Source organism: Cupressus sempervirens, chromosome 7, assembly GCF_028749045.1.
Source record: "Cupressus sempervirens isolate cs-2001-9-10 chromosome 7, ASM2874904v1, whole genome shotgun sequence".
Taxonomy (NCBI): domain Eukaryota; kingdom Viridiplantae; phylum Streptophyta; class Pinopsida; order Cupressales; family Cupressaceae; genus Cupressus; species Cupressus sempervirens.
In genome coordinates, this window is record NC_143124.1 from 438446958 (window position 1) to 438519046 (window position 72089).

General features: G+C 32.8%; 4 pseudogenes across 1 annotated transcript; all 4 read left to right on the top strand.

Annotated features, from left to right (window-relative positions):
• Positions 1-8769: 8769 nt before the first annotated feature.
• On the top strand, positions 8770-9536 carry LOC149547466 (putative glutathione S-transferase; annotated as a pseudogene).
• Positions 9537-19738: 10202 nt separating this feature from the next.
• LOC149547467 (glutathione S-transferase U20 pseudogene) lies at positions 19739-20500 on the top strand (annotated as a pseudogene).
• Positions 20501-38639: 18139 nt separating this feature from the next.
• Positions 38640-39347, top strand: LOC149547468 (putative glutathione S-transferase; annotated as a pseudogene).
• A 9994-nt stretch (positions 39348-49341) lies between these two features.
• On the top strand, positions 49342-50537 carry LOC149547469 (putative glutathione S-transferase; annotated as a pseudogene). Its single transcript, XR_016354405.1, has 2 exons — positions 49342-49790; positions 49934-50537. The product of XR_016354405.1 is annotated as a putative glutathione S-transferase (transcript).
• The last annotated feature ends 21552 nt before the right edge of the window (positions 50538-72089 follow it).

The window sequence follows — 72089 nt, forward strand, 5'->3', positions numbered from 1 at the left end:
GGTGACAGTGCAGGATTAGTTCCTGGTTTGGTTTGGATCTTCAAGTAGGAGATGGATTTTATGATGCCATAGGTGGCTTGGTACCACAGTTGAGTGGGAGTTGTTGGCATTGATATATTTATTGAGTGTTTGTAGATGTTGGAGGTTTGTCTTAGATCCTGTTGCTGCAGAAGCGTCTTTGACATTTGCATGGTGCACTTGTTATCTTCATGGTGTTTGAAGATGGTTAGATCTTGAGGACTCATGGAGTTCTTGGTTATCTTCATGGTATGTGGAGATGGTTCTTCCTAGTATGTGGAGATGATTTTTTTCTTCATGGTGTGTGGAGATGGTTGCATCTTGAGGACTCACAGGGTTCTTGGCAAAGGTGTGGTTTATATTTTTATTTGGCATGTTATTCTTGGTATGAGGATGGTTTTATTATTATGTCATGGTATACTCTTGATACGCATTTAGAGTTGTGACATGTTATGGTGGTGTGTTCATATGGAGCATGTTATCTCTTTAGTTGAGATGGTAAGATCATGTTGTCATGTTTATGTTCCTGAGGCCATGGTTGGAACTTTGATATTGATCTTGGTTTAGTTTCTTGGCATTGAGTACACTGATCATAAGCTGGATACTTCATGATATTGCTATGTTGCATTTGGAGTTGGCATGGATTGATTGGTTACAGGTGCTCATGGATACTTAGAGATGGTGGTGATGCTGATTTCTCTTGGATTAGAGAAGTATTTGTTGGGACAGTTGATGGTTTCAGCAAGAAGTCCGAGGGGCAGTCACCTGATATGGACTTGAGAGGAGATTGTTCTTAGATGAGTCTTGGTTGTAGACTTGGGTATCTTGATGAGCATTCTCATTCCCCACTCTTGGTCTACTCGGCAGTTTGCTACTTGAGAGGTATAGCCCATTGTTTCTCTCAATTGCATTATATTTATGCTTGTCTTTCATGGATATGGATCTTGAGCTATGGTACATGTGTTAGTTCTAGAGGGTTCATTTGAGAGATGGTTTAGCATTGGTTATCTCCATGTGCATATGTTGTTATGCTGGTTGAGTTTGGGAGATGGTTTTATATTGGGCATATTCCTTGGATTAGGAATGGTTTATTGAGTTTGATCTTCTTGTGAGAGGCTTACATCCATGATGAGTTATATGGTATGGTTTGGGTGGTGTTGAGGCTTCTTGTTGGGGTTTTATAGAGGAGATCATACTTGCACAGTTTACATCTAGAGGTGTGTGTAGAAGGACATGATACAGGTTATGATTTGCATGGTTTCTCTGGTCTTGGTTATCTTCTTGGATGTTCAATTTTGCCTACATTGGATTTGAGATTGGTTGGAGATTGTGATCACTGGTTTGTGCTCATGTATGTCATGTGAGAGATGACATGGTTATTTCTTTCTCTTTCCTCTATTGGTTGTGGTGAATTTGGGAGACTATTGGAGACTTGTTATGAGAGTTGTTCTTGTAGGTTATCAGTTGATGTATTGTGGATGTCCTTGATACTACATGGATTCACTTCTTTGAGATGTTGTGAGTGGATTGGTTATAGATTTGACATTATCTTTTGCAGTGGGAGCTTCTTGGTATATATGTGGCAGGTATTGCTCTTGAGGCTTGTGATTGCAGGTTATAGATTGGATATGTCGGTGATATGAGATTCACTTGTTATACCTTTGAGGTATGGATAGTTGGATAGGTTTGGCACTTTGCTGTGGGTGCTATTTCAGCTATGGATATTTTGACAACTACGGATACATGTGATTACCTCTGGATCAGGTTTTTGTGCTTGAAATTTTCAGTTGGTACAGGATTTTATGATCTTCTAATGCGACAGGTTGGGTGGCTTTCTCTTTGGATGGCTTCTATGTATGTCCAGTGGGAGTGGCATAATAGGAGGTGAGATCATTCATGTTTGAGATGCTGAATACTATGATTTTGTTGCGGGTACCAAGATGGAGCACTTGGTGTATTTTGATCCATGATGGTGGATGTGCTGGGAGGGATTTTTCCATTTTTCATTTATGTGGCTACGGATTGACCCTATGCAATGTATTCAACAAGTGGGAGATTGTTGAGATAATTGGTGTTGCACACATTGCATAATATTGTTATTTTATTATTTTATTTTTATTATGTAATGTTATACCTAGATGGACGTGCAACATGTAAAGATTCTCATGGAATATTCTTGATGAGTTGTATTGTAACATTGTGAAAATATTTCATGTAATTATTTAATATTGGGGAAAAGAATTAAATGCCCAATATTAAATGTGGGGTCAGTGGGTTAGGTAGCACATGGTTTATGTAATACCACCTAGTGGTTTTGTGGGACTTGCTACTATATAAGCAGCCACAAGGGTAGTTGTTGTATAGAGAGAGAGAGAGTGACAAGGAGAAGACAAAAGGCAAGAGTCGAGCAGGACAAGGCTTGATAGGTTAGCCAAGGGAGCATTTGTGAAGGTTGAAAGCATGGCATGGGATGTGTGGATTCATGCTTGTTCACATAGTTTTCTCAGTTGTGGCTATGGCCATGAAGGCTTCCATGGTTGTATGGCAATGGTATTTTTTGCTGAATAATACATGATGATGGATGCTTTTGGAGGCTGGGTTTTTTCCCTCAATGAGGGTTTCCCAGGGTATATCTTGTGTCACATTTTATGGGTATGTTGTCTATTCTCTTGCATGTGGATTTTAATTCCATATTTATTTCAGATCTATTATGGGTTATGTGGAAACAGTTATATTCTTTGTTGCCAAGTTTCCTTACATAAAAGAAATAATACAGTATACCACTCTCTAAATGATGATCCATGTTTACTAAACACATCAGAAATATTCTCTATAGACCCTTCTAAAGACTATGAACAACTTGTTAATCACGTCCAAAGGCACACAAAATGTAGTGAAGGAACTTGCCTTCATAAAAAAGGAACAACAATGCAATGTCATTACAAGCCTCATTGGAATGATCAATTCCAATCTACACTAACATTTGATATTACTAGAAATAAGAAGTAGGAATCAACATGGAATCATGATAGACTAAACATTCACAACCAACATGCTACAAATCTAGAGGGCCAACATAGATTGCCAACCTATTATTTCAAGAGAATTATTACTCAAGTGCATTGCCAAGTATTCTACAAAAGTAGAGAGAACATCATAAACATGTACAAATATGTTATCCAAAATAGGTACAACATATAGGAAATTCATGATAGAAATAATCATTGAATGTGACATAGGAGCACAAGAAACATGCCATATGCTACAAAAATTGCCACTCGTAGAATGCATTCATCCCTTCATCTACCTAAATATAGGCAGAGGGGTACTTCATGAAATCACATGGACTATGACAATACAGGAAAGCTACGTACATAACTACATGAAATGACCACATGAGCTAGAGGTATTAACATTACTTGAATCTACAAGGTCATTTACTTACTCTGCAAAATGTAAAACAAATTTGTGGGAAAAAATGATACAAGCCATTGTTTATGTATATGCTCGATTTTACAGTATTCTAGAACAAGATTCTAAATAGTTTGAGATATTTTGTTGTTCAGTGTTGCTTCTATACAAACACATCCTCCACATTGAACAAGATGTGGGCATTACAAAGGATGCAATTGAAAGGAATTGGAAACAAATGGAAGCAATGAGCTACATAGTCTAGCACATTGATCTTCTTAATACAATTGTAGTAGTTAACAAAGATGTAGAAGCTAAGGAAGACAACAATGATACCATAAATATTGATCTAGAAATAAATGAATGGTAGATGATATCACAGATGGGTCCAACATCCAACAACAATCTAAATGATGATCTTGAAATGCTTGGGAGACATGAATTTAATAACAATAAAAAATGGGATCAAGACATGATTTCTCCCATACTTCACCAAACAACAAATTTTTTTATAGAATACTATAAAAAAAACTCACCACCAATCAACACACCATTAGTTAATAAAAGTCATGTGCATACATTGTCTAGCTAGCAATAGTTAGCACTAAATATAATCATCAACTACAAAAAAGATACTTGCACTATACCACTATACATGATTTCTTGATTGGTTGTATAAGATTTGCACTAAATGTGGTTACACAACAAGAGTCTAGTCAATTGCCCACGCTCACTGCAACAAGTTTTGTAATGTTTAACATACATGCCATAATTATTCACTCTGCATTACACATTCCTATCAAAGAAATACAACCATTACAAGGGTAGGCACTAACTATGTTTCAAGAAGACTTGAAGAACATAAGATACATCTTGATCGATGAAATGAACTTTATAGGCCCAAGATTACTACTGAAGATAGATAGTAGATTGTGCCAGGCATTGCCTCATAGAAGTCACCTTTGATTTGGTGGCATCTCCATGATCTTAGTCGGAGACCTTGGACAATTACCACCTATAATGGATAATCCCATCTACATTGTTCATATAGGAGTGCAACTACTTTGGGAGAAGTTCACAATAATTGTTAGCCTGCAAACATTTTACCACTAACAAGAAGAGTAGAGCCAACAAATACAATTCTATAAAGCACTACAAAATATATGGAATATGAAAATGACACAAAAAGGTTGGGAGCTTCTTATGAAACCCACCTACATAAGAAGAACATCAACTAAAAGGGAGAATTTTGATAATGCAACCCAGTTATTTTCCACTAATGACTTTGTCAAACAACATAACAAAAATATGTTGAAGCAACTAAACTGCCTAGTAGTGTTTAGAGTAGCAACAAGAACAAGGACTGCAACTAATAATACCATAGAGGATGAACAACTAGAAGCATAGGTGCTACTTTTTCGAGGCTAGTGGATCATGCTAACAACCAACATATGGAGACAAGAAGGACCTGTAAATGGAGCACTAGGTGGGGTAGTGGAGATTGTTTACAATCATGGCTCAAAGCCTTCTAATCTACCGTTATATGTAGTAGTACGAATAGACAACTACATGGGTGCACCATGGAATAAGGCAGACCCCAAGAAGGTGTCGATAACCCTTGTATCTCTAGGTAGTAGAGGACAACTACCAATCAAAATGGCACAAGGAATGACAATACAAAAATCTTAGGGTCTAACACTACAAAGAGTGATGATTGACATTGGAAAAATGAAGAGACAAGGATTGACCTTCACAAATTTATCTAGCTCATCAAGAGCTTAGATGGCCTCTATCTCTAGCCAACATTTACTTTTGATAAACTCACAAAAATGAATAACTACCCATACATGATCTTGCACAAAAATGAGGGACCACGACTAGAAACCATGTATATCTAATCATATAAAGGTACAAAGCTTTCCCACATTAAAATGTCTTTTACACCATTACATTACATTTGTAATATTATTCAAGATTATTTATAGATTTGTGGTTTCATCTTGTACCTATGGGCTCTAATGCAATAGATCTAACATACCAGATGCATCTATATGCAACACAACACAATACTACAAAATTGTGATTTACAAAAGTTCTTCTATTTTTCTTGGAGTCACATTTTAAAAAAAAATTGTATAAAAGGAATACATTAATAATAACATATTCTCTACTAAAATTTGAGTTCTCTTTGTGGCTGCTTATAACTCAACTGTTATGATTATGATTTCTATAGTAAAAATATTAATGTAAAGGTTGGCATCAAATGCAAACTACCACATTGATTCCATAGCTTTAAAGAAAGTAGTTTCTTAATGCTTGGATAATGCATTTTTGAATACTTATGCAATAAATGATAATAAATAATCAAAGTATGAGCTAAGGTCTATTTGTGGTTGTGTGCCACTCCATAGTATGCATTGTGGAAGAGGAGCAAAATGATACAATCATGTAATGAAAATTATCATTGCATAAAAAAAATGAAGAAAAGAAGATGAATATGGACTATTTCATAGTAATGAAATGTAGTAATGACTGTTTTGATACTAAAATCTAGATCGAGTGGTTTTTCATCTATCTCCAAGAGGCCCTTATAAAAATTAGAAAATTTCCCACACATGTCATAACAAGCTAAATTTTCCTTCAAATTTCATATGTGAGTGACACAATCTAAAAGAATAAAAGAATTACACCATTAAACTTATAATTTTACTGTTATTACATTAACATGTATTTTCTCTTTACTATGACACTTCAAAACATCTAAAGAGGAAATACTAGAGTTTACAATTTTTACATGCATTCAAATTGATAAGCTAATTAAAAATATAAAATATAGTGGTCTTGCAGGAATGTGATACCATGTTCTTTATACAATGGCTTTCACCTCTGAATCTCTGTTAGTTATCTGTGCATAACAAAGTTTAAAATAATTTAGTGTGTCATAATGATGCTTACTAAAGTTTCAAACTTCTCCATTCTTTGATGGCTTCCATCCTCACCCAATACTACCATAGTATTCCTCAAATATCTAGGCCTATCTATAATGACATTCATTTTCCCACCTTTGCTTATGTCCTCTTCCCAACTGCCTAGCAAATCATTATGTCACTAGTGATCTTCTTTTGCTACTCAACAATATGGGTATGTTGTTGTTGATAGTATTTGTTTTCCATAAAACAAAGAACACATTCATGCAAGAAATTTCAATTTTTTTTGAGATTAGTTGTAGCTTGTCAGCATAGAGATCTATAGATATGGGCTAACTAGACCCTTCTTCTTAGCTAGAAGCACCATAAACCTCCTAATTATATTTTCTTAGATAATCAACCCAATTTCTTATAGTTCCTATTTGTTTCCAATGTAGTTTCTTCTTTTGGCCTAAATGCGATTTTATTCAATTCTAATTTTATAACCTTGTTTATCAACAGACTTCTAACACCACCTGAGATTCCTCTCTCACTTTCTATGGGAATAAGGGATCAAATTACAAGTCTTTCTTAAGAAGTTCCTCCTATGGTTCATCGAGCTAATGTCATGAGAAGCTTGAGGGTGACTACTCATTTAAATGCTTTAACCCTCTGACTCATTATGAATATTGCTTTCCAAAGATTATATATGTCTTCAGTAATTTTTATATTCTAGAAATGAAAAGAATCATTTAGTCGAACAATAAAACATGTCATTGTTAATTTATTGGTTATTCTAGTGGAGCTGTTTATTAAAAAGAAACTAAATAATGAGTTGTTGTAGCCTTTCTTTAGAATATAGAAGTTGCCAAAAGGACCAAAATTGATTGGTTTCCATTTGGGCCATAAACATGTAAGCGTTATGAGTTTTTACAAGGCATAACTTTTACCTCATTGGGAGCAACTTTGTAAAGAAATGATGTTTCTTGTTGGGGAAAAATCAAGTTATTGTAAAGAAGCGCATGGTTCTTTTACTATGGAATTCGAAATGCAACTTCATTTGAAGATTGTATTTGTTAAGCTCGTATGTTTCCAACATCAAGTGATTTGGTTTCTAAAATGACTATTACATGGTGTCATATGAATGGACGTTCAAAATGTATTTGACTGCTCATCTTCTCCCATCTAAAAGTCACATTAATGGTATTATGTGATTTCTTTATACAAAAACAATTCAAAATTGACTTGGCCTTTTTTTAAAACTCTTTCTTCAACAATTCATGGTTAAGATTAAAAGGAAATGTTAAAGGTTCATTGTTAGAAGTCTCATCTTTAGGCATATATGGATCAAGATATTACATTGAAGGAAACATCTCTTAGAGTAGACAAACAAAAAAATTATCATTGTTTCTATAGTGGTAGGATTGATATTCATTGCTTTATAATTTAAGGAGAAATAATTTGACAATAAATTTTAAAATGTCATAAGATTTGTGAATTTGATCAATTATCTTGATAGTTTGTAGATTTGTCTGTGTATTCATATGAAGACAATTTATAATGCACTTTGAAAGATTACATATTTGAATGTATTATTTTAAATTTTTTTTAAAGATATTGATGTAAGTATTTCATGAAGAACTATAATCATTTTTCAGTGACTATTGATTGTTGAATTGTTTCTTGATCAATTGGAATTGATGGATTTCTAAATTAATAACTTGCAGCCTACTATCTTTCAAAATATCAAATTTTAATCTCCTTTTATTTCATCAAATTCAGAGTTTAAATATTTTCAAAATTCTTCAGGTGAAGAACCATTGCCGCTTCCTATTCACACAAGGATGAAGCCAACACAAACAGCAGTTTAAAGGAGTAGCATTACCGATATTACGGAGGAATTGTACCTCCAAGGAAAATAATGTTGTTCTACATCTTTGAGAGCAATCTCAAGCCAAACAATCGGCATAATCTTGGACCTATAGATACAAGTGCTAGTTATATAAAATGACACATATTACAAGTACAAATGAAATTAAGTAGAACAAATGCCAACAAAAAGTAGAATCTATGCATTTATAAAAATTACAAGTTGAGCATCCTTTATACTTTTATATCAAATATTAAAAAAAATCATAATTGAATATAAAACTCTCCAAACATAAAAGTATCCACCGATTTCTGCATTTATCTGAAGAATTGGAGCTTACAAAGTAGCAATGGGCTCCATCTGTCACGTCCTTTTGCACTCCGTAATTGCCGATGCAACAATATGCAAGGACAAATAACTAATGTCCATTATCTTAGGTAAGGGCCCAGGTCATCTCTTGTCGAGAATCGATATCTTCTAAAACTGATGACATTGGCTTCCAAATATATATATATATCTAATACGCTCCCTGCTCTGAGAGTGTCAGAACATTGGGTTTTGTTTATGTGTGAGATGGAGCAAGTGAAGGTACTGAGCACATGGCCTAGTCCCTTTGGCATGCGCGTCGTGATTGCCTTGGAAGAGAAAGGCGTAAAATATGAATACGTTGAAGAGGCGATGTCCACCAAAAGTGAACTCCTCCTGCAAATGAATCCCGTGTACAAGAAAGTGCCTGTCCTTATCCACAATGGCAAACCAATATGTGAGTCCCTTGTAATTCTTCATTACATCGATGAGGTTTGGGATTCAAAGCGATTTCTACCCTCCGAGCCATACGATCGTGCTCTGGCCCGTTTCTGGGCTGATTTCATAGATAAGAAGGTAAGTTATTCTTGTCTTCTGATAGTTTTGATAGGGATATAATTTTTTTTAATGTGTTCTAACAATAGGCGTTTTTGTTGCAGTTTTATGGCTCGTCATCTCGCATATTGAGGTCGAAAGACGAGGCTCTGGAGGAGGCCAAACGTGACATGCTGGAGAGCGTTCGATTATTGGAAGGTGCATTGAAAGAGATGTCGTCAGGTGGATCACTGCCCTTCTTCGGCGGAAATGAGTTTGGGTTCCTAGATATCGCCTTCATTCCCTACGCTTCTTGGTTCCATGCGAGATAAACTCTTGGGAATTTCAAGATACCACTTGAAAGTGAGTATCTGCTGCTTAATGCATGGGTTAAGAAATGTATGGAGAGGGACAGCGTCAAGAAAGCACTTCCCTCACCTGAGCGGAATCTGGAATATGTATTGCAAATGCGGAGGAGTCTTTCAATGTAATTTTATTGTTTGTTCAGCTAAGTATGAAACATAAGTGTGTTCGTTATATCCTTCCATTTTTTGGAGTAGATGAGGGATACAATAAGATCTCATATGAAATATTGAACATTCATATTATACGTCGTAAGTTGCATTTGAAAATGTAGTTTTTGAGTCAGTTTTTTATGGCTTACATTTCTGAAGGGAAGTCTATTTAATAGTGCACTGAAAGATGTTATTTATAAGGTGAGATATAGAGCATTAAAAGTGTGTTTATTTGAATTTTTCTAGTATTGTCAAAAAATTGTGTTCTGATATAAATGGTACAAGTTCAAATAGTATTCTATTTGTTGTTAATTGCTTCAAATAACAAATATTTTTTCAAGTTCTCAACATTTAAGATCTAAAATTTTGTGAATACCACTTAAACCTACACATAAAAAGTAAGCAAAAATATATTGTGTGAAAAGTAGGGGGAAGGGTTAGTCAAGCCTTGATTTGAAATTAAACATCAAGTGAAATAAATAAAATCCTGTTATCATATAATAGAGGCTAGAAATGAAAAATAAAATTTGCATTACCTTGGCAATTCAATTATTATTTCATTATGATAAAAAATGTTGATGCCTTATATTTTATGTCAATAAAAAATCAAAAGTTAATCACGAAAGACAAACCTTGTGTAATGCAATGTTGTAGTTTTTGACAATGCTTGATTAAGAGGAAAATTTGACTTCAAGAGTTGAATGGTTGAATGTGAATTTTGAATGTATATAGATGAATTCTTATGCTATAATATTTTTACATGGTCAGGTAATCCTTTATTTAGCCTTCAATAAGGGGGAAAATCTTGATCCATGGAGAAGAAGATTTCTTGAAAACACCTTATAGCGCTTTATATATTTCTTGAGAATGATTGGATGTAGAATTCTAGGACAAATATTAATATTATAATTTTAGTTCCTAAAATATTGGTTGTGGATACCAAATCGAGGAGGGACAAGCTATATTTATATTAGTCACAACATTTCAGAGTTGAAAACTCAAAGGTGGTCAATAAGTATTGAAATTTTTTTTAAACTAATGCGAGGGATGTTGGATAAAATTGGTTAATTGAGTGTTGTCTTTGATGTTACACAAATGTCATATCAGTCATCAGACAGAGTCTACTAAGCTCAGAAGGTAAACATAGTAGTTTACAAAGTTTACCGAGCGTTGCTGTATATTACACTGCAAAGATAGCTTCTACCAAGCTAACTTGGTTAACAAAGGAAACTGTGACAGAGTATTTACCGAGCTGGGAAGGTAAGTGAAGAAAAGTTAGTGTTTACCGAGCTGGGAAGGTAAGCGAAGAAAAGTTAGTGTTTACTGGGCTGGGAAGGTAAACGAAGGATTTAGTATTTACCGAGTCAGGAAGGTAAATGAAGGTTTCAGTGATTACCAAGACAATTTCCACCGAGCTCACTCGATCATCTATGAAAACTCAGTACTTACCGAGTTCTCCCAGCGATTGAAGGGTTGTCATGGAGTTCGATGTATTAACCAAGCTCAGTCGGTTAACACAGGAATTATTTTCTGAACAGTATTAATTGAGCAGGGTCGGCCAGTAAAGAGATTTGTTAGTTTGTAATTTTAATTATTTCTAGCCGACTATTGTATATTGTTTGATTATTGGTCAGTGATTTGAGCCGACTAAGATAATCTGGAAGGTATATATTGTCACTCAAGTTGCAAATCAAAAATAGAGAAGTGTGATTATGAAAAAGTTATGAATGCGAATTATAGTATGAAGAAGCGAATGTTGAGAAAAGTCTGATGGAGGATCAGATGTGTTAAAGGAGCTGCAAAGTTGTATTTGATCAGTAAGGATCCAGTCAAGCATAACAGAGATCTACAATCAGCAAAGATAAGTTGCACACTATATCAGGGCATTTCATTGTTGCTTTCTAACCATTGTAACAGTGAACTCAAAATCTCTTAACAAAGTTGGTTTAACAGCCATTCTATAAATCCTCTAACAAGGTGACAGTTTAGTTGAATTGTTCTAAAGACCTCTAGCAAGGCCACTCCTAACAGGGTGATTAAATCCTCTAACAGGGTCACACCTAACAGTGTGTTTTGTAACCTTTAACAGGGTTGGCTCCTAATAGGGCTCACTTCAAAAGAGTGAAAAACAGTAACTAGTTACATTGGTGGTTTTTTCCATATTGGGTTTCCACGTTAAATCTGGTGTCTCTAGTGTTCATGATTGCTGAATTGTTTTGGTTATCGGTTCTTAATAATTATTAGTATTTGCTGCATTATCAAGTTTCAGTAATCTGTAACTAAGATCAAGATTTTAGACATCTAAGGGACTGTGAAATGTTTTTGTGGTAACTGATTCACCCCCTCCCCCTCTCAGTTACTCCATTCTCATTTCCAACAAGGGATCCCTAATTAAAATTTTGAGAAAATATCCTGGAAAAGATACTTAAGATACACTCTTCCAATGAATAAAGCACTTTGGTTTAATTAGATAATGAAAGTCAAGAAGTAGGAAAGAAAATTGAAATATATAAGAGAGGTAGAGTCTAGGTATCAAAAATTTATATGGGAGGTTATACATGCTAAACTAGGGTTGTAGTGAGTGTTTGATTATAGGTGCTTATACTTTAAGATGTTATAATTCTAAAATACTATTAAATTCATATAGATCTTATAGATAGGACATAAATAAAAGGAAACAAAATAAATAATATAATGAAGTCCCTTGTTGAATGACATTTTCTCCAATGAATATTATAATATATGTATCTCTAAAATACTTATTTTATATTAAGATCATTTACATATTGGGTGCTCCTTAGGAGAAAAAATTACAACTTATTCAAGCTCATTTCAAGCAATCACATTATAAACAACAATTGGAAGACCAAGAGTCACAACTTAGAATGCACTAAAGATGTCCCTCTTGGGATTTCTACCAGGGTGTCCATAATGAGAAATTATTGCTTCAACTAGCTAAGCTAAAACCCTTGGACTAAAAATACATATTTTCAAAAATATAGCTAGCATAAAATAAAATATATCCAAGGATGAAATTTCTAGAATGCTGAGAAGGGAAATGCATGACAAAGGTTTAATAAGAGTAATGGTGCATGATGCATTATAATACTAGGATTGAGTAAAAAATTAATGGTTATAATGAAAATTGTTTAAAAAGGAAGGGGTAAGATTCACTTGTCAAGAAAAGTTAAATATGAGCAATTATTGGAGAAATGAGTGATAAGTGAATTTATGACCCCTTCTATTTCTAACATTTGGTGAAAGAAATATAATCATAATTAATTAATTATTTTAACAATATATTACAAAAAGAAATAATTAAATAATAAATATACGATTATTTAATTACATAGAAAAAGATAAAAAGAATAATTAAATAATATAAATATTATTCAAACCTATAAGACATGAGATACATTGAAATGTATTTGATTTTTTATTGTATAACCAAAGAAAAAAAAAGTGTAATCAAATTCTCAATACAAATATCACTAAATAAAAGTATTTTGAACATCGACCAAGTTTGACTCTCGAAATCAATAGACTGAAGGGCGTGCATCACTACAACAATTAAAGCTACTTTGGAATAGTTATTAAAGTTTAAATATTTTCAAAATACTTCAGGTGAAGAACCATTGCCACTCCCTATTCACACAAGGATGAAGCCAACACAAACATCAGTTTAAAGGAGTAGCATTAGCAATATTACAGAGGAATTGTACCTCTAAGAAAAATAATGTTGATCGACATTTTGCCAATGATTCTTTGAGAGCAATCTCAGGCCAAACAATCAGCATAATCTTGGACATTTAGGTACAAATGCTAGTTATATAAAATGACACATATTGCAAGTGAAATTAAGGGAAACAAATGCCAACAAAAAGTGGAATCTATGCATTTATAAAATTAAAAATTACAAGTTGATCAAACTCTATGATCCATCATCTAGGACAAGAGAATATTTTTTTCTTTGCTAGTGTTTCTTGTTTCATGTGAACTTTCAATTTTCTGTATATGGATTTTCATCTGAACTTTCTTTCTGTAAGCACCACTTGTCGCACTTCATTTACTATGGGAGTTTTTTAGGCTAGGATATAATGGCTCCAGCTAGTAGTGAACCAGTTGTTTCTGGTGTTCACGCTGCTACTTCAGTCTACCATGGCGTCTCTACAGAACAAATGTTCGCACAAGTTTGTCCCAAAGGTTTTTCATGAGGTAATCCTGACATTATCCTTCCTTTGCAAGAATTTGATGCTGAATGTGATTGGTTAGAACAAAACACCTTGATAGATTATTTTGTGGATAGGACTCCTCCTAAAGCTATGCTCCGAGAATGGGTTAACAATAGTTGGACTCCTCATGGAGTCCACCTTGACACTATGCAAAACCTTACCAAAGGTCCTTTTTTTTTTTTTTTTTTTCCGCTTTGCTAACCCGTTGCAAGCAGATGAAATCTTTAACAATAGACCTTGGTTTGTGTTTTCTTCTTTGCTCATTCTTCAAAAATGGTCATGAGACTTCACAGTCTTGAATGATAAAAAGCTTAGGGTTTCTATGTGGGTTGAGTTCCCAAGTTTACCCCTGCCATGCTAGCCTTTCATTGAGTCCATTGCCAAAGCCCTTGGCAAAGTTGTTACTAAGTAGCCTGAGAAATTTTTTTAATGTCCGCCTACAACAACACATTGTCATAGAGGTGGATCTTTCCAAGGATCTTAAGGATTTTTTGGAAATTTAAATTGGGGCTAAAACCTTCTCCCAGAAGGTGCTTTACTTGAACCTCCCCAACACTTGTTATAGGTTCCAGTCTGCAGAACACAAGATCAAGGACTGCCCTCTGGCTACACCTAGGGTCAAGCCCATGCCTAAAGAGGCACCTGTCAAACAGGCCAAAGGGAAAAAAGAAGAATGGGTTACTGTTGGGCATAAGGGCAAGGCTCCCTTGAATACCTTTCCCTCCAAGCAGTCCTATGTTGCGGTCGCCATAGTTCCTCCTATCCCTACAGGAGCGTCAATTCCAGCCAGTGTAGGGATGCAAGCAACAGAAAAAGGAACTACTCCTGAAGTTTCACAGGGGATTAAGGTAGCCACAAGGGCTTCTACCTTGGCTTGGGTGCATACTCCTCTTGCTGCTTCTTCCATAGCACCACCAGCGATGCAGCATTCTTGTAATCCTCCTAAAGGTGCAGAGATACCAGAGGTGAAATGTTAGGCTATAAGTCCAGAGGATTTTGTCTGACTTCAACCATGTTTCTACCTTCTTGCAAAATAGCTACTCCTTTCTTGAGGATGAAGATGATATGGAAGAGTTCTCATGAATTTCCTGTTATGGAATGTTCGAGGTTCACAGACCTCCCCAGAAAGTACTATGTTCAGGATGTTCATCATAGACTTGGTAATTTAGATTTTCTCTATCTGCAAGAAGTTAAATTTTTTTGTTTCATGCTTTCCTTGGAGTGTCGCATAATTTGAAAAGATGGCGTGATGTTTTCTTCCTAGCACGAAGCTAGCCAAGGTGGTGTAGTAACTCTCCTGTCACCTCACCTCCATTCTTCTATTATTTTGCACAGTTCTGACCTCATGCATAGAATTATCTGGCTTTCACTTTCCATTAAAAATCATTCTTTTGGAGTCATTAATGCTTATGCTTCCAATGATGTTGTGGAAAGATCCCAGATATGGGCTTGGCTGGCTAACAAGTTGCCTCCAACTACTTGGGTCATATTTGGGGATTTTAATCTGGTTGAAGTGGCCTCTGACAAATACAACATTCTACCTATTCGCTAGACAGCTGGGAAAAGACAAGCTTGATATTACATGCATAATAAATTGGGCCTTTTTTATCCCAATACCAACCGCCACTAGGACAGTGGGGTTTGGCACACTTGGTCCAACTTTCGAGTTGGCTCTGATTGCATATTAAAATGCCTCAATCATGCTATGATCATTGTGCAATCTTTTATCTCTTTTTCTGAGGATCAAGTTCTACCTGTCATTCCCCTACCAGATGTGACATTATCTAACCACTATCACATTTTTTTTCTTAGCAAATAGCTGTCTCGAAGGTGGCCAACTCTTATTTCTTCCTCAACATGTTAGTGTTGATGCATGCTTCCACCATCTCACACATCCTACATGTCTAGAATTTGGAGCCAAGTCCACATTCTCAAAAGGGATGGATTCAATGGTGGAATGATGCCATTACCAAAACTGCTTGGTTCTTGCACATTTATGGGCGATAATTGGCCATGTTCAAAAAATGGTCATATGAAGCCAACACGCTTGCCCTCAAAAAAGCCTCTAAAGCCCTCACCCTCAATCCCTTTGATGTGGACTTACAAATTCAGCTTGCCAAGCTTTGCCATGAAAAAAAAGGTTTTGATAATTTTGCTACTTGGGGAGCCCAAATCAAAGCCCGTCTCCACTGGTTGGAGGTTGGCAACAAAGCCTTGAAGGAGTTTCTTTAGGCTCTTCATGCCCATCATACCAATGTTGGGATTAAAAAGATCAAACAAGGAAACGTTGTTCTATCTAGTCTCCCTACCATCCTGCAAGCATTTGTTCATCACGATGAGAACTTGATTGCTTCACAAGAAAATTTGGTTGCTTAGGAGGAAACTCTCTAAAAGTGTATTTCTGTTACTCCAAACTGCCTAGTAGTTGAGCAACATGCTTTATGTGAGAAACTTCTTTGCCTTCGAGACCTTAAAGAGGTAGTCTACTCCATGGCAGATGACAAGTCCCTTGGATGTGATGGGTTTCCTTGTGAATTCTACAAGCACCTCTAGGAGCATATAGGTCTTGATCTGCACAAAGTTTATCTTGAAGCATATCATTCTAAAAGCTTAGGAGCTATTATAAACAAAGGAAATATCAAATTCATACCTAAAGCTGGTGATCCAAAGGACATATGCAATTGGAGACCCATTACCCTTCTGAATGTGTCTTATAAGATTATTGCCAAGGAACACTCTCAAAATTAGGCACATGTTGCCCTTAATTGTGCGGCTAGAGAAAATTGGATTCATCAAGTCCAGATATATTCTTGACAACATCATTGCTATCTAGGAGGGAATGGAATGGGCATGCAAGTCCAACCAGAAGGCTATCTTTTTAAAGATAGATTTTGCTAAAGCCTATGATTGCATTGAATGGCCATTCATCTTGGCTATGCTCTGGGCTCTAGGTTTTGGCCCCAATTTCCTTCAATTTGTGGAAATGCTCTTTGGTGATGCTAATGCTTGCATTACCATCAACAATATGCAATCTAAGGCTTTTGAAATTTTTCGTTCCATCAAGCAAGGTTGTCCGCTAGCTCCTGCACTTTATGCCCTTGTTGCAGAAGGTTTTGGCTATTTACTTGTGCATTTTGTGTCCTTAGGACTAGTTCGTGGCATTTCCTTGCCTGAATCATCCTCCCAATTAGTCAATGGACACTTTTCTGATGATTCTTTTCTTACTCTTTTAGAGTATGAAGAAAATATGAATAATGCTTTAAGTTGCTTGGACACCTTTTGTCAAGCCTTTGGTTCTATCATTCAATGGCATAAAATGCTCTACTACCGTTAGTCTTTTTAACCAGCTCCACCTTAGCTCAGCCATTTTGAGTGGAAATGGGTTGCTTACAGGGAAATCTTCCACTTTCTTGGCATTCCTTTTGCATCCCAAGCATCGCTTGTGGAACTTTGGAATGTTGTGCTGACCAAGATTAGCAAAAAGCTTGACTATTGGATCACAAAACTGCTCTCCCTCACTGGGAAATTCTAGATTTTCTCAAAGATTTTGGTGGCCAATCATGTGTATTACTCCCCTTGTTGGGCTCCATCCAAAGCTTCCTACATGAAGCTAGAAAGATTGCTCAGGGATTTTCTCTGGGCCTCTAGTTCTGATCACCATGGCTTCCACAGAGTGGCTTGGGATTTTTGTTGTCTCCCAAAAGAGTTCGGTGGTCTTGGTGTACTTTCCACTCAAAAACAAGGCCTTGCTCTTTGTGCAAAATGGATTATTAGGGCTATTTCAGGAGATGAAGCTTGGAAGATTCTGGTTTGGCATTGCATTTCTTTTGACTTTCCTATCAATAGGCCTACTTGGAAGGGGATTGGTTTCCAAACCCTTCTCATAATGTGTGAGCCCATGGACATTCAAGGCTCTTTCATCATCAAGAGCATCTGGAAAGCCTAGGATGCTATTAAGCCCTAGGTTTGATGGGCTAGAGATGAATTTCACAATGGCCTCTTCTTGAATCAGTAGAACATTTGGTGGTCTCCCCTGTTTTCCATTTAGGGTACTCCCCTCGCCAAGACTCAAGGGGCCAATGCTCTGCGTTTTTTTAAATGTGGCATCAGAACTCCTAAGGACCTATTTTCAAAGGTCACCATGAGTTTCAAGACCCAGGAAGATATGCAAGTACAATACCGCCTTATCCGTTCAGACCAACAGACTTTTGACCTTCTTCTTTCTTCTATCCCTGTTCACTTAGTTCATAAAGTGGGCATTCAGTCCATTCGCCCTTGGTGGCTTGTTTGGAAGTGGTATCCTACCACTCCTTTTTCTAATTACAAGCCAAATTTGGGCTACAGATGGCTTTCGCCTCATCTTTCGATGGTGGATACGCTAAACCACAGATGGCATTTGCAATCTTCTCTTTCTCAATGGAGAAAATGCTTTGATACCATATGGAATGCTATAACTGAACCCAAGATTATGCATTTTTCTTGGTGCCTAGCCTTCCAAAGTCTTCCCCTGGGGCCTTGGCTCAAACACATTGGGGTTCCTGATCCTAGATGCCCCTTCTGTGGACAACCAGAGTCTTTCTTGCATTTTTTTTGGTTTTGTAAGCATGCTTAGAATTATTGGCACTAGATTCATGATTTTTTTAAGCCATTCCAACCTGAGTCTTTTTCTTGGCACATGATTTTACTGGGTGACTCTCCCAGATTTCCTCGAAAGTTTTTCCAAATTTGACATACCCTTAGGCTGGAGATTCTATTTTCTCTATGGAAAGATATGAATGTTGTTCTTTTCACACACAATTTTTTGGATGTTAACATTGCTATGTACACTAAGGCATGCATTTGAAATAATGTAATTATGCAGATTCATATGCAAGCTAACAAAGTTGCACTCGAGGTAACTCACCTGCAGGAGCTGCTCAATCACTAGGGCGATGCTCCATGCACTATTGCCAGAGTTCCTCCTGATGCCTCAACGGAGACCTCAATGCCTCATGGCTGCCATCCTCGATGCCACTCCTCCGACTGCCACTCGCACACCCCATGCTCCCAGGCTTCCTGCCACTGCTCTCCTAGTGGTGGTGATGGCAAATGGAGGCACCACTTAGCTTCCCCACCCCATGGTGGTTCTGGTTGGTCCCCGACTCCTCCTCTTGGTACTCATCATGCGCATTCTGGGAAGTGGCCTCACCTAGACTTGGCAATCTCTCCTCCATGACTAGAAGTTAAAGATGCAAAGGCTACCATTGTTATAGCTACTACTGATGATGGCTGGATTGTTCCCAACCCGCCCCCCAATCCTAAAGATGACTGGGGTTTTCAAGACAAAGATGATCCACCACCCTCGGCTGGCACTACTTTGGTAGCCTGAGGTTGCCTTATATGTTTTTTTTTTTTTATGAATAGTTTTTGTTTCCGTCTGTGGCCGTGTTTTTAGTCCAACTTTGACCATGTGAACTCATTCGCGGGGTGATCTTGTATCCCCCAGCCTTTTTTTTGTGAATTGTAATCTGAGTATATTTTATTAATAAAAAAGGACACTATTCATCAAAAAAATAAAATTACAAGTTGAGCATATTAATACAGAGATGCCTTTATACTTTCATATCAAATATTAAAAACAATCTTAATTGAATATAAAACTCTCCAAACATAAAAAATATCACCCGATTTCTGCATTTATTTGAAGAATTGGAGCTTATAGCAATGGGCTCCATCTGTCACGTTCTTTTGCACTCCGTAATTTCCGATGCGACAATATGCAAGGACAAATAACTAATGTCCATCTTAGGTAAGGGCCTAGGTCATCTCTTGTCGAGAGCCGATATCCTCTAAAACTTATATATATATATATATATATATATATATATATATATATATATATATATATATATATATATATATATAATACGCTCCCTTCTCTGAGTGTCAGAACTTTGGGTTTTGTTTATGTGTAAGATGGAGCAAGTGAAGGTACTGAGCACATGGCCCAGTCCCTTTGGCATGCGCGTCGTGATTGCCTTGGAACAGAAAGGCGTGAAATATGAATACGTTGAAGAGGCGATGTCCACCAAAAGTGAACTCCTCCTGCAAATGAACCCAGTGTACAAGAAAGTGCCTGTCCTTATCCACAATGGCAAACCGATATGTGAGTCCCTTATAATTCTTCATTTCATTGATGAAGTTTGGGATTCAAAGTGATTTCTACCCTCCAAGCCATATGATCGTGCTCTGGCCCGTTTCTGGGCTGATTTCATAGATAAGAAGGTAAGGTATTCTTGTTTCTCGTTTTGATTGGGAGATATTTTTTTTAATGTGCTCTAACAATAGGCGTTTTCGTTGCAGTTTCATGACTCGTCATTTCGTATATTGAGGTCGAAAGACGAGGCTCTGGAGGAGGCCAAACGTGACATGCTGGAGAGCGTTCGTTTATTTGAAGGTGCACTGAAAGAGATGTCGTCAGGTGGATCACTGCCTTTCTTCGGTGGAAATGAGTTTGGGTTCCTAGATATCGCCTTCATTCCCTACGCTTCTTGGTTCCGTGCGAGTGATACTCTTGGGAATTTTAAGATACCATTTGAAAGTGAGTATCCGCTGCTTAACGCATGGGTTAAGAAATGTATGGAGAGGGACAGCGTCAAGAAAGCACTTCCCTCACCTGAGCGGAATCTGGAATGTGTATTGCAAATGCGGAGGAGTCATTTAAAGTAATTATATTGGTTGTTCAGCTAAGTATGAAACATATGGGAACTAAATGTAATTATATTGGTTATTCAGCTTGTATTTTTGAAGGGAACTCAATTTAATAATGCATTAAAAGGTGTTATTTATAAGGTTAGATATAGAGCATTAAAAGTGTGTTTATTTGAATTTTTCTATAGTGTGGAGAACTTATGTTCTGATATAAATGTTATAAGTTTAAATAGTGTAGGGGATAGGATATGTTTAACTTCTTTGTAGTATAGTTAGGTGCCTCTTACAAGAAGTTCAAGATAGTCTTATATTGCTCTCATGATATGTAGATCCAAAACCACATGGTTAGTATCCTCGAAAATAAAAGGACCTTTCATTTCATTTTTCTCTCATAGTAATTTATAAATAGAGTTTTTTTGACTTCGATGTGTTATTTATAGTTTATAGGCTAAACTTTACTTATGAGTGTCTTTCAACTTTGGTCATTTTGGAAAAGTAAAATATAAGTTAGTTACTAGTTTTACTTTAAAGACCTTGAGTAAATAACTTTTAAATGTGGAACATAGCTATGTAAATTTATTCTAGTATTGTGAGGTTGAATTTTTTATAAGGTTTGATGTTTCATCCCTAACAAATATCATTCTAATGTAAAATGTGTAGTAGTGATGTTCATGAAAGATAGATTTTCATGAATTCTTAGTCATAAAATATTAGTGAGATGACTATAATATTAAAATTTTGAATCATTAAATATTTGAATAATGAAAGAATACCTAAATCTTTATAAGATTTTTTTCAAACAAAAATAAAAGTATTTATTGTCCTCTAATTATAAAATGGAAGGGAAAAAGTATGTTTACAATTTTGTTTAAAAATAAATTAAAGATAAAAAACAATTGCAATGGTGAAAAAATAAAATTGAAACACAAATATACTACATCAAACTTTACAAAAAATGTAGAAAGTAAATAAAAATGCTTGACGTCATTAAGAAATTATTATAGATATTCTATTAAATTTAATATGAATCTTAATAAATAAATTTAAATGTAGAATCTATATGTGTCAAAAATAACAAATTAAAAGGATGACTTTTGTATAATAAAACTAATTTACAATACAAATTCTAGAAATTTCCTACTCGTTTATGTAGATCTCTTTTTATCAATTTAAATTTCTTCTAATTTCTTTAAATTTAGTTTTTTTTTCATTTGTTTTTTTATGTTATCTCAAAAAAAGTTACTCTTTTAGAAACTTGGGAAATGATAGGGATTTTAAAGGCTATTCCTCTATAGATTATGTCATGCTTTTTGAGGTAGCCATAGTCTTATCAATAGGTTGAAAGGGCATTCATGGATAAATGTGTACCCTAATTTTTAAAAGGGTTGAGTGCTTATGAGACTATAAAATCTAGGATACAAATAAATATGAGAAACTATTTTTCTCTTTTTGCTAGGTAAATAACCACATCCATGATACATCAAAAGTACATAGATACATGTTGATAATTAACTTTTAGTCCCAAGTTACTATTTTCCTTCTTCCTTCTAGGTTGTTCCTCATCCTTCCCTACTCCTTTTGCCTCCAATTAGGATCTGTAAAGCCTGAGCACTACATCTTGAACTTATTTTAAAGATAAAGGTCTTACAAGTCACAAAACATGACTATTGAAAGGAAATAGAAATTAAATGTGAAGTGGTAATACCATTTTTAAAAAAAAAACAAAATATACATCTAATTCATCAAAAATACATCTAATAGATTGACGTAGTCATCCCTCATCTAAGAAAAACATATCTTAAGCAACATGATCATCATTTAGTTACACTGAAGGGTGTTAAGTATTCTTAGCTACATTAAAATAAAATAGTGATAACCTATGTTTCTCTAGTGGCTTGATATGGGAGGAAGGAGGCTCCCTAGCATTCTAAATGTCCATTGAGTCCAATCTAGATGATTCCAAAACCTCCTAATTCATCTCAAACTCATTTCCTTGGCTCCAACACCATCTTCATCAATAGACATGTATATCCAATCATATTGTCCTGATATGTGAGATGCATGTAGTGGGTTAAAGCTAAACAAAGACACTCAAATCTTCTCTGAGATAATGAGATGTAAAATAAGGTTGAGATTCTAAAAATCTAAACCATCTTTCATACAGAAGAAATCCCTATATTAAAGCTTCAACTTATTGTGTCTAGCCTTCATCTATACCTAGATTAGCTAATTTATATTCTCTTTGACTGCCCTCTTGTTATATATTATTGATTGTAATCTTGTGAAAGATTTGACATAGTGACAGGGATCTAGATTAAATTGATTCTAAGCTTGAATTGTTGGGTGATTCTTTCCTTCTAACATTTATTATAGCTGCAAAATCTCCACCAGTCTCTACATTATTGCAACCAATATTTTTACACAATTTTAGTCCTTCAACTAAAGTCATTAACTCCACCAAATTATTTGTTTCTATTCCTATATATTTTGCTAAATTTTCTATTTCTATTCCTTCTGAGTCATGGATACTACATATAATGGTTTCTCTACCTAGATTACCTCTTGAAGCTCTGTCAAAGTTGAATTTAAACTATCCATAATGGGGTGGTTTCCATTGGCACGTCTCTCATTTTCTTTTTGAAGTTTCATCCATGTTCCTATAAAGGGGGGTAAATTTGAGATACTATTAGTTACTACACAGTAAGTTTTTTTCTTTTTTAAATATGATATGTGAAATATATTTCAAACCTATGGTTTTTGTAAATTTAGACAAGTTTTGGCAAGTTTATGCAATGTTTAGCAATTAAAACTTAGCCTTTTGATAGATTAATAGTATATTGATTGATCGTATGAATTACATAGGAGTTTAAATCATTGTCCACTACTATAGAAAAGTAATTGTTAGATACAAAATCTAAGATGAATTAAGGAAGCTTTTAAATTTTGGTATGCATACAAATTCACAAAAGATAGATAGCCTAATATAATTAGCCAAATTGTAAACTAAATAATACAATTAAATTGTGATTTTAGTTTGAGGGTAAAAGCACAAACCCGTGTCTCCCTTTTACAAGGGAAAAGGCTAACAAAAGTATAATTGTTCACTTTCAATGACATAAATCTTGTATTATTATTTAGAATTTGAAAATGAAGTAAATTAATGAAATGTGTAGAAATCAATGAGGTTAGGATTATAATTTTTAATAACTATTTAGAAAAAGAAATGATATAATTTCCTATTTTTTAAAGATAATTTTTTAATTGCCAAAAAAATTGGAAATTATGGGTCTAGTTTGCATCACAAAACTACACGGAAATAAACTTATTTCCCTTTGATCTTAGATTATGTTATAGATAACATATGTAGCTAGAACAATAAAAAATAAAAAATAGCTTTAGACCTATATTTTCTCTTTTATAATGATTCAAATTTCAACTTATTCAAATCAATAGTTTTCATCTCCCACCACATTTTTCAAAATAAATCTATTCCAACTAAAATAAAAATTATAGATTCTTGAAGAGGAATTTCTCCTCTAGAACATCATATAATTTTAAAAATTTTCTAATACGATATAATATTTTTTTCTTTCTCAAAATCGACATCTTCTCAAGTGTTAAAATACGTACTTGTATTTTTTTTGATTATAATATACTATATCTAATTAAAACACTATGAAATATATATGAGAATATTCTTGACTTTGAGCTCTATAAAATGATGTTTACATGTTATTAAAAAAATGTCATAAAAAATAGTAAGAGTTATTGAAATGTCAATTTTTTGAAATAATTTTATTGCTTTAGTAATTGGATATTAACTACTATAAAACATGCATTTAATGTTGGAATAAATATAGGGTAACTGAGAGGGGGGGGGGGGGGGGGGGGTGAATCAGTTACTTATAAAACTTAATCTGTAGATCCCTTAGATGTTTTCAAGATCTAGTTACTGCTGATACTTGGTAAACAAATGTTGTAACTCGGTAAATTAAACTATTACTTATTTTTCAAGCATTCATGCATATAACTAAAAACAAAATGAACACAAGAGACACTAGATTTAACGTGGAAACCCAATATGGGAAAAACCACCAAGTAACTAGTCACCAATTTTTCACTCTTCTAAAGTGAGCCCTGTTAGGAGCCAACTCTGTTAAAGGTTACAATACACACTGTTAGGTGTGACCCTGTTAGAGGATTTTAATCACCCTGTTAGGAGTGGTCTTGCTAGAGGTCTTTAGAATAATTCAACTGAACTGTCACCTTGTTAGAGGATTTACAAAATGGCTGTTAAACCAACTCTGTTAAGAGATTTGAAATCACTACTACAATGGTTAGAAAGCAACAATGAATTGACCTGAACAAGATGCAACTGAATTTGTTGGTTATAGGTCTCTGTTCAGCATCATTAGATCCTCCTTGATCAAATATGGCTCTATTGCTCCTTAATGATCTCTAATCATCCTTCAAATTTGCTTCCACAATAATCAATCTTCATTTTACATTAGTTCCACTTCCATACTCTTAAAATTCGTGACTTGACCTCTTACTTATACCATTTAGATTGTCAAGTCAGCCCATTTACATGTTACATTTACCAATAAACCATACATCAGTCGGCTAAAAATATTACTTTGAACAAATAAACATTATTTCATAAAACAATGAAATCCTTTACTAGCTGACCCTGCTCGATAAATACTACTTCTAGAAATTACCTGAGTTAACCTTCTTGACTCAATTAACATTGTAATATCTATAAAATCCTTTGGTTGTCGAGTTTACTCGATAAGAACTAAATTCCTTCATGAGAGCTCGATAAGAACTGCTTCTGCCACATTTCTTTTGATGATCGAGTGAGCTTGGTAAGAACTGGTTCAGTCACATCTCCTTTGATGATCGAGTGAGCTTGGTAAGATCTACTTCAGTCACATGTCCTTTGATGACCGAGTGAGCTCGGTAAGAACTGCTTCAGTCACATTTCCTTTGATGACTAGGTGAGCTCGGTAGATTTTGTCCTTTTGCCTCGCTGACCATCTGAGCTCGGTAAACACTATCCTTTGCCTTGCTGACCTTCTGAGCTTGGTAGATACTGTCCTTTGCCTTACTAACCTTCTGAGCTTGATAGATACTATCCTTTGCCTTGTTGACCTTTTGAGCTTGGTAAACACTATCTGATGACTAATATGACATTTGGGTGACATCAAAGACAACACACAATTTGAACAATTGTATCCAACATTTAATAGACATTTCCAAGTGGAAAAGTGTAAGACCATATATAATTGAGCTAAAATAAATTTATCAAGATCATATGTTTGAACAAAATTGATTTTTAGATAAAAATACTTAAATTCAATCATTCTAATAAGTCAGCCTAAAAGGTGATAGATCTTTGTACTTTCACCCTTGAGGTTCTTTTGCAAGGAAGAAGGTTCCTAGCACATCTGGTTCATGTGAGAGGGTGGTTAAGGTACCCCATTCTAATTATTTTTAATTGATTCAAATAACAAATATTTTTTCAAGTTCTCAATACTGAAGATCTAAAATTTTGTGAATACCACTTAAACCTTGTTGGTAAACAGATTTGTCACTGTAAAAAAGGCTTAATAGAGTGTATGTGGCAAACCATTCACAACAATTGGATAGGCCTTTGGTATGCGGCCTTCCTCTGCATTTAGAGGGACATCTCCCTCATATGATATAATTTTAAAATATTTTCAAATAAATAATCTAAAATTTAAAGATCAAGAGAAAGTCATTCAGGATGAATACACCACACGACTTCACAACTTTCTTGGGTGAAGATAGAATGATAACAAAGGAAATCAAGAACTATGCTTGAAAATGACCATTATTACCATGTTGATTCATGATTCCTAAACATTCACACAATACTATGAAAATGCTCACTACAAAAGAATCGGTAGTTTATACTACAACAATCTTGATTTTAGAACAAGAAACCAAAAGCATATCTCATTTCATTTTCTTGCACCAAGAACATAATAGAGATTTTCAATTTCAGAGAAAAAAGTTGTACATACTTTCCAAAATTTGTCTCCTAATCAAAATTTTAGCATAGTGCTCCCTTATTCTAAAGTCCAAAAAGTTCTCCCTTACAAAGCCAAAAAGAGCCCTTATATAGACACAGAGGTTAATAACTACCTCTTTGTGGTTGATAACTACCTCCAAAATATGTAATTTTGGAGAGGTTAATTAATCTCAGTAAAATTAACCTATACAAGGAAAACTTTCAAAAGCAAAACTTTAGCTAGAATTTCTAAGGATGTATACATATCCAATAACTGGTCTTCCAGCTATGAACTCTATCTATCTAGACATAATTGACTTATCTCGGAAAGCCCTGTAAGCATTGAGAATGGTCATCATTGAATCATAATTAAGAACGAACACATTCTCCATCCTGAGTTTGGTTATAAAGTATTTATCTTGGATCTCTTTTGACTCTTGTTGATAGGCTAAAATATTGCAATCTTCTAGAGTGACTACGACCAGACTGAGTTTCATCATAGTTTCAGCATCCAATACTTGATTATTTATTTTTGAGTGAATTTGGATATTGAAAGAATCAAGAAGAAATCAGCAATCAATATGTTGAAGATCACTTACTATCGTCCCACCTATGATAGTAGAGACTAGTTCAATCGCAACTTTCATTTTCAACTATTCCCATGAAGCTAATAGTTTTTCAAACTCAATGATCCCTTTGTTGATATTTACCATTTTCTATTTAACACTTTTACTCCAGATATGTTTATGATTCTCAATTGGATCAGCAATTATTTTCTTGAGAACTAGGGTGTTTGTATCTAACTTAACCATTTCTTATAATTCATCAGCTACCTTTTGCCAGGTGAGTTTTTCCTCTTTGCTACTTTTTAGCTCTTTAGATATTTCTTGTACCTATTTGATGGCTTCTCCATATATTTCTTTCACTCTAGTTATGAGTTTTGAAGCATCATCTATCATTCTATTTATCCAAGCTTCGATCATCATACTTTGTGACTTGTGTTTGTTTACTCTTTCAACAACAACATGATCAGGAATACCATCAGGGCCTACTAAAATTGGTGAAGTAACTACTACCTTTGCATGAGAGGAATCACTAATAAAATTGATGTAAGACACCAACATCTAAAGTTGCTCCTTGGATCTTTTCTCTTTCTTTGCTCTTTGTAACATTTGGGTAGTAGTCACTTCAAAATTTTGAAAGTCTCTTTCTCCAGTAGATGGACCAAGATCAACCTTATCCAGAATGAAATCCTACTCGGATGCTTCATCAACATTCTTTTCAATTATGGGCTTGGCTATTTCTACACATAGATTGCCTAAAGTTTTATCAGTGGCTAACTTGGACATCACTTTAGTCTTTTTCACTTTAGGAGGCTTTTGAAGGAAACTAGAGATCACATCAAATGGAGGCAGGATCATTTTGAACAACTTTCTTCTTCTTCTGAAGACTAGTTTGGAACCATGAATGCATAGCATTTGAAACTTACATGTCACATGTTATATTTTCAGCAATCATCATTAAATCTTCTAAATTAGATAATTTATTATCCAACTATGTGATGTCTATTAATGATATCTTAGGAGGAGAGAGGCTCAAATAAGGAATTACTACATCATGAGAGGATGTAATGGGAATGTGTGGTTCAAAATTTGAGGATTTTTTTTATCCTTCTCATTAGATTCATTCCCTTTTTTACTCATTCTAGTGAGTTTACCTTTCATTTTTGTCCTTCTTCTTTTGACTATAAACTTAGCCAGTTGATTTAGATCTTCATCTTGATCTAGAGCACTCATATCCAATTGTTGTATTTTCTCATGAGAAGTTTCCTGTAATGCCATTCGAGATGATTCTCCTTGATTATCTCTCCTCTCTTTACTTTGAAATTTACTAGTAAATTTTTCCTGCTCTGATTTTACTAACCCAATCTCTTGTTCTTTTAAGGACATGGGCAGTTCTTTCTTTCAAGCTTTTTAACTTCTGAACTGACCAATCAATAGGAGGAAGATCTAGTAATTTGATTTTCTCATATTAGAAGGGATCGACCAAGGGAACTTCATCATTATTTACACCTGTCACATCAATATCCACCTTGAATTTTATCACCTACCTTACACTAAGTCAAATCCAATCCCTTTTCCTAACTTCAAAATCATTTTCACAATCTTCCCAGAAATCTTCAAGAGCCAAAAAGTGACCGAGGTTGGGATTTAGCTTTAACTCATTAACTACATAGCCTTTACTATCATAAGGGAAATGCATAGTATAGGGATACAAATTAAAATTGGCAATGGATCTCTATATGTTCCTCACATCTGATGCAATGTCACAACTATAATATCTGATGCCTATATGGAAAGGTATTTCATCTATCCTCCTGTTCTTGCAAAGTTTATTGATTTGACTAATATGCCTAGACATTTCAATCAAGACCAATTTATCATCAACAAATCTAGTTAGCATTAGGGGACACCCATCATAGGCAACTAACCAGATATAAGTGATCTTTGGGAACTATATGAAAACACTTCCATATTTTTGTACTTCCATTGTTGCTTCAAATGAAATTCTGAGTCCCATGTTTCCTTGAATTTCTCATACAATCAACATCATGAACACATCATTCACTCTTCTAAAATGGTGCAGGCTATTGTCATACTGTATCTAAGGAAGATGGTTGTAAAAAATAGCCATATCATTATATATACCTTGTTAGTTAAGCCTTGGCTAACTTTTGGTACTTTTAATAGCGTAGAAAAGGTATGAAGTCTTGTAGAAGCAATCATTTTCCTGAAGTTCCATGAGTTGCCTATGCAGTGAGTTACTGATAATTTTAGCCCAATCAATGTGTTGCTTCCCTTTGTAGACCATGTTAATAAACAGGAACATCCAACCTTTAAACTCATGTGAATCCTGGAGTCCTATTATCCTTCTTAATAGAATTACTATGTTTGCTACATCTTCCTTTAACAATGATTTGTGGATTGATTTGGCTAGTTGAGATTTCCCTTTCCTTGGTTGCAAGAGCCATGACCTAGTGATAGTGTTTAAACACTGAGTTTGATTTTCCATATAGTAATCCTTAGCAGTTCTTAAATTGATGTTGGCATATTGCACTTTAGTAGGTAACCAGAAGGAAATGGAAATAGAAATAGGATCTAGATGGACAATTACTTTATTATTTGATGAAATAACTTCTAGTATTTGGATGATAGGCCTTCATGAATTCTAATACTAGATCAGGGCACTGTACTAAAATGGGGTGCCCTCCTGCTCGAGCCAAACTGTTTTCCAATATCTTTTTGGCTAAAGGGGTCCTATCTTCACTCTCAAGAGATGACCAAAAATCTTGAACGAAAACACTTCCTAAAATGATATCACTAATGTTGGGAAGTTTACTTTTTAAAATGGGAGCATAATTTGACCTTTGATATTTGTATTTCATGGTTTAGCTACTGATCCTTCTTCTAATTAGTTTAAATTTTTTTCGAATCCTTCAAGATACTTCACAAATTGGAGACTTCTCAAAGTTTTTCTATTAAGGTAATCTAATGACTATCTGTAGCTTTTAACATGCACCAAAGCTTGGATTTGCCTTTAAAATATTGCCTCTTTCTTTGTTTATGATAACACCAATTTGGAGTGTGTCTATGCCTTTGAATTTAATGTATATGAAATTGCAACTTTATTTCAGAGCATACATGTTTACTTTACATTTGATCTTTCGAAGCAAGTATGCACATTTATGTAGACATTTGGGAAAATAGTTTGAATACTTTGTCTATAATCGCTATGCTCTTGGTTGGTAGGCTGCTCCATAACATTCTATAAAACAACTATCAAGTTATTGTCTTTGCTCGATCCTTCTTGATTTTGAGCATTGGGATGGCCAACTTCATGATCATTAAATAGCATATTCATGAATCACATGATTTGTCTGTGGTTTTTGCCAACAAGTCATAGCAGGGAGTAGAAATCTCACATTAAAGGTTCTCATGCTAGCTATGGCTTGATGAAGAATATCCATAATTGATAGCAAGGTTGCAAAGGTGCAGGCAAAAAGAAAAACCCAAACTAGGCTTACACTGATAGCTTTCCAAGGTTGAGATATATGTGCATGCTGGTCAAAGGTGATAGAGAAGGAATCTCTAGTCAAACAACATGTCTTTGAGGCAGGCATTCTATCAAATAGTTGGCATTCCATGTCCCTCCTCCATCTTTTAATTTGCAGCCGTTCCATTCTTTCTCACACCACAGTCCAAGTATCACAAGTTAATAGCGGAACAGAAAGCTGTAGCTAGGAACAAAAATATCCCTTTATACAACTCATGTGCTTTTTCTTGGCTTGATGGAGAATGAAGAAGTTAGCACAATGATCTTGTATCTGACCACTCCTACACTTGAAGACTAGGGAACTCTATCAAATAGCTGGTAAGCTTTGTCATCAAAAATTAATCCATGATACTGGGCATGCCACACATTCTTTCATTTTGCCTATGATTCCTTATTTTGGAGATTTGGGATACATAATCTAGCTTCTAATACATAATATCATGCATGTTAAATGCTTCATGCAATGAGCATTTTGGTTGGTGCACAATCTTCATATCAACGGCTTCTTTTATATCAAACAAATCATATATCTTAGTTTGAGATAATCTCACAAATATAATGATGCCCTCCATTTACTTCCCATACTTTCGTTAAGTTAATCCTCTTTGCACATGGGCTCAAAGCTTAGGGAAGTCAGTCAAACATTACATATGTATCTTATAACCCTTATTTTCATTGATATGTGTAGGCAACCAATCTTCTGAAATTATCTAATGCAACTTGGAGGTAACTGTTGCCACCTTAGTGGTCTTCACACTTGGTTTTCTTGATAGTGAATGAATTTTTACCATCAGACTTGCATGGGGTGATGAAGTTCTTCTAGAAACATGTGCATTACGACTGATCATGAACCACCATATACCCAATCCTTCACTAAGAAATTTAAGAGGCTAATAACCATCTAAAAAATATGTATTTTGGACTGAAACATTAACCTCTTTTAAAAAGGTTAATGGTTAATGCTTTAGTTCAGAAAAATTGTTTTGATCCCCAAACATTAACCTTTTTAAAAGGTTAATCTTGCAAGCTTTTCTTAACCTCTTTTTTTTTTAAAAGAGAGGTTAATGGTTAATGATTCAATTGAAAATACACATTTTTAGTTACTTCATTAACTTGTGGCAACTTTTGGCTCAGAAGTTCGATTTTGAAAATTTGAAGTGTTAGGTGGCACTGGCAATGAGCCAAAGATATTGAAGGGCTATTTCTCAAAAACTCAGAGATGAAATGACCATTTCATTAGTTAAGATGAGGCACATATTAAAAATGACCATAGCATTAACAAGATCAAAATTGAGACAATTTTGATAATCGGGTAACAAACCTACACATAAAAGTAAGGAAAAATATATTGTGTGGAAAGCGGGGGGAAGGGTTATTCAAACCTTGATTTGAAAATTAAACATGAAATGAAATAAATAAAATCCTTTTATCCTGTAATAGAGGCTAGAAATGAAAAATAAATTTTTCATTAACTTAGCAATTCAATTTATTATTTCATTATGATCAAATATGTTGATGCCTTATCTTTTATATCAATAAAAAATCAAAAGTTAATCATGAAAGACAAACCTTGTGTAATGCAATGTTACAGTTTTTGACAATGCTTGATTGAGAGAGGAAAATTCGACTTAAAGAGTTGAATGGTTGAATGCAAATTTTGAATGTATATAGATGAATTCTTATGCTATAATATTTTTATGTGATCACATAATCCTTTATTTAGCCTTCAATAAGGGAGAAAATCTTGATCCATGGAGAAGAACATGTCTTGAAAACACCTTATAGCGCTTTGGATATTTCTTAAGAATGATTGGATGTGGAATTGTAGGACAAATCTTAATATGATAATTTTAGTTCCTAAAATATTGGTTGAGGATACCAAATTGAGGAGGAACAAGCTATTTTTATATTAGTTGCAACATTTTAGAGTTAAAAACTCAAAGGTGGTCAATAAGTATTGAAAAAAATTGCTTAACTAATGAGAGGGATCCCTGATTAAAATTTTGGGAAAATCATCATGGAAAAGATAGTTAAGATAAAATCTTTCAATGAATAAAGTGGTTTAATTAGAAAATGAAAGTCAAGAAGTAGGAAAGAAAATTGAAAAATATAGGAGAGGTAGAGTCTAGATATCAAAAATTAATGTGGGAGGTCATACATGCTGAATTGGGGTCATAGTGAGTGTCTAATTATAGGTGCTTATACTTTAAGATGGTATAATTCTAAAACACTATTAAGTTCATATATATATATTTTAGATAGGACATAAATAAAAGGAAACATAATAAATAATATAATGAAGTTCTTTGTTGAATGACATTTCTCCAATGAATATTATGATATAGATGTCTCTAAAATACATATTTTATATTAAGATCGTTTACATGTTGTGTGCTCCTTAAGAGAAAAAAAGTACAACTTATTCAGTTCATTTTGAGCAATCACACTACAAACAACAATTGGAAGACCAAGAGTCACAACTTAGAATCAACTTCTTACAATGAGACAAATACAACCAATAAAAGACCAAGAGTCACAACTTAGAATTCCACAAAGATGTCCCTCTTGAGATTTCCACTAGGGTGTCCACAATGAGAAATCATTGCTTCAACCAACTAAGTTAAACCCCTTAGACTAAAAATATATATTTTCAAAAATATAGCTAGCATAAAATAAAATATATCCAAGGATGAAATTTCTTGAATACTGAGAAGGGCAATGCACAACAAAGGTTTAATAAGAATAATGGTGCATGATGCATGATAATACTAGGACTGAGTAAAAAATTAATGGTTATAATGAAAAGTGTTTAAAAAGGAAGGGGTAAGATTCACTTGTCAAGAAAAGTTAAATATGAGCAATTACTGGAAAAATGAATGACAAGTGAATTTATGACCCCTTTTATTTCTATCATTTGGTGAAAGAAATATAATCATAATTAATTATAATTATTTTAACCATATATTACAAAAAGAAATGATTAAATAATAAATATATTATTATTTAATTACATCGAAAAAGATAAAAAGAATAATTAAATAATATAAATATTATTCAAACCTACAAGACACAAGAAACATATTTGACACGAGATACATTGAAACATATTGATTTTTTATTGTATAACCAAAGAATTTTTTTTTAAAAATGTGTAACCAAATTCTCAATACAAATATCACTAAATAAAAGTATTTTGAACAACGACCAAGTTTGACTCTCAGAATCACCAGAGCGTATGCCACCACAGCAATTAAAGCTGCGCTAGAATAGTTCTTAAAGATTAAATATTTTCAAAATACTTCAGGTGAAGAACCATTGCCGCTCCCTATTCACACAAGGATGAAGCCAACACAGTTTAAAGGAGTAGTATTAGCAATATTATGGAGGAATTGTCCCTCCAAGGAAATAATGTTGTTCTACATTTTGCCAATGATTCTTTGAGAACAATGTGAGGCCAAACAATCCACATAATCTTGGACATGTGGGTACAAGTGCTAGTATCACCCTTAATTGAATATAAAACTCTCTAAACATTAAAAAAAATATCACCCGATATCTGCATTTATCTGTGTAACGCCCTGCCAAGGGATCCAAAAGAAATAACCAAAAGTTTGACTAAGTTTGATAGCATTTATTTTTATTTTTTTATTTTAAAGAAAGTATAACATACACATCAATTACAAAGTAGCAGAAGCAATAACATACATAACAAGTTGCATTCCTTAAAGATCCCATGACGTTGAATCACATTTAAAATCTAATCTAAAACTAAGTCCCTCATTTAATACATCCATATGAAAGAATAATGAAAAGTCCAATGCCCATAAAATATACACTTGTTCTGAATGCCTCTTGGAAAATTAATTCGGAATGCTCATTCATCCATTGTACATGTCACAGGGTATGAAAGGCTTAAAAGAATATACATAAAGAAGATAAATATACATCATCCTCTTCGAATCCATGATACATGTGCAATAAATAAATGAAACCATTCATCATACATAATAAATCCATACATCAAGAGATATACATCCATCATAAAATGATACACATCCAGCATATAATATATCCATCTATCATAATGATCCATGAACAGAATGAATGTATATGCCAACAGTAATACTCCAGCCACGGTGTCTAGGATGGATCTCAATGGTAAAAGTAAAAAGCACTACCACCCGACCACGTGGAACCTAAATGGTCCACTCCCACCGTGTTGAGGAGATAGTCTCGTGTCCCAAATAAGATAACAAAACATATAACATAAATACTCTCTAAGTCTAGGAAATCCTATAAGTATGCTAACTCAAAGGTTCCTAAAATAGATTGACATCTAAACCTAGAGGCACCACAAAGACACGTAGGTATCTACTATGTAAGCGGGAAAGTGTCATCGCACAAATCATGTTCGGAGTTACCCGAGCAATCCCTTAGGACTCCCGGGTCCCTAGTGATTCCTGTGGCCACTAGTTTCCTCTCACACTGACAAGGCATACTACGGAATGCAAGGTCATAACCAAGCGTTCTCTCTACTCCCATCCTAGTCTGTAATAGCACTCATGGCATGGGCGAGAACATACAATTATCTCTTATTAGGTTCATTTAAGTTAGTATTAAGTGTAAAGTTATCACTTATTAAACAACTTACAATGGGTTACCCCCAGGACCACTTAGGGTCCCCGACCCCCATTGCAAGCCACTTCCCGACACTGCATAAAGATAATACTACCCTAAGCTCATGGAATCACAAATCACATAATCATAGCAAAATCACCTCAATCCTATACAAGTGACTAGAAAGCATCATAAAGGCAATCATAGTAATCACATCAGTTCTCTACGAGCAACTGGAAAGCAATAAGATAAATCAAAGTATTCATCGGCTCTCAACAAGCGACCGACAATAATCCAACAATACTGATCAATGACTCATAATGGTTATTCAGGTATCTCATAGCATACATTTCGCTATTTCACCAAGACACTAAAACATAATAATCAACAGAACAAATATACTCATCATAAACATACTATCGCATACATGGTTGAGCAATAATGATCAAGATCAAGTCAACACGATACCACACTCACAAAATCCCCAAGCCTCTGGTAGACGTCCTATAACTGGTCAACACTCTAGTCAACCCCAAAAATCCCAAACATATAAAGTATAAGGAGAAACAAGTTACAAGCACATGTTTTCAGTTTTAAGTTGAATGTGGAGTTTCAGTTTCCATTTCAGATTTTACTAACAAGTGATGGAATATATTTTCATCATTTTTCCTAATAGTAAAATCTAAATAATAGCTTAAGTATAAAATAAATATTTACCCCAAGATCAATTTCCCAAATTTACTAAGGTAAATATTATTATATTGACTCTAAGCTGATGCTGATAAGATTCTCATTGATTTTCATTAATCTAGACTTAAATTGACTGAACTCCTAATTTAAAATAATTAATTAATATTTCAAATTGCTCACTATATATATATATATATATTAATCTTATTAATAATTATTATTAATACAATTAATAATAATTATTAATAACATTAATAATTAAATTTTTATAGATATATAAAAAAAAAACTATTAACAAATTTTATTGTTTAAAAATGATAAAATAAAACAAGTATTAATCAACCTGTGTTTATAGCCTGCACGGCTTTTAAATAAGGGTTGTTGGCCGCAAGCTAGGTTGCGGCCGCAGCAACAGTACTACGTATTGTTGCTGCTGCCGCAGTCTGTACTGCGGTCAGCGGTAGCAGTGCTGTAGGCACAATGTGGGGATGGGGTGGGGTAAAACCCCCCTTCCCGAAGTTACTTCATCTTTTTTTTTCAATATAATTTTTTTTTATTATATGAAACGAAATTCCAAGCAAAACAACATTTTTGAAAAACGCATTTTTTTTTATAAAAACGTTTCAACAACAGAACTTTGTAAATAAATAATTGGATCATTATCCAATCTATTTTAAAATGAATATATATATATATATATATATATATACTGTGTAAATTTATATATATTCATTTACCGAAAGTTTGGAAATAAATCTGAAAGATATATATAAAAAAAAAAAAACCGGATCCCATTTCTTATTTCCTTATTAATATTTTTAAGAAGAGATTTTCCAATAAGAATTTTACCCTTTCTGATAAGTTTTCACAATTTCCAATCTATTGGGAAGAATTTATATTGATCAATTAAAACAACCCATATACAGAATAATTTTCCAATATCCAAAATTCACAAGCATGATATATATTCTTTACCAGAATTATCCAGACAATAATTTAGCAAACACGAAGAAGACAGGAATTAAAAGAACGTATTTGAATTATGCAAATCTTCACAAGTGTCTACCTGGACACTGATGCCAATCTGCTATGCTCCAGAAATCTGTAGAAAATAATTCCCCTTTCAGAACTTTCTCCTTCTCTGAAATTCTTTCTTCTTCTTCTCCAAAATTTTCAGCCCCCTCAAAAATGAACCCCCAATTGTGATAAAGGAGTTCTCTCCCTAAAATTGGGGCACTAATTGTGCATTCCCCTCAGACAACTCTTTGCTCATACCTTTTTAACTCTTTATTAACTTTCATTTATCTTTTCCATGCACATACAATAATCTATTAAATTAATTTATTTAATCTTTACTTGACCTCTTTTAAATTGATTTATTTAATTTAATCTCATGCACGTATTATGCAATCATAAAACTTTTAATAATTTAATTTTCTTTTCTCACTTCTAAATTTATTTTTGAACAATAATTTTGATAATCATCTATTAATTTTAATAATATTATTATTTAGCATTTATTTAAAAATGCATTCCATATATATATATATATATATATATATAATTAAATTAATTAAATATAATCATGTTCAAATTTAAACTTATAGATTTATTCTCAAATTTAATTCTTTTTATAAGACTCTTTTATATAATTAATTTCTCAATTAATTAAATAAAATATTAACATAACAAATAATTTTTTATTAAATTAAATTATTAATTAAATATTTTTAATTAGACTTAATTAACATAAAATTCACCAAAACTCATAAAGTAAAAATACGAAAATCCATCATAGTTAAACACATACAAAATTCAACTAAGGTTTAAAATCATGAATTAACGTCATCTAACACATTCGAAAGGTACATGACTTAGATACTTTTCCTAATTGTTAATTAGGACGAATGGCTCAAAGGTTTGGGATTTGGACTTAAGAATTTATCTCCCCTTTCTTACCATTGAGATAATGCGATAGGGTACGCTCATCCTGGCAATTCAGAGAAGTCGATACCCGGTACCTAGAACTTGCATAAAATCCACACATGTACATACATAATATATATACTAAACTAAATAGGCAATGGCAGGAAGTGATGCATCATGTAGATCCCGACTAGCAGGTGACTACGACTCCCTTCCTTAACCATATCATAAACATCATACATAAAGAAACAAACATGCACACCATACACATGCAGTATGGGGTAAGTATCCATCAGAAAAGACATAGGGTAATCCATCTAACTACACATCATTAATAATCTAACAGCATTGTAATAATCATCATGCATACATGAAGTATACATCTCATCATATATCAACTGAGTCTGAAACAATATCTAATAATCTCAAGATAATGCTACTGATTATCAAACATAAAACTTGGCCTAAAAGAGTTTGGCAATGATAGCAGAAATGTAACTAGAAAAATGTAGGCTAGGGGCAGGCACTACAATCTGAAGAATTGGAGCTTACAAAGTAGCAATGGGCTCCATCTGTCACGTTCGTTTGCACTCCGTAATTTTCGATGCAACAATATGGAAGGACAAATAACTAATAACTAATATCCATCTTAGGTAAGGGCGGCCTAGGTCATCTCTTTTCCAGAATCGATATCTTCTAAAACTGACATTGGCTTCCAAATATATATCTAATACGCTCCCTGCTCTGAGAGTGCCAGAATATTGGGTTTTGTTTATGTGTGAGATGGAACAAGTGAAGGTACTGAGCACATGGCCCAGTCCCTTTGGCATGCGCGTCGTGATTGCCTTGGAAGAGAAAGGCGTGAAATACGAATACGTTGAAGAGGCGATGTCCTTATCCACAATGACAACCCCATATGTGAATCTCTTGTAATTCTTAATTACATTGATGAGTTTTGGGTTTCAAAGCGATGTCTACCCTCCGAGCCATATGATCGTGCTCTGGCCCGTTTCTGGGCTGATTTCATAGACAAAAAGGTAAGGTATTCTTGTATTCTGATCGTTCTGATAATTGGGATATAATTTTTTTTTAAATGTGTCTTTTTCGTTGTAGTTTTATGACTCGGGATCTCGCATATTGAGGTCGAAAGACGAGGCTCTGGAGGAGGCCAAACGTGACATGCTGGAAAGCGTTCGATTATTGGAAGGTGCATTGAAAGAGATGTCGGCAGGAGGATCGCTGCCTTTCTTCGGTGGAAATGATTTTGGGTTTTTAGATATTGCCTTCATTCCCTACGCTTCTTGGTTCCACGCGAGTGAAACTCTCGGGAATTTTAAGATACCATTTGAAAGTGAGTATCCGCTGCTTAATGCATGGGTTAAGAAATGTATGGAGAGGGACAGCGTCAAGAAAGCACTTCCCTCACCTGAGCGGACTGTGGAATATGTATTGCAAATGCGGAGGAGTCATTTATTAAAGTAATTATATTAATTGTTCAGCTAAGTATGAAACATATGGGTGTTCGTTATATCCGTCCATTTGTTGGACTAGATGAGGGATAGAATAAGATTGCATATGAAAAGTTGAACATTTTAGATTATCAAAATGTAGTTTTGAGTCGTATATATATTTTAATGGCTTATATTTTTTAAGGGAAGTCAATTTAAGAGTGCATTAAAAGGTGTTATTTATAAGGTGAGATGTAGAGCATTAAAAAGTGTGTTCATTTGAATTTTTCTATAGTGTGGAGAACTTATGTTCTGATATAGTATAAGGGATCGGATATGTTTAAATTCTTTGTAGTATAGTTAGGTGCTTCTTACAAGAGGTTCATGATAGTCTCACATTGTTCTCAGGATATGTAGATCTAAAACCACATGGTTAGTATCCTAAAAAATAAAAGGACCTTTCATTTCATTTTTTCTTTCATAATAATTTATAAATAGATTTCATCTATTAGAATGTTGTGAAAGAATTTTTTGACTTCAATGTGCTATTTATAGTTTATAGGTGAAACTTTATTTATGAGTGTCTTTCAACTCTAGTCATTTTGGAAAAGTAAAATATAAGTTATTTATTAGTTTTACTTTAAATTCGTTGAGTAAATATTTTTTTTAAAGTGAAACCTAGCTATATAAATTTATTCTAGTATTGCGAGCTTGAATTTTTTATAAGGTTTGATGTTTCATCCCTAACAAATATCATTCTAATATAAAATGTGTAGTAGTGACGTTCATGAAAGATAGATTTTCATGAAATCTTAGTCATAAAATATTAGTGAGTTGAGTATCATATTAAAATTTTGAATCATAAAATATTTGAATAATGAAATAATACCTTAATCTTACAACATTTTTTTCAAACAAAGATTAAAGTATTTACAATCCTCTAATTATAAAATGAAAGGAGAAAAGTATGTTTACAATTTTCTTAAAAAATAAATTAAAGTCACACATCCTATAAAAATAATTGCAATGGTAATTTTTTTTTTGAACACAAATGTACTACATTAAACTTTAGTAAACATCTAGAAAATAAATTAATAAAAAAAATGCTTGACATCATTAAGAATTTTTTAAAGGTATTATATTAAATTTAATAAGAATATTAAAAAATAAATTTAAATGTAGAATCTATGCATGTCAAAAATATCAAATTAAAAAGACAAGTTTAGTGTACTAAAACTAATTCATAATACAAATTCTAGAAATTTCTTTCTCCTTTATGTAGAACTCTATTTATTGATTTAAATTTCTTTTAATTTCTTTAAATTTAAATAAAAATAAATTTTTATTTTTATGTTATCTCAAACGAAGTTAATTTTTAGAAACTTAGGAAATGATAGGGATTTTAAAGGCTATTTGTCTATAGATTATGTCATGCTTTTTGAGGTAGTCATAGTCTTATCAATAGATTGAAAGGGCATTCGTGAATAAATGTGTACCCTAACGTTTAAAAGCATTGAGTGCTTATGAGACTATAAAATCTAGGATACAAATAAATTTGAGAAACTATTTTTCACTTTTTGCTAGATAAATGACCTCAGCCTTGATACATTAAAAGTACATAGATACATTTGGATAGTTAACTTTTAGTCCCAAGTCACTATTTTCCTTCTTCCTTCTAGGTTGTTCCTCATCCTTCCCTTCTCATTTTGCCTCCAATCAGAATCTGTATAATCTGAGCACTACATCTTGCACTTATGTTAAGGATAAAGCTTTTACAAGTTGAAAAACAAGAATATCAAAAAGAAATAGAAATGGAATGTGAAGTGGTAATAATTTTTTTAAAACAAAAAGAAAATATACATCTAATTCATCAAAAATACATTTAAGAGATTGATGTAGTCATCCCTCATCTGAGAAAAATATATCTTAAGCAACATGATCATCATTTAGTTACATCGAAGGGTGTCAAGTTTTCTTAGTTACATTAAAATACAAATAGTAATAACCTATGTTTCTCTAGTGGCTTGAAATGGGAGGAAGGAGGTTCCTTGATGTTTTGAATGTTCATTGAATTGAAACTAGATGATTCCAAAACCTCCTAAGTCATCTCAAACTCATTTACTTGGCTCCAACACCATCTTCCTCAATGGATTTGTATATCTAATCATATTGTCTTGGGATGCAAGATGATGTAGTGGCTTAAAGCTAAAGAAAGACACTTGAATCTTCCCTGAGATAATGAGATGTAAAATAAGGTTGAGATTCTAAAACTCTACCCATCCCTCAACAAAAGGAGTCTGTATAATAAATTTTTAACTACTTGTGTCTAGCCTTCTTCTATACCTATATTAGCTAATTTGTATTCTCTTTGAGTGCCATCCTAGTATATAGGATTGATTTTAATCTTGTCAAAGGTTTGACATAGTGAGAGGGATCTAGATTAAATTGATTCTAATCTCCAATTGTTGGGGGATTGTTTCCTTCTAACATTTATTATAGCTATAAAATCTTTGTCAATCTCTACATTCTTGCAACCAAGATTTTTACATAGTTTAAGTCTTGCAACTAAAGTCATTAATTCCACCAAATTATTAGTTTCTATTCCTATATATTTTGCTAAATTTTCTATTTCTATTCCTTCTGATTCATGGATACTACATCTATTGCTTTCTCTACTTAGATCTCCTTTTGAAGCTCTGTCAAAGTTGAATTTAAATTATCCATTCTTGGGTGGTCTCCATTGGCACATCTCTCATTTTCTTTTTGAATTTTTTCCCATGTTCCTTTAAAGGGGGGTGAATTTGAGTTACTATTAGTCACTACATGTTAACTTTTTTTTCTTTTTGAAATATGATATGAGAAATTGATTTCAAACCTATGGCTTTTGTAAATCCAAACAAGTTTTGGAAAGTTCATGTGATGTTTAGCAATTAAAACTTAGTCTTCTGATGGATTGATAGTATATTGATTAACCTTATGAATTACATAGGAATTTAAATCATTATCCACTAATATAGAAAAATAATAGGGAGATACAAGATCTAAGATGAATTAGGGAAGCTTTTAAGTTTTTTTATGCATACAAATTGATAGAAGATATATAACCTAATATAATAAGCCAAATTGAAAACTAAATAATACTATTGGACCGTGATTTTAGTTTGAGGTTCTTTTGCAAGGAAGAGGGTTCCTAGCACATCTCATTCATGTGGAGGGTGGCTAAGGTACCCCACTCTCATTGTTGTTAATTGATTCAAATAACAAATATTTTTTCAAGTTCTCAACATTTAAGATCTAAAATTTTGTGAATACCGCTTACACCTTCACAAAAAAAATAAGGAAAAAGACATTGTGTGGAGGGGGGTTAGTCAAAATTTGATTTGGAATTAAACATGAAATGAAATAAATAAAATCCTTTTATCATATAATAGAGGCTATAGATGAAAAATAAAATTTACATTACCTTGGCAATGCAAATTATTATTTCATTATGGTCAAATATGTTGATGCCTTATCTTTTATGTCAAACAAAAAATCAAAAGGAAATCATGAAAGACAAACCTTCTGTAATGCAATGTTGCAGTTTTCGACAATGCTTGATTGACTATGGAAAATTTGGCTTGAAGAGTTGAATGGTTGAATGTAAATTTTGAATGTATATAGATGAATGCTTGTGCTACACTATTTTTGCATGATCTCATAATCCTTTATTAGCCTTAAATAAGGGAGAAAAGCTTGATCCATGTAGAAGAACATGTCTTGAAAACAACTTATATTGCTTTACATATTTCTTTAGAATGATTAGATGTGGAATTGTAGGAGTAATCTTAATGTATTAATCTTAGTTCCTAAAAGATTGGTTTTGCATACCTGATTAAGGAGGGACAAGCTATTTTAAATCTGTCACAACATTTTAAAGTTGAAAAATCAAAGGTGGTCGATAATTATTGAAAAAAAATGCTTAACTAATGAGAGGGACCCTTGATTAAAATCTTGGGAAAACCATCAGGAAAAAGATACTTAAGATAAACTCTTCCAAAGAATAAAATGATTTAAATTGAAAACGAAAGTTAAGAAGTAGGAAAGAAAATTGAAAAGTATAGGAGAGATAGAGTTCGGGTATCAAAAATTAATGTGGGAGGTCATACATGTTAAAATGGGGTCATAATGAGTATCTGATTATAGGTGCTTATATTTTAAGATGGTATAATTCTAAAATATTATTAATCTCATATAGATCTTATAGATAAGACATAAACAAAAGGAAACAAAATAAATAATATAATGAAGTTTCATGTTGAATGACATTTTCTCGAATGAATATTATGATATAGATGTTTCTAAAATACATATTGTCAAAAATATAGCTAGCATAAAATAAAATATATCCAAGAATGAAATTTCTAGAATACTGAGATGTAGTGCCTGCCCCTAGTTCGCATTTCTATTATTTTTGCCGAACTCTTTTAGGCTAATTTTATGTTTAATGATTAGTAGTATTGTTTGATGATTATCAGATATTGTCTTAGATTCAGTTGATTTTTACTCTATATTTCATATATGCATGATGATTATACAATGTTTTCAGATATTGATGGTTTATTATCCATGTGCTCCTTATGGATACTTACCCCATACTGCATGTGTATGGTGTGCGTGTTTGTTTTATTTATGTATGGTGTTTCTGATGTGGTTAAGGAAGGGAGTCGTAGTCACCTGCTAGTCGGGATCTACACAATGCACCACTTCTGTTTAGCTTAGAATATTGTGTTTGTACATGCGTGGATTTTATGCAAGTTGCAGGTACCGGGTATCGACTTCCCTGAATTGCCAAGATGAGCGTACCCTATCGCACTGTCTCAATGGTAAGAGAGGGGAGATAAACTCTTAAGTCCAATTCCTAAACCCTTTAGCCAATTGTCCTAATTGATAATTAGGACAAGTATCTGAGTTAAGTACCCTCTAAATGCATCAAATGATGTAATTTCGAGATTATAACCCTTTTTGTTTTGATTTAGTATGTGTTTTTCTATGTAGGGTTTTCGTATGTTGTTATATGAGTCCTTGATGTGTTTTCTATTAATTAAGTCTAATTAAAAAAGATTAATTAGTGATTTAATTTAATGGAGAATTAATATGATGTCTTTAATATTTAATTAATTGAGAAATTAATTAATTAAAAGAATTAAATTTAGAGGTTAAAGTTCAAAGATAAATTTAGAACAGGATAATATTAATTTAATTTCATAATAATATATTTGGAGTTCATTTTTAAATAAATGCTAAATATTATTGTTATCTAAATTAATTAAATATGTTATCAATTAAGTTTCTAAAATAAATTAAAAGTTGAAAGATATAAAATTATTAAGAATTCTAGATCGCATGATCTAAGCATGAGTTTAAATATGAAAAATAAATTAAAAGATTAAATAATAGAAATTAATAACGTTATTTTAATTTCATAAAGTTCACATGAGATTAAAGTAATAAATTAATTTAAAATAGAAGTCAAGTAGAATATTAAATAAAGTTATTTAATAAATCAACTTAATGTGCATGAAAGTTGAATGCAAAATAAAAGAACAGATAATAAAGGTTAATTTGGAGTTAACTGAATTGTGCAAAGAGTCTTCTCGGGTAAACGCACAATTAGTGCCTCGATTTGAGGAGAATTTGCTTATCACAACTTTGGGGGTTCATTTATGGGACACAGGTATTTTGGACGGGAATTTTTGGGAGACTACTTTGGGAAGCGAATTTAAAAAGGCTAATACCAAGAAAGTTTTCCAGAAGAAGGTTACTGAGAGGAGCGAATTCTCTTACTTTTCTGGAGATTGCATAATAGCATCAGGATCAGGTAGGGTCTTGTGTTCTTGATTATCGATCTATTACGCAATTATCCTTTCCTGCCTTCTTCGTGTCTGGGGTTTGTAAATCTGGAATTCTTTGTGATGAATGTTAAAACATTACGATATTGGAATTTATCAGATGCTTGTCAATAAACTTCTGTATACATAAGATTTAAATGGGAAGGGTTGAATCTAATATCGAAATTCTAAATTAGAAGTTTGAATGGTTGACTATATTTTCTATATCAATTTAAAGAAGGGAACCAATTTTTCAATGCTTTTATTTATATATATATATATATTAAAAGAAATTATATATATATATATATATATATATATATATATATATATATATATATATATATATATATATATATATATATATATATATATATATTCTTAATTAATTGGTTTATTAATAAAAATCTTATTATAAACAAAATGGTATTCTTTTATTTAAAAAAAAAATAATAATAAAAAAAAAAATATATATATATATATATATATATATATAAAACAAAAAATATATATATATTAAGTGGGGGGGAGGGATTTACCCCATACCCACCCCCACTGCCGACAGGCTGATAGTACCTGCGTCGTAGGTATAGAGTACCTGTCACCGTAGGCCCTGCGACCTCAGGCCTACGACAGATCGTAGGGTCTTTAATTAAGCCGATGGGCTTTAAAACGTGTTTAAAAGGTTTTGTTAATTCATTTTTTTTATATATAATTTTTATTATTTATTAAAACAAATTTTATTTATTATTTAAAATTTTTAATTAATAAATTTTTATATATATATATTTTAATTAATAAATATTTTTAATCTTTATTAATATTTAATAATTAAATATTTATACATTTAACATAGTTGTTAAATATTAATTTATTAATAATTTTGAATAAATATTAATAAATTAACAATTAATAAATAGATTAAAATAAGTAATTAGAACAAGTAATTATTGATTAATTTAATTAAAATTAGTTTAATTAAGGTTAATTAATAATGAATATTATCTGATTAAATGGTAAATTTGGAATATTGACTTAATGGAAGTTATTATAGAAATGGGTTAATCTTAAGGGGTAGTTATGAAAACCTAGTTACTTGAATTCGACATTAATCTGAAACATAAACCTTACCTTAACTCAATAATATACTTTCAAATCCAATCTCTGAGACTTTGATGTTTTCTTTGTGCTTTGAGTGTTATGGGGTTGGTTTAGCGTTGACCAGTTTAGGTTGTTACCAGAGGCTCGGGGTTGTGAATGTGATGTCATGATGATTTGGTCTCGATCTTTCTTAATCCGACCATGGTAATGTGATGAAGTGCTCTATGACATGATTGTGTTTACACTTTGTTATTGCTTTCCAGTTTCCTTGTGTGAAGCTGAGATGTACGTATTTGAGATACTTGACTTAACCATTTTCGAGTATCGATCAGTTATATTTGATAACCATTTTTGAGTCTCGATCAGTTATACTTGGATTGCTTTTCGGTCGCTTGAAAGGACTGAAGTGTTTGTTATGTTCTTGATGATGTCATGTGTTGACTTGACCATTTTGGAGTCTTCGATCAGTATTGTAATTTACTATTGGGATACTTTCTAGTTGCTCATTGGAGAACCATTGGATTTTGTAACTTATCATTGATGCCTTCAGTTGCTGATAGAGAACTGTCGTGATCATATGATTACTAATTGATATTATCTGTTGCTCATGAAGAACTGATGTAATTTTGTGGCTTATCTTTTATGATGTTTTTCAGTTGCTTGTATAGGACTGAGGTGGTTTTATTATGATCCTTGATTTGTGATTTCATGAGCCTAGGGTAGGTTATCTATGTGTAGAGTTGGGAAGTGGCTTGCAATGGGGATCGGGGCCCTAAGAGGCTGCCTGGAGTAACCCATTGTAAGTTGTTTTAATAAGTGAAAACATTTACACTAAATGAGGGAAAATGAACCTAACAAGATAATTGTATGTTCTCTCCCATGCCTTGAGTGCTAGTACAGACTAGGATGGGGTAGAGAGAACGCTTGGTTACGACCTTGCACTCCATAGTATGCCTCGTCAGTACGAGAGGATAGTAGTGGCCGCAGGGATCAGTAGGGACCCGGGATTCCTAAGGGATTGCTCAGGTAACTTCTACGTGACTTTTGCGATGTCACTTTCCCGCTTGCATATTAGGTTTCCTACGTGTCTTGTGGTACCTCTGGGTTTAGATGTCGATCATTTTAGGAACCCTTGAGTTAGCATACTTATAGGATTTCCTGGAATTAGAGAGTATTTATGATTATAGGTTTTGTTATCCTATTTGGGACTTGAGACTATCTCCTCAGTGTGATGGGAGTGGACCATTTAGGTTCCACGTGGTCGGGTGGTAGTGCTTTTTACTCTTACCATTGAGATCCGTTCCGTGGTCACCGTGGCTGGAGTTTTCGTGATTGGCATTTACCTTCACTATGTTCTTGGATTATTATGATGGATGGTTAGATTTTATGATAGATTTTTTATCATTATGGATGTATGGATGTATCATGTATGGGGAATAGTTTCATATATTTTTACTGTACTTTGTATCATGGATTTGAGGATGTTGTATCTTTATCTTTACATATGTATATTCTTTTAAACCTTTCATACCCTGTGACTTGTACAGTGGATGATTGAGCATTCCGAATTAATTTGCCGAGAGGCATTCGGAACAAATGTATATTATGGACATGGGACTTTCTGATTATTCTTTCATATGTATGTGATAGTTGTTAAACTTAGAATTAATTAAATTTAAACGTGACTCAACGTCTTGGGATCTTTAAGAAATGTAACTTACAATGTATGTTGTCGATGATTACATGTTATTGCTTCCGCTACTATGTGTTTGATGTGTATGTTATACCTTCTTACTTTAAAAAAAAAAAATGTTTAGCAAACTTAGTGAAACTTTAGGTTAATTCTTTTGGATCCCTTGGCGGGGCGTTACATGAGAAGGGAGATGCACGACAATGATTTAACAAGAATAATAGTGCACGATGCATGATAATACTAGGACTAAGTAAAAAATTAATGGTTATAATGAAAAGTATTTAAAAAGGAAGGGGTAAGATTCACTTGTCAAGAAAAGTTAAATATGAGCAATTATTGGAAAAGTAAGTGACAAGTGGATTCACGACCCATTTAATTCCTAACATCTTTTTCTATTAAATATAAGAGGATAAAAAAACAATAGAACTAGAGATTTTACAGAGTATCAACAAGGAGGTCTTGCCTCCATCCGACAATAGAGAATCAAATGTAAAATGACATCAAAACATGAGGAACAACCAACTAATGAAAAACATAAAAATGAACATCCATCCAGGCAGTCCAGCCGAGCAGACCCTCCATCCAAACAATGTTTTTGCACTCTTGAATTTGAATTAATATGAGCAGCTCTTCTTTTCTGGCATTAACATCCCTGATCTCCTTGTTCAGTCTTTTACACGCCTGATCAAAAGCATGCAGGTCATCCAACATTCTTCTCCATTGATATCCATGTTTCAGCTCATAGTAAAGGAAGGTAACATGACCATCTTCGAGGAATCTCTTCAACATTTGATAAAAGAAATATAATCATAATTAATTATAATTATTTTAACCATATATTACAAAAATAAATAATTAAATAATAAATATATTATTATTTAATTACATAGAAAAAGATTTTTTTTAAAAATTAAATATTATAAATATTATTAAACCTTCTCGACATGAGAAACCTGCTAGACACGAGAAAAATTGAAACGTATTGATTTTATATTATATAAAAATAAATGTGTAATCAAATTCTCAATAAAAATATCACTAAATAAAAGTATTTTCAACAGCCACCAAATTTGACTCTCGGAATCTACAGACGGAAGGGCGTACGCCACCACAGCGATTAAAGCTACCCTGGAATAGTTCTTAAAGTTGCCCCACATGAATTTGACCGATTAAAGCTACTAGCTAAACCACAGGATAATATTATTATTCAGTAGTTCCCGAATTTGACCGACTTTTCTCTAAGTTTAGTTAAATATGCAGCGAAATTTCGCCAGTGCTTATATTAGGTGAAGTCCTTCGTGAGCACGACGACCAGAGCTTGTCGGAACGCAGGAATAAAATATGCAGCGAAGACTATTATTGGTCAATGTGGCATTTCGATAAGATCGAGTACAAAATAAATATAGGTATTTGAACTTTCTTTAATGCCTGTGATTATCTGCTGCTGTGTGAAATTTAGGTTTTTTTGGGGTTTGAAGTTTTGGTTTTGAGTGTGGTTGAGATGGAGCATGTGAAGTTGCTCAGCGCATCGATCAGTGCCTTTAGTATGCGCGTCTTAATTGGTCTGGAAGAGAAAGGCGTTAACTATGAATACCAAGAAGAGAACCTCCTCGCAAAGAAGAGCGATCTCCTTCTGCAAATGAATCCAATCCACAAGAAAGTACCTGTCCTCATTCACAATGGCAACCCCATATGCGAGTCTCTTATAATTCTTGAATACATTGACGAGACCTTTGATTCCAAGCCGCTTTTACCATCTAAACCTTACGATCGTGCAATTGCTCGCTTCTGGGCTGACTTCGCAGATAAGAAGGTAATGACTATAATCATTTGTTAATAATTAGATCATTTATGTATCTTTAATGAGTCGTTGATGTATGAGATGAGTTGTTTAGAATTATATTGTCTTAATCATGTCATGGGACTTTTGTCTAACAGAATTTTATGGGTTTATAGTTTTTTGATTCGGGAGTTCGTATAGTGGGATCGAAAGACGAGGTTCAGGAGGCGGCCAAGCGTGATATGCTAGAAAGCCTTCAGTTTTTGGAAGGGGCATTGAAACAGATGTCGCAAGAGGGTCCTTCCCTTTCTTCGGTGGAAAGAATTTTGGGTTCCTTGATATTGCACTGATTTCCTATGCTTCTTGGTTTCATGCTTACGAAACGATTGGGAAATTCAAGATACCATTTGAGAGTGAGTATCCATTGCTTGATGCCTGGGTTAAGAGATGTATGCAGAGGGATAGTGTCAAGAAAGCCCTTTCGCCGCCTGATCTAGTTCTAGAGTTCGCATTAGAAGTTAGGAAGATTACTTTGAAAGATTAAATTTTTAAGTATGCAACGTGTGGGTATTCATTCCATGAGTTTATCATCTATAGTAGATCAAAAGTAGTTGTTGGTGAAGTATTTTAGATACAAGAGTTTATTTTGTTACCATTTATGCAAAGTAAGTTTGTCACGCTGAGAGTGAATGCCAAAGTTGTATCATTGAATTCATCATGCAAGGATCTCTATGTGTGAATCCTAAATCTATGCTATAGAGTGTGAGATTGATTTCTTTATTTAATGATAATTTTATTGTACTTCATGTGTTTATATATTAAAATTAAATCTATAGGAGTTGGGTGTTTATATATTTAATTTTATGGGTTTCTTTGTCAACCATATTCAATAAATTCTCCTCTACACTATATTATGTTTGTTTTACAATTCTAAGGATGATGTTATTTGAATTAATTGTTATTCAAGTAGTGAATGAATTAGTTGTTTTAATTTTGGGTGAAAAAAATATTTTAATTTATTTGAGCATTTCTACCAAAGTTCTATTATATTATTTTCTGTATCAATTTCATTTAATTATATGTGAAGCATTGAGATGCTACATATCTCAATACTGCTTCAGTTCAATCATGATTAACTATAAAGCTTCCTTCAAGATTAAACTAACCTCTCTTGCAATTTCATTTGCAAAACTTTTGACAAGTATTTTGCCTTATGAGCCATTCACTAAGAAGAAACTTATGCTCATTAACTCATAAGTAATATATATTTTCCATTGCATACCAAATTGTTATTTAGCCAAAAGGATTGAACTTTATAATTTCAAACACATTGATCCATGTTTCATGAATTTAGTTGTTCACGAGAACCAAACTCTTATAAGAATGAATGGAACACTTGGCAATCATTTCATTTATGTGATGCTAATAAAGATGTGGCACCAAGGCTTTCTAGAAGGACACTCGTCCCAATATTACTCCAGCTCAGGCACACTTAACAACATAGTTTCATCTGAAGTAAGAGCCAAATCTCTTGTAAACCCATTTGTAAAACCTTCATCAAGTGTAGTTTGTCATGAACCATTCAATAGAATTCCCCTTAAGTTCACCAATTGAATAAGTAGGAGATGTTTCAAGTTAAGTGACAATATAAATGTATCGATGTTTAAATGGTCATATTCAAAAAAAACTTTTTATGAATTAACATTCTTAAAGTATTTTAAGGATGGTTAAAAAAATAATAAAAAATTAATACAATACTATTACTTTTCATTTAGAAACAAGATAGTTGAATTTTTAGAACATGACATAGTAGTTAAATAGTAAAAATATAATATCAAAAGAAACATATTATTTGTTATTTTAAAAGTACATCCAATTTAAACTTTATGAAGAAGAAAATCATATATATTTTCACACACACACACACACACACACACAACCACACACACACACACACACATGTATATATATATATATATATATATATATATATATATATATATATATATATATATATATATATATATATATATATATATATATATATATATATATATATATATATATATATATATATATATATCATTGATAACCTATTTTATTTCATTCTTGATAATGATAAAATAATACATTCCCAAGAAAATATCTTCAATGCATAAAATAGATTGTCATTACAAAAGGAAAAGATGAGTAAGTATTGAACATGGTATTTTTTTTGGAAAAGAAAATTTAGGATGTGTTATTATTGTCTATAATTAAAAAACTAAAATGATCAAATCAACAATAAAAATGATATCAAATGTGTATTCTCATACTTCCCCTATTATTGTTGGTTATTTATCTCAAGTGGGATCAAAGTTGCTTGACCCTAAGAACTTGCTCCCTGGTATTACTATTTATATATTTGAGAATTTGTAATGTGAGGATTCTATTGATACCAAGATTTTGATTGACTAGAATGATTATATCACTATAATATTTATGTGTTATTGCAACTCTAAGATCACTTCACTAGATAGGGAAATTAACACTAGAAAAGTGGAATTTAGTCGAAAAGAAATTAATTTAGATGATGACTTATCTTACAAGGTTGAAAAGAATAAAGGAAATAGTTCCTATCATGTGTGTCTACTACAGTTAGGGCTATGATAGATTGTGGGTTTATTGAGAGCTTTGGTCGGAAATCATCAAAATGACATATGGAATAAGAATATCTTTGAATATAGAATAGGCATTCACATGATTATCTATAAGATCTACTTGATTAGTAACCCTACTAAAAATTGAAGGTGGACTCTTCATACATAAAAAGGTCTAAATAGATAGCATAAGAAAGATATTTTGTTTAACTTTGTTCGAAAAACCTCTAGTAGAATCACTAATTTCTATAAAAAAAATTATAATATAGGTATTTCAATTTAAAAATATGCTAACCATATTGTCACTTGATTTAGACACAAATATATGAGTTCTAAAGGAATTAATTTAATATACATGTATCCAATTAAAAGAATTCTATCAAAGAATTATTGAAAATTTTGATTACTTTTTAATCCAAGTATCTTGTTTATAATTGATTTGGTTTAAGAAATTTAATTCTTTTCTAATAGGTGAAGAGAAACTTGAAGGATCTCAATTCAAATTGATATAAAAGTGAACTTAAATAATTTTATCAATAGTCATGATCTTCAAGAGATATTTTACAAGAGCACCCTTCAATTCAAAAAATAGACTTGCTGGAAATCATCGTATTCAAGTAAGCTTGGATTGAGCCCTCATTTAAAATGATCAGCTTTATTGTTAATTATATCTTCTAATGGATCATGTAAAAATTGATTTGAATTATTATTCTATTAGTTCAATTATTTAACCCATCTTTAGAAAAAAAAATTCTCTCTAAGATTTGAAAATATGTTTCAATTTATGATCCTCAAATAAATGATAAGATTAAGGAATGGTGAAGTATAAACATAAGGGGCACTACTAGGTTTTAGGTAGCTAAGAAGTTGAGGGAGATTGACAATAGTATAAGAAGAAATAATATAGATATTTTTAGAAATATCTTCTCCTTAATAACTTCCATTCATGAAGAGGTGCAAGAAATTTAGTATAGTATTAAAAATGAAGGATATATTTTTAATTTTCTAGAAAAGAAAAGTGAGATTCTTTCTTATTATAATGATGCCATTTATAATAAGGAGAAAATTTTGAGACAAATATCTAGTGTCTCTGAATCTTAAGGGTTGAAATAAGAGATATTTTAATTTGACAAAAAAAAGTCTCAAAATCTATGTAAATATATGTCTTATATTATTAATAATGGGATCAAAAAATATCACTAAGATGATATTAGAGTCAAGAAAATTTGATTCTTCTTGGATCCTATATTGGATGAGGACATGTTAATGTGAATAAACTACAACAACTTATTATTTCTATTGCTAATATTTTTAGTAAAGATAATAATATAAAATTGGTTGACATTCCTTTATGTGATGAGATTAAAAGGGTGGTGTTTTCTTTTGAGGGAAACATGGCACCAGGGCCTAATTTTTTTGTAATGGTCTACTTTAGACTTCTCTGGATACCCTTACTTAGGAGTTTTTGGGATTAAGAAACCTATTAAAAGAATGCAATTCCATATTTATTTTGTTTATCTCCATATTATTAAGAGCTACTTCATTTGATTCCTTTATGCCCATTAGTCTATCAAATTCCATTTATAATATCTTCTCCATGTTTCTCACTTCTAGACTACTTTCCATTCTTTTGGAGATCCTTTTATGACAAAAAAAATTTCCTTAAAATTTCTACGAGTTGAGGATTTATTTTTTTATTATTCTTGATATTTCTAAACTAGTCTATGATATCTATACTAGGACTTCTTAGCAGAGTGTTGACAACCTTTGGTTTTAAGAAAACTTCTTAGATTTGGCTTGTTATCTTATCTCCTTGGATAGATCCTTAGCTATTCTTAATGACTCTACCATATATTTCTATAATTTTTCACGTGGTCTTGATTAGGACGATCCTTTGTCTCCTACTATTTTCACCATCATGATTCAAACTCTTGAAAACTATTTGAAAAGAGTAGTGATGTCTATAAATTTAAAAATCTTTAAACCATGCTCTAAAATTTGATACTCCCACAAGAAATTCCTCAATGAAACTATTATTTCTATTATCTCTTTAATTAGGGATACCACATCTCTCAAAAAATGTTTATACATATAAGAGGAAGTCTCAAGTCAAGGAACCAACAAAGATAAATAAATAAAAATTGTCAACACCTATGAGATGAGGAAAAACAATATTCTTTATATTCTAGGTTATGTGGTTAGTTCTTTACCCATGATGCAGTTTTGGATTGTCATTCTATTCTAAATCTCAAGGGCCTTTTTATTTGTCTCTAGTTTATAAGATTGATAAGAAGATGGATAGTTTGAAAGGAATTCTATTAAGTTCACCTATAAATATTTAATTGTAGTGTTTTCTATTGAAATATTTTTAGTTTATTTAGTTAGATAATTCAAAATCAATTTTAAACTTGTTGAAGTTATTGATTAGTGGTAACCTAGTTTCAAGAGATCAAGCTAAAAAATGTCCATCTTGTCAAAAGATATTTTAAAAAAAAAAATCTAGGCAAGACACAAACTCTAACCAAAAGTGAATATTAGGGACTAAGAACCTATAAAATCATTTAAGAATTTGTCCAAAGAATTATTTTTCCCAATAATATCTTTGTTAATGTATCTGACCTTTCTCACAACACTATTTAGAGGATTATAAATATTGTTCTTTCTGTTAATGCATAGAGCTAGACCCAAGGTGTTATTTTGAATTGCATGATCTTTCATCTCCTTGGAGCATCTATCCATCACCTTATTTTTCTTATTAACTAAGAATTTTTTATAATAATGTAAAATATCTCTAGAATTTGAAGAAGGGAAATTACTTCATTTGGTGAATCACTTCATCTTTAATTACTAGCATACATAAAAAATTCACATCAAAGGATAAGTACAAGTATGTATCCACTTAAATAATATAGAATTATATAAGATACCACTTAGTAATAATCAAAATGCATAATCACCATTGTACAAGTCATAGGGTATGAAAAACTCAAATAACATACATCATAAATAAAATATATCATCTCATAAGATCTCAGAAAATCAAATATAGAACAACAAATTATAACCATCCAACAAAAATAGAAGATCAGAAAGAAGGAACAATTTCATAGGTACATCCACCAATGATATCCAACAATTTAATATCAATTTTATAAGAAAGATACACTACCACCCAACCTCATCGAACCTAAATAGCCCACTCCCACCATGATGAGGAGATAGTCTCATGTTCCCAATGGATAACAAACCACAATTCATAACCAACATCTAGGTCAAGGAAATTGATGTAGGACATGCAATGATATGGAGGGATCACCTCTAGAAGGAATCAACTAAAAAACAAAAGGAAAAGCTCAAAACATGGAGCAAGATGGAGAAAAAGATATGGGAAAAGTTCTTACCCTTGGATTACTCGCAAACCATCATTCATAAGTCCCAAAATTTGAAGAAAAAATTGTCTCCTATACAAGAGTACACAAATGAGTTCTATAATTTATCCATGAGAATAGAGCATAAAGAAAATGATCAGAAAATCGCTGCTAGATACATAAATGGCCTAAAATTTTCCATCCAATATGAATTGAGCATGCATTGTGTCAATTGTATGGAGGAAGCCTACCAATTGGCTCTAAAGACTAAAGAAAAGATGAATAGGAAATATATTTAGAGGAATAAAGGTGGTTGAATGGGTAGCTCAACCCCATTTCAAGGAGGTTATAATAATGGTCGGGGATAGTCTTTTTAAGGATTTGTAAAAAATATAGACACTAGGCAAGATCCTCCAAATCAAGAAAGAGGAAGTGGGTTTCAAAGAGGTGGAGGCTATGAAATGGAAGAGGTTGGGAAAACTAGAGAAGGCCTCTCACTTGTTTTAGGTGTGGATATGAAGGGCACAGGGCCTTCAAGTGTTCCAATTATAAGATGCAAGATAGAAATCAAGGAGGGTCAACCAGAGTGAATCTAGTCCAAGATGACAATGACAGATCTGAACAAGAAGTGTCTCTAGATATCAGAGAAAGTATTATGATGAGGAAGATAATGATTATTCCAACCAAGGAGGATGTAGAGAGAAATACATTGGTGACTCATGGCTCAGAACCAACATATTTCAAACAAGGTGTACTTTAGGAGGAAAGGTATGTCAAGTTATTATTGACGGAGGTAGTTGTGAGAATATGGTTTCTAATGAAATAGTGGAGAAACTAAATCTCCAATATGAAAAGCACCCTCATCCTTATCAAATTACATGGTTTAAAAAGGGAAGTGAAGTCACAGTAGATAAGAGGTGCCTTGTTAAATTTTTCATAGGCAAGGTCTACAAGGATGAGCTATGGTGTGATGTAATTCTAATGGATGCATGCAATATCCTCTTGGGTCATCCTTGGCCATATGATGGTAAAGTTATTCATATGTAGAAAAGAATACTTACACCTTTTGAAGGATGGATCTAAGGTAATCTTGTTACCTCTCAGGGGTGATAGAAAAACTAAAAGTATGCTATTTGAAAAAGAACTTGTCAAGGAGATGAAAGTAATAGGGTGTTGTTATGCATTGGTGGTACAAAAGGGGAAAGAGGAAGACTTGACTATACTAGCAAAAGAAACTATGGTGTTGGAAGAATATTTAGATGTTATTCAAGATGAGCAACTAGATGGATTTCCACAAAAATAAGATATGCAACATCATATTGATCTTATTCAAGGAGCCAAGTCTTCCCAATCAAGCAACATATAGAATGAGTCCAACACATCATGTAGAACTAGACAAACAAATGACAAAGCTCATACAAAATGGTTTAGTATAGGAAAGCATGAGCCCCTGTTTTGTCCTAGCATTATTAACCCCAAAGAAATATGGAACGTGGAGGATGTGTAGATACAACTGATCCATCAATAGGATAACTATCAGGTATCATTTTCTTATCCCACATTTCGATTACATGATGGATGTTCTTGCTGGAGCAACGTATTTCTCTAAGATTGATCTATGAAGTAGGTATGACCATATCAACATCTGAGAGGGGGATGAGTGGAAAACTACTTTCAAAACTAGGGATGGTTTATATGAATGGAAGTTTATGCCTTTTGGTTTATCCAACACACCTAGTACTTTTATGAGACTTATGAACATTGTGTTGCATTCCTACATTGGTAAGTTTGTAGTAGTTTATTTTGACGATATACTAATTTTTAGTAAGGGAAGGGAATAAAATCTGCAACACCTACGGATCATATTGTGGGTATTGAGAAGGGAGGAACTCTATGCTAATTTGAAGAAGTGTAGGTTCATGCAAGCAAGTTTGGTTTTTCTATGGTTTTTCATTTCTACAGATGATGTCAAGATGGATCTAGAGAAAGTTCGGGCCATTCATGAATGGTGCAGTCCATGTACACTACCATCACAGTGAGAATTTTTCATGTCTTGGATACTTTCTATAGAAAGTTCATTCATAATTTCAGCAACATTGAAGCACCTATGATAGACTGCACTAAGAATCAAGAGTTTTCATGGACTAAAGAGGCTAAAGAGAGTTTCCAATACTTAAAGAAGAAGGTCACTAATGCTCCAATACTAGCCCTACCAGATTTTGATAAAGTTTTTGAACTGGACTATGGTGCTCACATGTGGGAATTGGTGCTACATTCAATCAAGAAGGTAGACCCATTTCTTTTTCAATGAATTGAATGATGTGTGAAAGAAATATCCTACATATAATATAGAATTTCATGTAATTGTTCAAGCTTTGAGACACTAGAAGAATTCTCTAGTAGCCAAAGAATTTGTGTTGTTTACAAACCATATTGCTCTAAAATACTTGAACACACAAAAGAAATAAACACTACATATGCAAAATGGGTCTCTTTCCTATAGGGGTTTACTTTTGTTCTAAAGCATAAATCAAGGAAATAGAATTAAGCGACAGATGTCTTAAGCAGGAAAGTTTTTATTCTAATAATCATGGAAACAAAAGTGGTTGGCTTTGATGCAATCAAAGACTTGTATGAATCTGATAATGACTTGTGGGAAGTTGTTGATCAGTTGAAGAATCTAGTACCTAGAGATATAGACACTATTCAAGGTGAGTATCTTATGCAAGATGGTTATTTATTCAAGGGGAAGCAATTGTGTATTCATGTAGGCTCAATGTGGGAAAATATAATTATTAGAAAATTTCATAGAATTGGTATGGTTGGGCATTTTAGGAAGGAGAAAATAATAGCTTTGGTAGTAAATAAGTACTGCTAGCCAAAGATGAAGCGAGATATCACCAGGTTTGTGGAAAGGTGTTGAATTTGTCAAGTAGCTAAGGGGCACTCCCACAACACTAGATTTTACATTCCATTACCAGTACCAGTAGGATCATGGACAAACTTGAGTATGTATTTTGTATTGGGATTGCTACATACACAGTGAGGTAATGACTCTATCTTCGTAGTTGTGGACATATTCTACACAATGGATATTTTCATTGCTTGTGAGAAAACTAGTGATACCACTACAGTGAACAGGTTATTCTTTCCTAAAATAGTCAGATTGCATGGGGTTTCAAAAATGATCACCTCTATTTGAGATATTAAGTTCTTGAGTCATTTTTGGAGGACCTTATGGAAGAAGATCAAGGCAAAGCTATAGTTCATTAGTGCTTATCATCCACAAATTGATGGACAAAAAAAAGTTGTCAATCATAGTTTGGGTAATTTATTGTGATGTATTGTTGGAGAGAAGCCCAAAAAATGGGATTTGGCATTGCCCCATGAAGAATTTTCTTATAATAGCTCGGTGAAAAAGTCAATTGGTAAGTAACCATTTCAAGTTATTTATGGTCATAATCCTCAAGGTGTTCTCAATTTGGTGTAGCTTCCCTTGGGTGAAAGAGTTAGTTATGATGGATAAGCCTTTTCAGAGTAGCTCTACTAGTTGTAGGAAGATGTGAGACATAAGTTATATGACAAAAATGAGCAATACAAAGCTTCCATAGATGCTACTAGAAGGTATTAGGTTTTTAGTGCAGGTGATCTAGTGATGGTTTATCTTAGAAAGGACAAGTTTCCTACAAAGAGTTATAAAAAATTGAAATATAAGAAAAATGGTCCCTACAAGATTCTCAAGAAGATTAATGATAATTCTTATGAGGTAGAGCTCCCTAGTGGTCTTGACACATCTCATGTGTTTGATATTTCTAATTTATATACTTTCCATGGTGATGATGCCTCTGTTGAAAATGAGGATGTAGTAAACTAGACACACACTATCCCCATCAAGGAAAGGGAAAAGGTTGCATAGATTTTAGACAAGAAGATTGTTTAGACTCACTAGGGTGACTATAATAGGTATCTTGTGTAGTGGGATGGGTTGGCACTGACAAGTAGCACCTGGATTATAGAATGGGATTTGCAATAGCTAGATGATTCTAAATGGAAGAAGTTAAAGAACTGGAACTTTTAGGAGCTTTGTTCTTTTCAAGCAAGGGAGAATGATGCAGTATCTTATGAGGGTCATAACTTTTGACTCGGATGTAGGTTTTATTTGAAATTTTACAAATAGTTTCATGAGGATTAGTTATTTGGATCACTAATCCAGCTTAGCTTGATAGGTGGTCATTTTGACATTCTTTTGGGAGCCTAAAATATCATCTTGGCCTCTAAAATTGGGTTTTTTTGTTTTTTTCCAATTTTTTACAAAGTTTCTTTTGTAATAAATCCAAAATCATATTCTTGATTTTATAGATGAGTTAGCAATTCATCTTGCCTTAGTTTTCTTGGGTAAAATTAGGATTCATAGAAGGGGTTTTGAAAATTACCAAATATGATAATTTTTGAAATTGTAATAAGTAGTTTTTTTCTTTCATTGTAGAGGTGGAGTAGAGTTGGAAATTTTTAATGAAGAATTTGGCATTCTAAAACTTTTGTGTTGTGTAATTTTTTGAGATATTGTTTGAGGGGTTTGGGCTAAAACAAAATAGGCAAGAGATAAAGTTGAGAGAGGGGAAGAGATCCCACCAATCGCATGTATTGTGATAAATAAGATGATAATTATCCACCATAGCCACAAAATAGCTAAACACGATGAGAAAGTTATCATGCCCCCAACATGAAGTTCCATATGTAAAGTAGGAAAAGCAATGAGTCAAAAAAATGACCACCAATTTGGACCTTCAATAAGAAATGTAATAAAATCAAAGGGAAGTTTAACCCTCAAGCCCAAAAATAGACAATGAAGGAACCTCAGTTCAAAAAGATAGGATTAAAGATGCTCCTAAGAGACCTAGTTCATGTTCAAAATGTAAAGAAAACCAATTAGTGAGATCCAAACCACCCCACATGTTTTTTATTCCTCACCCAAAACAACTTTGTCTTGAACATATCTCTATTCCCAGAACCAACCCCATTTACTGGAATAATCATCAAATTTAAAATTCACTCACCCCACAACAAGAACAAAAGATATGTGAATGAAATACCCACCTATAATCAAATTCAACTCCTCCATTGAGAATCAACACACTTGTCCATAAATCATCACTCAAGCACCCAACTCTGTAAAACTCCCACCAAATTACTTCAGAGATAGCATCATGTTACTTTTAGTCACTCCCATCACAAGTAGTGGCCTATATTTATCACACAAAGTGAAATATCTATTCCCCTATTGATAGTCATGATAATATAGGAAAATGGAAAAACACTAAAGAGATAACAACATTCTCTTTTAAAAAAGTTGTGAAGTGAGTAATGAAACTATAGAACAACAAGATAAATAGAAGATAATAAATAGATAGATTTATTGTGGTTCACCACAACTTGTGGTCATGTCCACATTGAGAGAGAGGAAATATATTATTGAAAAAGATGATTTTACAATGGATGAAATATCATATATAAATAACATAAGATGATCAACTAAAGAGTCAAGATAATTAGAGGGAAAATCCAAGGTGATCGTTGGGCTTCACCAGCTCAATAATCTCCAAGCTATAGACAACATATGATTAAACTAATCACCCATTCCCCTACTTTACATGATGACTCATATTTTTCTAACAAGCCCAAGAGAAGTCCTAGTAGTTTCAAACTTCTCCTTACCAACAACCTTCATCAACATGTCTGTCGAATTGATCCTTGTGTGAATTTTGGAAACTCTTAATTTGCTTTCTTCTACCACATAAAGAACATAATGAGCATGTTTGTCAACATGTTTAGACTACTATTAAGAAGAATGAGTGTAAGCCATAAAAATAGCACTGACTATCACAAAATAGAACATAATCATTTTGTTAGCAATGTATATTGATGAGAAAGTTTTCTAACCAAATTATCCCCCTAGCACCTTCAGAAAGCACCAAGTACTTAGCTTCAATAGAAAAGAGAGTTACAAAATGTTCCAACCTTGAGGCCCAACTAATGGTAGCCCCAAAAAACATGTAAGCATAACTAGTATTGGACCTGCATTTATCTAGATTTCCAACAAGATCAGAGCTAGTGAAACATTGAAGCTGATTATGATTACCACCAAAATATAATGCATAATCAAAAGTACCCTTGAGGTGCCACAATATCCATTTAACTACTTTCCAATGAGGCTTCCTAGATCACTCATGAGCCTACTCACTACTACCACCATATAAGAAATATCGTGCCAAGTAGAAACCATGACATACATTATGGTACCAACTGCAGATTTCTAAGGAATTTTATCCATGAATTCCTTTTCATCTCATGTTTTAGGACACAAATTAGAAGATGAACAAAAATGAGGAGCAAGTGGAATAGAGACAATTTTTTCTTCAACCATCTCAAACCTCTCTACAACTTTTTCAATGTGTGGTTTTTATGATAACATAAGCACCTTGTTTTTTCTATCTGTAGTGATTTTCATTCCAAGAATCTTCTTGGAAGCTCCTAAATCTGCCTTGAGAAACTAAGCAGATCACTCATTCTTCAGCTTGCCAACAATTTATGGAGAAGAACCAACAACTAACATGTCATCAACATAGAGTAGAAGAGTAGAAAACTCACCATTAAGAAGCCTTTTGTGGTAGATTCATGTGTCCAATCCTCATTGAGAAAAGTTATATTTAGCCATAAAATGATCAAATTTAATGTACTACTATCCTAGGGCTTTCATAAACCCATACAAGCTACAATTAAGATGACTGTAGAGATGTTCCTTTGCCTTTTGGAAAAAGGCTTCATTTTTTTGCATGTATACTTCTTAATTGATGTCACCATGTAAAAAGGTTATCTTGACATCAAGTTGTTCTAGTTGAAGATCCCAAGTTGCTACAAATCCCAATATTGCCTAGATTGTCAGCATTGGTACAGCTGGTGAGAAAATCTCATCAAAATCTAATCCCTTTTGTTGAGAATATCCTTTGACAACCAATCAAGCTTGATATTTTTCCTACCTCCATCATCTTCTTTCAACTTGTATACTCAATAATTTTTAAGAGCTTTGAGATTGGGTGGAAGCGGCACTAGATCCTAAGTTTCATTAGCATTGAGAGAATTCATCTCTTCCCCCATCGTGATCATCGACTAATTTATATCAATACTTCTACATACATCTAAAAAATGAATTAGTTAAGATTAATCAGAGATTAAAATCTCACACTCTACCTCCTAAGAATAAAGTAATTCATAATCTAAATATATTATAGGAAGTCATCTTTCCTTGGTAGATTTGGTCAATCCCTAAATTTTTTTTCTTGTTACACAATTTTGTTAATACCAATCCCCTTAAAACTGACATAAAGTTATGTTTTATCAAACCCTTTCATAGACTTAGTCACATCATATAACTCACGCTTTCTTCCTTATGAGAGAATGCATTGTTTCTTCTATGTATGAATTATGTGCAAATTTGGTGCATTGGTTGGTTTCTTTGTGTAGTGCCTGCCCCTAGTTCGCATTTTGCTAACATTGTTGAACTCTTTTAGAGCTAGTTTCATGTTGTTGGTTAGCAGCATTCTTTTGAGATTATCAGATATTGTGCTATGGATTCAGTTTATTATGTGATGAGATCACTTAGAGTTTATATTTCATGTATGCATGATGATTACTACATTGCTTTTAGTTATTAATGATGATTAGTTAGACGATTTATTATCATATGTGTTTTATTATGGATACTTACCCCATACTTGCATGTGTATGGTGTGCGTGTTTTCTTTGTGTGTTTGCTTTTGTATGGCGTGTTTGATGTGGTTAAGGAAGGGAGTCGTAGTCACCTGCTAGTCGAGATCTACATGATGCACCACTTCCTACCATTGCTTGTTTAGTTTAGTATATATTGTGCTTGTACATGCGTGGTTTTTATGCAGGTTGCAGGTATCAAGTATCGACTTCCCTGAATTTGCTAGGATGAGCGTATCCTATCACATTATCTCAATGATAAGAGAGGGGAGATAAATTCTCAAGTCCATATCCCAACCCTTTAAGCCATTTGTTCTAATTGGAAAATTAGGACAAGTATCTGAGTTGAGTACCCTCCGAATATGTTGGATAACGTAATTTGTGATATTAACCCTTGGTTTGATTTTGTATGTATTTTGGCTATGATGGATTTTCATATTTTTATCTTGAGAGTCTTTGATGTATTTTCTATTAATTCAGCCTAATTAAAAAGATTTGATTAATGGTTTAATTAAATGGAAAATAAATATGATATTTTAATATTTATTTTATTTAATTAATTGGGAAATTAATTAAATAAAATAATTAAATGTGAAAATAAAAGTTAAAAGTTTAAATTTGGAATGTGACAACATTTATTTTAATAATAATATATATTGGAGCTCATTTTTAAATAAATGACTAAATAATATTATTATTAAAGCTAATAAATATTTTAGCAATTAAGTCTTGGAAAATGAAATTTAAAAGTGAAAAATATATTTTTAAATTAATAAAAGATTCTAAATCTCATGTGATTAAAATATAAATATATTAAGATTGAAAAGTGGAATTATTAAAGTTAGTGCATGAGATTTAATAAATAAATAAATAAAATTAGAAAGAGTAAATTAAATATTATATTAATATTTTCTCACATAGGAGTTTGTGAATTCTTGAGAGTTGTCATGTAGACAACACTGGAGTTTGCACTCTAAGAATGCATAAGTTGTCTACACTTAGAAGTTAGCATTTTATTTGAGCACATGGTGTCTACAACCTTAAGACTTATCTAGAAGGTTGGAGAAGGCTCATGCTTGGTTGTCATGCTTATCTTCTAGTTGTTCTAGAGACACTCTAGATGCATCTTAGAGGCCTTTAAATAGAGGCTCTCCTAGTGTGTTTGGACAAGCGAAAGTAGAAGCTGAATGGAAGCTGCAAGTTACAAGCTCATATTCTTCTTCATATGCTCATATATTTTCTGCATGCTTCTATGCTTCTTCTAGCACTTCTAGTCACTTGGAGGATTCGATTAGCTTGGATCTTGGAGGAATTACGAATGATGGAGAAGGAAGTGATTTTCTATGGACTTCTGAGGCATGGCAGATTAGCATCAGTGTCCAGGTGCACTCGTGATATTCACACATTCTCTTTGCACTATTTCTATTCCTGTCTTCATCATGTCTGTTAGATGTGTCTGAATACTTTTGTGATTGAATCTATAATTGAAATTGGAATCTAGATATGCTATTTGGTTAAGAAGAAAACAATAGAAAAACCCTAGATCCAATTAAGGAAGAAATTAGATCTAAACGGGTTTGGGATCGAATTAGAATCGAATTGAAAAATAGATTTAAAAATGTTTTCAAAATTTATAGTCAAAGTTATCAGAAGGATTATGGAATAAAATCTAGAGAACAATTATTTTAAAAAGAGAAATTCTTAGTTTAAAGAATTAGAAAACCCTCATTGTTTAAAAGTTGTATGTTCTCTTTTTAATATGTAAAATACACACATATATATATGTGTGTGTGTGTGTTTATTAAAAAATTGCAAAATATTTGATAGTGAACTGCATGTATATATATACATATATGCATATATATATCTATATACATATATCCATATATGTATATATTTATTTAAAATTGCAATGGAAAAATAATTATCAAATCCGATTCTGAATCGCATGAAAACGTTATTCAAAAAAATGTTATAAAAATTTGCATTGTATAAAATATGGGAGGGCGAGGGGTTTTACCCCACCCCACCCCGCTTTAACTGTCACCACCCCTGCTGTCATCTGCAACAGACACTGCTGCTACGGCAGCAGGTACTGCTGCTGACGCGGCAGTACTCTGCTACTGCGGCAGCAGTGCTACCGCGATGCCACGTAAGCGGACAGGCTGGCAGGCCTTAATAAACGCTTTTATATAAGCGTTGGGTATTATTTATAAAATTATTTTATTTAAGTTTTTGTTATATATATATATATATAGCAAATTCGATTTTAGGTATGATGAAATTATTAAATATTTATATATTATATATATGTATATATATAATTATGTATATATATATATATATATATATATATATAATATTAATGAAATTCATAATATTATGTTAATGTAATTTCAATGTTCGGGTTAATTAACTATATTGTTTGATATTCAGATTTGACAAATTTATGTAATTGGAATAAGTTCAAATAAATTGAATTGTTGTTGAGTTCTTGAAATTGAAAATGAACTTATTGGAAAATTTGTTAATAGATATTATCAAGTTATAATTAAATTATTAATTCAAATGAATTGGAATATAGTGATTTAATGAAGTTGACATTAAATTAAGAGACGTTAATTTAGGCTCACTAATAGATGAAAATTAAGGGTTGATATATCAAATTATTTAATGTAATAATTTTAATTGGATCAATCAACCTTGGATATTGGATAATAATTTTGAGTGAACATTTGGATTAATAATACCTCAAAAAGAGTGTTCTCGCTTGAAATAATTCATTTAGCTAATGATATAGATGACTCTTAATATCTGATTTAGAAATGGTGATTTATACTATGAGACTTTAATGAAAGCGGATAGCATCGTTATGATTTGAGTTATTAAACAGATTATTGGTACGTCTTAATAGTGTTAAGAGTTAGTTAAATATTAAATAACGAAGTTTATGTAAAGATTCTCTAACTTGATTAATAATAGTTTTGATGAGTTATTATTTATTAATGTTTGTTGGGTCTAACAAACTATTAATAAATAATAGTATAAATGGTTAATCCGATAGAGTTAACCTAGAAGAGGTTATTTAAAGATTAAAGTTTTGCAAAAGATGTTAATTCTTGGATTTGGGTTATAATTGATTTTAATCAATTGATATTCATTGAGTTGTCAATATAATTATATTATGCGATAGAGTTTTAACTTGAAATGATTATCATTAATACAAAATTGTTAAGAAAATATTAGTAAGACAAATATGGATGTTACAAGATTATTATTAAGATTTTCAATATAGCTTGTCATTAAATATTAACAAGTTATTATTATTGAATTATTAATATGATCATTTGAGTATTGAATTATAGTTGACTTTTAACTTACAGAATTCTAGTTAGTTATTAGTCAACTGATGTTAATTAGAATGTTCCTATGGTTATACAATTATTAATTAAATCAATGAGAGTTAATTAGATTTAATTAATAATCAAGTTATGTAATAGTGTTTTAATCACTAATATTGATTTCTCTAGCAAGGTTGTGAAGTATTTACATCGAAGTTGATAGGTCTTATTCTTATGACCTAAATAATGACCTTAGATGTTTTAATGGTAAGACTTAGAATATTGAATTGGAAACTGTTAGAATGTTAATAGGTCATGGATGGTGTACTTATGTTAATTGATTGATTGAATTGATCATTTTTAATTAAGATGTATTCTTCTTATTCAAAGATTGATAATTGGCTTTCTTATATGATAACGAATAATGATCCTTGTTTTATGTGAAAAGTTGAAGTAACGATAAGAAGAGTTGATCAATTTGAATATGGATCTTAGTTAAATAAAGAGAACAATTTAATCAAGGTCAATGATGATCAGTTTAGTGAATATTTATCCTTAAGTTATTCTTAGAATGTAATTCTTAATAATGGAAGGATAATGCTATCGGGGAACAATTGGGTTGACTTGTAGGTCAAACGATGAAACTTAGACACTTGAAGTATACTTGAAATGAAAACCGAAGCTCTACACTTAATTCAACTATGAGATAATAGCAAAACCAAAACATGTGTCTGTATCGTGTATTCTATATGCTTCTTGTTTTGGGTTTTGGGTTGACTAGTGTTGACCAGTCCTAGGTTGTTACCAGAGGCTCGGGGGTTATGAGATGTGTTGGCATGTTGATCTTTTTTGGTCTCGATCTTTATAAGCCCAACCATGGTAATGTGATCATATGCTCTATGAAATGTTTGTATTTTTTCATCAGTCTTCATGTGTGAAGCTGAGATGTATGTGTATGAGACACTTGAGCTAATCATTTTTGAGTCATCGATCAGTTATCCTTGGTTTATTTTCTAGTCACCATGATGGGACTAAAATGTGGATTTATTTATTGATGATGTCATGTTGTGACATGCTTTCACTCAACCATTTTGGAGTCTTTGATCAGTATGATTTTGAGATATTCTTGGTTGCTTGTTGAGAACCAATGGATGTGATGATTTATTTTGGTTATTGAGAACCAATGGATACTTATGATTATCAGTGATGCCTTCAGTTGCCAATAGAGAACTGTTGTGGTCATGATTTTCTATGGATGTTTTTCCAGATGCTCATGGAGATTTTGAGGATTCTTATCTTGGAGATTTGATGATTCTTATTATGGATATTTGATGCTTTTATCATGGATATTTGATGATTCTTTTTATGGATTATCTTTTGGATTTTCTTTACAGTCGCTTGTACAGGACTATGGTGATTTATGATTCCATGAGCATTAGGGTAGGTAATCTACTTGTAGTGTCGGGAAGTGGCTTGCAATGGGGGCCGGGGCCCTAAGTGGCTGCCAAGGTAACTCATTGTAAGTTTGGTCAATAAGTGATAACATTTACACACTAAATGGAGATTAAATGAACCTAAAAAGATAAGAGTTTTGGTTCTCGCCCATGCCTTGAGCGCTTGTACAGGCTAGGATGGGAGTATTGAGACACATGGTTGCGACCTTGCATTCTATAGTATGCCTCGTCAGTATGAGAGGATACTAGTGGCCGCATGAGATCTGTATGGACCCGTGGAGTTTAGCTAACTGCCAGGGTAACTTGTACAAGATAAATGCGATGACACTTTCCCGCTTGCAGAGTAGGTTTCCTACATGTCATTGTGTGCCTCTGGGAATTAGATGTCAATTTTGTGTGAATGGAACCTTTGAGTTAGTATACTTTTAGGATTCCTAGACTTGTAGAGATTTATGCTTGGTGGTTTTGATATCCTGTTTGGGACTTGAGATTATCTCCTCAGCACGGTGGGAGTGAACCACTTAGGTTCCACGTGGTCGGGTGGTAGTGTATTTTTTCGCTCTTATCATTTGAGATCTTGGTTGGAGTATTCTTGGTTGGTATTTATCTTCATTCTATTCTTGGAGCATTATGGTAGATGATATACCTTATGATGGATGTATTTATTGGTATGTTTCTTATATTGATGATTTGCATATGTTAGATGATGTTATCTTATGCTTTACTTTGCATGTTAGTAGGATGTTTTAGGAGTGACATTCCTACTATGTTAATAGTCGATGATCTCTTTGGTGCTTTGGAATGTTACGCATGGAGGGATGGCTAGGATCCATGATGGTCTAATGATGCTATTTACGGTTGGGAGGAACTGTGCACTTAGTTATTTATGTTTGTGATGTATGGTTATCTTACATGATGGATGTTTATATCTTTATGATGATGATGTATCATGTATGGTATGTGGTTTCATTATGTTATTGCATCATGGATTAATATTGGATGATGATGTACTTTATTTACATGGATGTTTATTCTTTTAAGCTTTTCATGCCTTGTAACATATATAGTGGATGATTGAGCAATCTAAAATGTACACTTGTATATGGTTTAAGAACATTGGATGTATCCTTGTTATTTCATTGTTAAGGATGTGATGATAGATGAATAATTTATGATTAGAAGTAATTCAACGTTAAGGGATCTTTAAATAATGTAATCTGTTATGTTATGTTATTTTCAATTGCATGTTACTATTGCTTCCACAAGTGTTGTGTATGGTTTTACTTTCATGTTTAAAAAAAGAAAAAATTGTTTGGCAAACTTAGTGAAATTCTTTGGATCCCTTGGCGGGGCATTACACTTTGAAGGAAAATTATTAAGACCTAGTCTAGTACTGAGAGTCAATGATTAACCATAAGAAGACTATAGTGGAAATGTGATCCCTATTCTTTTGTTTGTATTCAATGTTGGATCATATTTACCCTTTTATATCTAGTCATTGACTATAGCTACATAGCCCACAAGTCCCATCATGGATATCATTAGGCTCTAGACTATAAATTGGATTGTCTAAGAAATGAAATAGATATGATAAGGCATCCCTCATTTGTTATAATTTATCACACCTATCATTTTCCAAGTCACAAGTGTCTACTTGCATGAATTGGAAAGAGTCCAAGTATGGTGTAGCCAACCCACATTATGGTCCTTGTCCATCATTTAGACCATGACTCTTTGAAGTGAATAGTCTTTTGTTGAAAAGGGGACCCTTAGTTACAAGGCTTTGACCAACGTGTGCTCTTGTAAATGTGGTCCTCTTCTAGCTGAAATCCTATCTCATCATGGCAATTTATGCTCTGTGGAGTTTTTTATTATTGTGGTGGAAGGATAATCCCTAAAATTGCTATCATGACCAACATTGTGGTGTTTCTATGCTAATGAATGAGATAAGTTGATGTCATTATATGGAAAGTGTCATGCTCCTATAGAACAATGTCCCTCTATAATTCTTACATGCTCACTAGTAGTTGAACTATTTATATGAGAAATAGTCTTTTTTTGTGCTAATGGTAGAGTATAGAAAGGGTTGATTTACATTTCCTTGTCTTTCACAAGGATGTTCGTGTATGGTAGATTGTGTGCAATGAGGATTTTTCTTTATTTATAGAGAGTAGTCTGAACATTTGCAAGAAAGTGTATATATGGACAATCATGTTCATGATTTGAGGGTTTTGTGTAATTTTGGAATGAGTCACTATTCATACTAACTAATGAGGTAGTAGGAAATAGAGCTAAACAAACGTGGAAGTAGTAAACATAGGTTGAGGCTGAGGATTAGATGAAAAACCAATTTCATTATTGGCAAAAATGTGATGAAGGGTGCTCCCTTTAATACTATAAACACATAACATAAACAAAGAAACAAAAATAAATGTGAGAACAAAATATGGACTTCTTATTTGTTCCACAAATGTAGAATTAAAAAATTAACAAGTATAATATGCTAACCCACATGGGTGCCTTCATTACAGTAATCTGCAAAACTAAGCTGCAAACTACCACCTAGAGTTGTTCTAGACAATGTTCTAGCCTTTCTTAAATAGGCAATTTTATGTCGCTCGAGAAGGTTCTAGACATTGAAACTTAATACATAGGGCTAACAAACCCTAACAATACATATAGATTCAACTGAATACATCTTTGAAAATTATTTGAGATATTTTGGGTAGCCCAACTTTGTAAGGTTATAACTCTCGAACCATTGCTCCGATTAGCTATTATAACTACTTTTTGAAAATGCTAGCTCCTGATCTATAGGCTTGGAATGACACTAGCACCTTAACCAACATTGAAAATCACACACCAAGATTTATCAAGAATGATTCAATCAAGTCTTTCCATAGCCCCATTTTATGAAAGGTGAACTAAACAAATTTTCACCTGTCAAATACCATGATCCACACAAAAGTTATCAAACTCCAACAAAAAAAAAATTCACCTCCATTATCCATTTTAAACATTTGATTTTTTGATTCTTTGCCTTGCATCATCATTTCTCTTGCATCCCCCCCTTTTATAATCCTTTCATCAAAAGGGTCAATAATAACATCCTATCTAACCTATCCTTCTAGAAACCTTATGTAGCATTTTGACCCATTTTTTCAAAGACTCAAAATTCCACAAAATTACACCTTAGACTAATTTTAACATCCTACATTCATTTCTCTAGATTAAAATCTAAATCTATTTTCATGTTGATTGTGAAGATTTTGGGTATGTGTAGGATCATGATGAGCCAAACTATACCCTTAAGTGATAGTCTAAAATCAACAATCAAGTTTATATCAGCTTGACATGCAATTTTGAGCTAATTATGAAAATTATAGTAAAAATTTGTAAGAATGGAATCTATAGGAAACTTAATGTAGTCTCTAAACTTCTAGGCCTTCTATGAAAATAATTTAATCTAATCAGTCAAAATATGTATTTTAATGTAGTAGTACATAAATTTCAAGACAAAAATAAGTAGGTGTATGTTTGACCACATAAATCACAATCAAACAATAATTTTTTTTATAAAAGAATTTGTATATAATAAATAGACTAATGCCTAAATGTGATGCATACATTTGGGTATTTATATTCTTAAAAAATAAATAATTATAAATTTTCTAGTACAACATTTTTAGAAATTAAAAAGCCTTGTGTCTGATCAACTTAACTAATTCAAAATATTACAATTATTTTTTATTGTAGTAGGTGAAGC